A 72,089-nucleotide genomic window follows, 5' to 3' on the forward strand; every position below is an offset into this window, starting at 1 on the left:
CACTCTGCGCCTCGCACTCTGCGCCTCGCACTCTGCGCCTCGCACTCTGCGCCTCGCACTCTGCGCCTCGCACTCTGCGCCTCGCACTCTGCGCCTCGCACTCTGCGCCTCGCACTCTGCGCCTCGCACTCTGCGCCTCGCACTCTGCGCCTCGCACTCTGCGCCTCGCACTCTGCGCCTCGCACTCTGCGCCTCGCACTCTGCGCCTCGCACTCTGCGCCTCGCACTCTGCGCCTCGCACTCTGCGCCTCGCACTCTGCGCCTCGCACTCTGCGCCTCGCACTCTGCGCCTCGCACTCTGCGCCTCGCACTCTGCGCCTCGCACTCTGCGCCTCGCACTCTGCGCCTCGCACTCTGCGCCTCGCACTCTGCGCCTCGCACTCTGCGCCTCGCACTCTGCGCCTCGCACTCTGCGCCTCGCACTCTGCGCCTCGCACTCTGCGCCTCGCACTCTGCGCCTCGCACTCTGCGCCTCGCACTCTGCGCCTCGCACTCTGCGCCTCGCACTCTGCGCCTCGCACTCTGCGCCTCGCACTCTGCGCCTCGCACTCTGCGCCTCGCACTCTGCGCCTCGCACTCTGCGCCTCGCACTCTGCGCCTCGCACTCTGCGCCTCGCACTCTGCGCCTCGCACTCTGCGCCTCGCACTCTGCGCCTCGCACTCTGCGCCTCGCACTCTGCGCCTCGCACTCTGCGCCTCGCACTCTGCGCCTCGCACTCTGCGCCTCGCACTCTGCGCCTCGCACTCTGCGCCTCGCACTCTGCGCCTCGCACTCTGCGCCTCGCACTCTGCGCCTCGCACTCTGCGCCTCGCACTCTGCGCCTCGCACTCTGCGCCTCGCACTCTGCGCCTCGCACTCTGCGCCTCGCACTCTGCGCCTCGCACTCTGCGCCTCGCACTCTGCGCCTCGCACTCTGCGCCTCGCACTCTGCGCCTCGCACTCTGCGCCTCGCACTCTGCGCCTCGCACTCTGCGCCTCGCACTCTGCGCCTCGCACTCTGCGCCTCGCACTCTGCGCCTCGCACTCTGCGCCTCGCACTCTGCGCCTCGCACTCTGCGCCTCGCACTCTGCGCCTCGCACTCTGCGCCTCGCACTCTGCGCCTCGCACTCTGCGCCTCGCACTCTGCGCCTCGCACTCTGCGCCTCGCACTCTGCGCCTCGCACTCTGCGCCTCGCACTCTGCGCCTCGCACTCTGCGCCTCGCACTCTGCGCCTCGCACTCTGCGCCTCGCACTCTGCGCCTCGCACTCTGCGCCTCGCACTCTGCGCCTCGCACTCTGCGCCTCGCACTCTGCGCCTCGCACTCTGCGCCTCGCACTCTGCGCCTCGCACTCTGCGCCTCGCACTCTGCGCCTCGCACTCTGCGCCTCGCACTCTGCGCCTCGCACTCTGCGCCTCGCACTCTGCGCCTCGCACTCTGCGCCTCGCACTCTGCGCCTCGCACTCTGCGCCTCGCACTCTGCGCCTCGCACTCTGCGCCTCGCACTCTGCGCCTCGCACTCTGCGCCTCGCACTCTGCGCCTCGCACTCTGCGCCTCGCACTCTGCGCCTCGCACTCTGCGCCTCGCACTCTGCGCCTCGCACTCTGCGCCTCGCACTCTGCGCCTCGCACTCTGCGCCTCGCACTCTGCGCCTCGCACTCTGCGCCTCGCACTCTGCGCCTCGCACTCTGCGCCTCGCACTCTGCGCCTCGCACTCTGCGCCTCGCACTCTGCGCCTCGCACTCTGCGCCTCGCACTCTGCGCCTCGCACTCTGCGCCTCGCACTCTGCGCCTCGCACTCTGCGCCTCGCACTCTGCGCCTCGCACTCTGCGCCTCGCACTCTGCGCCTCGCACTCTGCGCCTCGCACTCTGCGCCTCGCACTCTGCGCCTCGCACTCTGCGCCTCGCACTCTGCGCCTCGCACTCTGCGCCTCGCACTCTGCGCCTCGCACTCTGCGCCTCGCACTCTGCGCCTCGCACTCTGCGCCTCGCACTCTGCGCCTCGCACTCTGCGCCTCGCACTCTGCGCCTCGCACTCTGCGCCTCGCACTCTGCGCCTCGCACTCTGCGCCTCGCACTCTGCGCCTCGCACTCTGCGCCTCGCACTCTGCGCCTCGCACTCTGCGCCTCGCACTCTGCGCCTCGCACTCTGCGCCTCGCACTCTGCGCCTCGCACTCTGCGCCTCGCACTCTGCGCCTCGCACTCTGCGCCTCGCACTCTGCGCCTCGCACTCTGCGCCTCGCACTCTGCGCCTCGCACTCTGCGCCTCGCACTCTGCGCCTCGCACTCTGCGCCTCGCACTCTGCGCCTCGCACTCTGCGCCTCGCACTCTGCGCCTCGCACTCTGCGCCTCGCACTCTGCGCCTCGCACTCTGCGCCTCGCACTCTGCGCCTCGCACTCTGCGCCTCGCACTCTGCGCCTCGCACTCTGCGCCTCGCACTCTGCGCCTCGCACTCTGCGCCTCGCACTCTGCGCCTCGCACTCTGCGCCTCGCACTCTGCGCCTCGCACTCTGCGCCTCGCACTCTGCGCCTCGCACTCTGCGCCTCGCACTCTGCGCCTCGCACTCTGCGCCTCGCACTCTGCGCCTCGCACTCTGCGCCTCGCACTCTGCGCCTCGCACTCTGCGCCTCGCACTCTGCGCCTCGCACTCTGCGCCTCGCACTCTGCGCCTCGCACTCTGCGCCTCGCACTCTGCGCCTCGCACTCTGCGCCTCGCACTCTGCGCCTCGCACTCTGCGCCTCGCACTCTGCGCCTCGCACTCTGCGCCTCGCACTCTGCGCCTCGCACTCTGCGCCTCGCACTCTGCGCCTCGCACTCTGCGCCTCGCACTCTGCGCCTCGCACTCTGCGCCTCGCACTCTGCGCCTCGCACTCTGCGCCTCGCACTCTGCGCCTCGCACTCTGCGCCTCGCACTCTGCGCCTCGCACTCTGCGCCTCGCACTCTGCGCCTCGCACTCTGCGCCTCGCACTCTGCGCCTCGCACTCTGCGCCTCGCACTCTGCGCCTCGCACTCTGCGCCTCGCACTCTGCGCCTCGCACTCTGCGCCTCGCACTCTGCGCCTCGCACTCTGCGCCTCGCACTCTGCGCCTCGCACTCTGCGCCTCGCACTCTGCGCCTCGCACTCTGCGCCTCGCACTCTGCGCCTCGCACTCTGCGCCTCGCACTCTGCGCCTCGCACTCTGCGCCTCGCACTCTGCGCCTCGCACTCTGCGCCTCGCACTCTGCGCCTCGCACTCTGCGCCTCGCACTCTGCGCCTCGCACTCTGCGCCTCGCACTCTGCGCCTCGCACTCTGCGCCTCGCACTCTGCGCCTCGCACTCTGCGCCTCGCACTCTGCGCCTCGCACTCTGCGCCTCGCACTCTGCGCCTCGCACTCTGCGCCTCGCACTCTGCGCCTCGCACTCTGCGCCTCGCACTCTGCGCCTCGCACTCTGCGCCTCGCACTCTGCGCCTCGCACTCTGCGCCTCGCACTCTGCGCCTCGCACTCTGCGCCTCGCACTCTGCGCCTCGCACTCTGCGCCTCGCACTCTGCGCCTCGCACTCTGCGCCTCGCACTCTGCGCCTCGCACTCTGCGCCTCGCACTCTGCGCCTCGCACTCTGCGCCTCGCACTCTGCGCCTCGCACTCTGCGCCTCGCACTCTGCGCCTCGCACTCTGCGCCTCGCACTCTGCGCCTCGCACTCTGCGCCTCGCACTCTGCGCCTCGCACTCTGCGCCTCGCACTCTGCGCCTCGCACTCTGCGCCTCGCACTCTGCGCCTCGCACTCTGCGCCTCGCACTCTGCGCCTCGCACTCTGCGCCTCGCACTCTGCGCCTCGCACTCTGCGCCTCGCACTCTGCGCCTCGCACTCTGCGCCTCGCACTCTGCGCCTCGCACTCTGCGCCTCGCACTCTGCGCCTCGCACTCTGCGCCTCGCACTCTGCGCCTCGCACTCTGCGCCTCGCACTCTGCGCCTCGCACTCTGCGCCTCGCACTCTGCGCCTCGCACTCTGCGCCTCGCACTCTGCGCCTCGCACTCTGCGCCTCGCACTCTGCGCCTCGCACTCTGCGCCTCGCACTCTGCGCCTCGCACTCTGCGCCTCGCACTCTGCGCCTCGCACTCTGCGCCTCGCACTCTGCGCCTCGCACTCTGCGCCTCGCACTCTGCGCCTCGCACTCTGCGCCTCGCACTCTGCGCCTCGCACTCTGCGCCTCGCACTCTGCGCCTCGCACTCTGCGCCTCGCACTCTGCGCCTCGCACTCTGCGCCTCGCACTCTGCGCCTCGCACTCTGCGCCTCGCACTCTGCGCCTCGCACTCTGCGCCTCGCACTCTGCGCCTCGCACTCTGCGCCTCGCACTCTGCGCCTCGCACTCTGCGCCTCGCACTCTGCGCCTCGCACTCTGCGCCTCGCACTCTGCGCCTCGCACTCTGCGCCTCGCACTCTGCGCCTCGCACTCTGCGCCTCGCACTCTGCGCCTCGCACTCTGCGCCTCGCACTCTGCGCCTCGCACTCTGCGCCTCGCACTCTGCGCCTCGCACTCTGCGCCTCGCACTCTGCGCCTCGCACTCTGCGCCTCGCACTCTGCGCCTCGCACTCTGCGCCTCGCACTCTGCGCCTCGCACTCTGCGCCTCGCACTCTGCGCCTCGCACTCTGCGCCTCGCACTCTGCGCCTCGCACTCTGCGCCTCGCACTCTGCGCCTCGCACTCTGCGCCTCGCACTCTGCGCCTCGCACTCTGCGCCTCGCACTCTGCGCCTCGCACTCTGCGCCTCGCACTCTGCGCCTCGCACTCTGCGCCTCGCACTCTGCGCCTCGCACTCTGCGCCTCGCACTCTGCGCCTCGCACTCTGCGCCTCGCACTCTGCGCCTCGCACTCTGCGCCTCGCACTCTGCGCCTCGCACTCTGCGCCTCGCACTCTGCGCCTCGCACTCTGCGCCTCGCACTCTGCGCCTCGCACTCTGCGCCTCGCACTCTGCGCCTCGCACTCTGCGCCTCGCACTCTGCGCCTCGCACTCTGCGCCTCGCACTCTGCGCCTCGCACTCTGCGCCTCGCACTCTGCGCCTCGCACTCTGCGCCTCGCACTCTGCGCCTCGCACTCTGCGCCTCGCACTCTGCGCCTCGCACTCTGCGCCTCGCACTCTGCGCCTCGCACTCTGCGCCTCGCACTCTGCGCCTCGCACTCTGCGCCTCGCACTCTGCGCCTCGCACTCTGCGCCTCGCACTCTGCGCCTCGCACTCTGCGCCTCGCACTCTGCGCCTCGCACTCTGCGCCTCGCACTCTGCGCCTCGCACTCTGCGCCTCGCACTCTGCGCCTCGCACTCTGCGCCTCGCACTCTGCGCCTCGCACTCTGCGCCTCGCACTCTGCGCCTCGCACTCTGCGCCTCGCACTCTGCGCCTCGCACTCTGCGCCTCGCACTCTGCGCCTCGCACTCTGCGCCTCGCACTCTGCGCCTCGCACTCTGCGCCTCGCACTCTGCGCCTCGCACTCTGCGCCTCGCACTCTGCGCCTCGCACTCTGCGCCTCGCACTCTGCGCCTCGCACTCTGCGCCTCGCACTCTGCGCCTCGCACTCTGCGCCTCGCACTCTGCGCCTCGCACTCTGCGCCTCGCACTCTGCGCCTCGCACTCTGCGCCTCGCACTCTGCGCCTCGCACTCTGCGCCTCGCACTCTGCGCCTCGCACTCTGCGCCTCGCACTCTGCGCCTCGCACTCTGCGCCTCGCACTCTGCGCCTCGCACTCTGCGCCTCGCACTCTGCGCCTCGCACTCTGCGCCTCGCACTCTGCGCCTCGCACTCTGCGCCTCGCACTCTGCGCCTCGCACTCTGCGCCTCGCACTCTGCGCCTCGCACTCTGCGCCTCGCACTCTGCGCCTCGCACTCTGCGCCTCGCACTCTGCGCCTCGCACTCTGCGCCTCGCACTCTGCGCCTCGCACTCTGCGCCTCGCACTCTGCGCTCGCACTCTGCGCCTCGCACTCTGCGCCTCGCACTCTGCGCCTCGCACTCTGCGCCTCGCACTCTGCGCCTCGCACTCTGCGCCTCGCACTCTGCGCCTCGCACTCTGCGCCTCGCACTCTGCGCCTCGCACTCTGCGCCTCGCACTCTGCGCCTCGCACTCTGCGCCTCGCACTCTGCGCCTCGCACTCTGCGCCTCGCACTCTGCGCCTCGCACTCTGCGCCTCGCACTCTGCGCCTCGCACTCTGCGCCTCGCACTCTGCGCCTCGCACTCTGCGCCTCGCACTCTGCGCCTCGCACTCTGCGCCTCGCACTCTGCGCCTCGCACTCTGCGCCTCGCACTCTGCGCCTCGCACTCTGCGCCTCGCACTCTGCGCCTCGCACTCTGCGCCTCGCACTCTGCGCCTCGCACTCTGCGCCTCGCACTCTGCGCCTCGCACTCTGCGCCTCGCACTCTGCGCCTCGCACTCTGCGCCTCGCACTCTGCGCCTCGCACTCTGCGCCTCGCACTCTGCGCCTCGCACTCTGCGCCTCGCACTCTGCGCCTCGCACTCTGCGCCTCGCACTCTGCGCCTCGCACTCTGCGCCTCGCACTCTGCGCCTCGCACTCTGCGCCTCGCACTCTGCGCCTCGCACTCTGCGCCTCGCACTCTGCGCCTCGCACTCTGCGCCTCGCACTCTGCGCCTCGCACTCTGCGCCTCGCACTCTGCGCCTCGCACTCTGCGCCTCGCACTCTGCGCCTCGCACTCTGCGCCTCGCACTCTGCGCCTCGCACTCTGCGCCTCGCACTCTGCGCCTCGCACTCTGCGCCTCGCACTCTGCGCCTCGCACTCTGCGCCTCGCACTCTGCGCCTCGCACTCTGCGCCTCGCACTCTGCGCCTCGCACTCTGCGCCTCGCACTCTGCGCCTCGCACTCTGCGCCTCGCACTCTGCGCCTCGCACTCTGCGCCTCGCACTCTGCGCCTCGCACTCTGCGCCTCGCACTCTGCGCCTCGCACTCTGCGCCTCGCACTCTGCGCCTCGCACTCTGCGCCTCGCACTCTGCGCCTCGCACTCTGCGCCTCGCACTCTGCGCCTCGCACTCTGCGCCTCGCACTCTGCGCCTCGCACTCTGCGCCTCGCACTCTGCGCCTCGCACTCTGCGCCTCGCACTCTGCGCCTCGCACTCTGCGCCTCGCACTCTGCGCCTCGCACTCTGCGCCTCGCACTCTGCGCCTCGCACTCTGCGCCTCGCACTCTGCGCCTCGCACTCTGCGCCTCGCACTCTGCGCCTCGCACTCTGCGCCTCGCACTCTGCGCCTCGCACTCTGCGCCTCGCACTCTGCGCCTCGCACTCTGCGCCTCGCACTCTGCGCCTCGCACTCTGCGCCTCGCACTCTGCGCCTCGCACTCTGCGCCTCGCACTCTGCGCCTCGCACTCTGCGCCTCGCACTCTGCGCCTCGCACTCTGCGCCTCGCACTCTGCGCCTCGCACTCTGCGCCTCGCACTCTGCGCCTCGCACTCTGCGCCTCGCACTCTGCGCCTCGCACTCTGCGCCTCGCACTCTGCGCCTCGCACTCTGCGCCTCGCACTCTGCGCCTCGCACTCTGCGCCTCGCACTCTGCGCCTCGCACTCTGCGCCTCGCACTCTGCGCCTCGCACTCTGCGCCTCGCACTCTGCGCCTCGCACTCTGCGCCTCGCACTCTGCGCCTCGCACTCTGCGCCTCGCACTCTGCGCCTCGCACTCTGCGCCTCGCACTCTGCGCCTCGCACTCTGCGCCTCGCACTCTGCGCCTCGCACTCTGCGCCTCGCACTCTGCGCCTCGCACTCTGCGCCTCGCACTCTGCGCCTCGCACTCTGCGCCTCGCACTCTGCGCCTCGCACTCTGCGCCTCGCACTCTGCGCCTCGCACTCTGCGCCTCGCACTCTGCGCCTCGCACTCTGCGCCTCGCACTCTGCGCCTCGCACTCTGCGCCTCGCACTCTGCGCCTCGCACTCTGCGCCTCGCACTCTGCGCCTCGCACTCTGCGCCTCGCACTCTGCGCCTCGCACTCTGCGCCTCGCACTCTGCGCCTCGCACTCTGCGCCTCGCACTCTGCGCCTCGCACTCTGCGCCTCGCACTCTGCGCCTCGCACTCTGCGCCTCGCACTCTGCGCCTCGCACTCTGCGCCTCGCACTCTGCGCCTCGCACTCTGCGCCTCGCACTCTGCGCCTCGCACTCTGCGCCTCGCACTCTGCGCCTCGCACTCTGCGCCTCGCACTCTGCGCCTCGCACTCTGCGCCTCGCACTCTGCGCCTCGCACTCTGCGCCTCGCACTCTGCGCCTCGCACTCTGCGCCTCGCACTCTGCGCCTCGCACTCTGCGCCTCGCACTCTGCGCCTCGCACTCTGCGCCTCGCACTCTGCGCCTCGCACTCTGCGCCTCGCACTCTGCGCCTCGCACTCTGCGCCTCGCACTCTGCGCCTCGCACTCTGCGCCTCGCACTCTGCGCCTCGCACTCTGCGCCTCGCACTCTGCGCCTCGCACTCTGCGCCTCGCACTCTGCGCCTCGCACTCTGCGCCTCGCACTCTGCGCCTCGCACTCTGCGCCTCGCACTCTGCGCCTCGCACTCTGCGCCTCGCACTCTGCGCCTCGCACTCTGCGCCTCGCACTCTGCGCCTCGCACTCTGCGCCTCGCACTCTGCGCCTCGCACTCTGCGCCTCGCACTCTGCGCCTCGCACTCTGCGCCTCGCACTCTGCGCCTCGCACTCTGCGCCTCGCACTCTGCGCCTCGCACTCTGCGCCTCGCACTCTGCGCCTCGCACTCTGCGCCTCGCACTCTGCGCCTCGCACTCTGCGCCTCGCACTCTGCGCCTCGCACTCTGCGCCTCGCACTCTGCGCCTCGCACTCTGCGCCTCGCACTCTGCGCCTCGCACTCTGCGCCTCGCACTCTGCGCCTCGCACTCTGCGCCTCGCACTCTGCGCCTCGCACTCTGCGCCTCGCACTCTGCGCCTCGCACTCTGCGCCTCGCACTCTGCGCCTCGCACTCTGCGCCTCGCACTCTGCGCCTCGCACTCTGCGCCTCGCACTCTGCGCCTCGCACTCTGCGCCTCGCACTCTGCGCCTCGCACTCTGCGCCTCGCACTCTGCGCCTCGCACTCTGCGCCTCGCACTCTGCGCCTCGCACTCTGCGCCTCGCACTCTGCGCCTCGCACTCTGCGCCTCGCACTCTGCGCCTCGCACTCTGCGCCTCGCACTCTGCGCCTCGCACTCTGCGCCTCGCACTCTGCGCCTCGCACTCTGCGCCTCGCACTCTGCGCCTCGCACTCTGCGCCTCGCACTCTGCGCCTCGCACTCTGCGCCTCGCACTCTGCGCCTCGCACTCTGCGCCTCGCACTCTGCGCCTCGCACTCTGCGCCTCGCACTCTGCGCCTCGCACTCTGCGCCTCGCACTCTGCGCCTCGCACTCTGCGCCTCGCACTCTGCGCCTCGCACTCTGCGCCTCGCACTCTGCGCCTCGCACTCTGCGCCTCGCACTCTGCGCCTCGCACTCTGCGCCTCGCACTCTGCGCCTCGCACTCTGCGCCTCGCACTCTGCGCCTCGCACTCTGCGCCTCGCACTCTGCGCCTCGCACTCTGCGCCTCGCACTCTGCGCCTCGCACTCTGCGCCTCGCACTCTGCGCCTCGCACTCTGCGCCTCGCACTCTGCGCCTCGCACTCTGCGCCTCGCACTCTGCGCCTCGCACTCTGCGCCTCGCACTCTGCGCCTCGCACTCTGCGCCTCGCACTCTGCGCCTCGCACTCTGCGCCTCGCACTCTGCGCCTCGCACTCTGCGCCTCGCACTCTGCGCCTCGCACTCTGCGCCTCGCACTCTGCGCCTCGCACTCTGCGCCTCGCACTCTGCGCCTCGCACTCTGCGCCTCGCACTCTGCGCCTCGCACTCTGCGCCTCGCACTCTGCGCCTCGCACTCTGCGCCTCGCACTCTGCGCCTCGCACTCTGCGCCTCGCACTCTGCGCCTCGCACTCTGCGCCTCGCACTCTGCGCCTCGCACTCTGCGCCTCGCACTCTGCGCCTCGCACTCTGCGCCTCGCACTCTGCGCCTCGCACTCTGCGCCTCGCACTCTGCGCCTCGCACTCTGCGCCTCGCACTCTGCGCCTCGCACTCTGCGCCTCGCACTCTGCGCCTCGCACTCTGCGCCTCGCACTCTGCGCCTCGCACTCTGCGCCTCGCACTCTGCGCCTCGCACTCTGCGCCTCGCACTCTGCGCCTCGCACTCTGCGCCTCGCACTCTGCGCCTCGCACTCTGCGCCTCGCACTCTGCGCCTCGCACTCTGCGCCTCGCACTCTGCGCCTCGCACTCTGCGCCTCGCACTCTGCGCCTCGCACTCTGCGCCTCGCACTCTGCGCCTCGCACTCTGCGCCTCGCACTCTGCGCCTCGCACTCTGCGCCTCGCACTCTGCGCCTCGCACTCTGCGCCTCGCACTCTGCGCCTCGCACTCTGCGCCTCGCACTCTGCGCCTCGCACTCTGCGCCTCGCACTCTGCGCCTCGCACTCTGCGCCTCGCACTCTGCGCCTCGCACTCTGCGCCTCGCACTCTGCGCCTCGCACTCTGCGCCTCGCACTCTGCGCCTCGCACTCTGCGCCTCGCACTCTGCGCCTCGCACTCTGCGCCTCGCACTCTGCGCCTCGCACTCTGCGCCTCGCACTCTGCGCCTCGCACTCTGCGCCTCGCACTCTGCGCCTCGCACTCTGCGCCTCGCACTCTGCGCCTCGCACTCTGCGCCTCGCACTCTGCGCCTCGCACTCTGCGCCTCGCACTCTGCGCCTCGCACTCTGCGCCTCGCACTCTGCGCCTCGCACTCTGCGCCTCGCACTCTGCGCCTCGCACTCTGCGCCTCGCACTCTGCGCCTCGCACTCTGCGCCTCGCACTCTGCGCCTCGCACTCTGCGCCTCGCACTCTGCGCCTCGCACTCTGCGCCTCGCACTCTGCGCCTCGCACTCTGCGCCTCGCACTCTGCGCCTCGCACTCTGCGCCTCGCACTCTGCGCCTCGCACTCTGCGCCTCGCACTCTGCGCCTCGCACTCTGCGCCTCGCACTCTGCGCCTCGCACTCTGCGCCTCGCACTCTGCGCCTCGCACTCTGCGCCTCGCACTCTGCGCCTCGCACTCTGCGCCTCGCACTCTGCGCCTCGCACTCTGCGCCTCGCACTCTGCGCCTCGCACTCTGCGCCTCGCACTCTGCGCCTCGCACTCTGCGCCTCGCACTCTGCGCCTCGCACTCTGCGCCTCGCACTCTGCGCCTCGCACTCTGCGCCTCGCACTCTGCGCCTCGCACTCTGCGCCTCGCACTCTGCGCCTCGCACTCTGCGCCTCGCACTCTGCGCCTCGCACTCTGCGCCTCGCACTCTGCGCCTCGCACTCTGCGCCTCGCACTCTGCGCCTCGCACTCTGCGCCTCGCACTCTGCGCCTCGCACTCTGCGCCTCGCACTCTGCGCCTCGCACTCTGCGCCTCGCACTCTGCGCCTCGCACTCTGCGCCTCGCACTCTGCGCCTCGCACTCTGCGCCTCGCACTCTGCGCCTCGCACTCTGCGCCTCGCACTCTGCGCCTCGCACTCTGCGCCTCGCACTCTGCGCCTCGCACTCTGCGCCTCGCACTCTGCGCCTCGCACTCTGCGCCTCGCACTCTGCGCCTCGCACTCTGCGCCTCGCACTCTGCGCCTCGCACTCTGCGCCTCGCACTCTGCGCCTCGCACTCTGCGCCTCGCACTCTGCGCCTCGCACTCTGCGCCTCGCACTCTGCGCCTCGCACTCTGCGCCTCGCACTCTGCGCCTCGCACTCTGCGCCTCGCACTCTGCGCCTCGCACTCTGCGCCTCGCACTCTGCGCCTCGCACTCTGCGCCTCGCACTCTGCGCCTCGCACTCTGCGCCTCGCACTCTGCGCCTCGCACTCTGCGCCTCGCACTCTGCGCCTCGCACTCTGCGCCTCGCACTCTGCGCCTCGCACTCTGCGCCTCGCACTCTGCGCCTCGCACTCTGCGCCCTCGCACTCTGCGCCTCGCACTCTGCGCCTCGCACTCTGCGCCTCGCACTCTGCGCCTCGCACTCTGCGCCTCGCACTCTGCGCCTCGCACTCTGCGCCTCGCACTCTGCGCCTCGCACTCTGCGCCTCGCACTCTGCGCCTCGCACTCTGCGCCTCGCAGTCAAAGGACTCTTACCTGTGATAGCTGAGACTCGGGTTCATAGAGCTTGGGACGAAGTGCAATTCTCTTTAAGGTGCTGGACCTGTTCAGGAAGCAGTCCCCAGCTGAGACCCAGGCCTGAAGGGAAGATGACAGACTTTCCTCATGCTGCTTTTGGCCTGCATCTTGTGAAAACAGTGTTTCTTTTATGAACAACAGCACATTCTCACGATTTCCACTTAGTCAAAGTAGCAATCTTTCCACCAGTATCCATCCCAACCTCTTTCTACTTACCACAAGGCCAAATCTGCATTCACATTAAGGCACCTTGTTCACACAGCCCGTTTGTCAATCTTCCAAATACTTAAGAACCTTCTTCAACGTCAGGCTGACCTGTGTGCACTTGGGCTTGTGAGGCCTTTTTTTTGTTTGTTTTTTTTTCTTCCAGTGCTTGGAAGGGAGCTTAGAATCCACCTAAGTAATTTCACAGAAAACAGACAAGGTGAAGGAAGTACTCAAACTCCTCAGCAGTAACAACCACAGAACCCAGGAACACTTACCTGCTGTCTCCTGAACTCCAGTCACTTCCAAAGTGCTTCGCAGTGAAAGAGTGCCACCAGGGTTTTTCTGAAGAAGGCACCACCAACGTAACTAGCTCATAGAGTCTCTAAAACTATTTCACAGAGAGGGCAGAAAACATGAAGGAAAAGCAGCCTAGTAGGGAACACGGAGACCAATTCACCACGAGAGAAAAACACCCTAGGCTACCCAAGCCTCAGTCTCCCCTGGGGAGGCAATTCCCCCCACAAGTCCTCAGGCTTCCTATATAGCAAAGGTCAAATGACCCACACCTGGCAGGTTTCACTTAACAAGGGTGGAGCCAAGAGACCTTGTGGAATAAGCTCGTCTACCTGGCTTCAAAGTTTTAAGGTCTATTGCTCCTTATTGCTAGTAGAAATAACCTGACAAGGGGCTTAGTGGTTACAGCTGACCTAATGAATTAACTACAAAAGGTGCACAAGGGTCATATTTCTGTTAGTCATTCTGTGAGCAAAATTAGTACAGAGCCTGTTAAAAAAAATCAATACAAATAAATAAAAGAAATGAATAAAAAAGAAAATGACCTTAAAGGCAAACTTGCCATCGTAGATTTTCATCTGTCTAGTCATGACAGATAAAGAATTTAGCAATCAGAATTCCTTTTCTTGATATTAATGTTATTTACATTTTCTTCTCTGAGATCCCTTCTTTATGCAGGACTTTTCTAAATCTAGCCCCGTGACCTCTGACTACACTATTTCTAGAATCATAGAATATCCTGAGCTGGAAGGGACCCATAAGGATCATCACGTCCAACTCCTGGCACCGCACAGGTCTACCCAAAAGTTTAGACCACGTGACTAAGTGCACGGTCCAATTGCTTCTTAAATTCAGACAGGCTTGGTGCAGTGACTAGTTCCCTGGGGAGCCTGTTCCGGTGTGCGACCACCCTCCTCTCGGTGAAGAACCTCTTGCTGACGTCCAGCCTAAACCTTCCCTGCCTCAGCTTAACACCGTTCCCGTGGGTCCTATCACTGGTGATTACGGAGAATAGGTCAGCACCTGCCTCTGCACTCCCCCACGCGAGGAAGCTGTATGCTGCAATGAGGTCCCCCCTCAGCCTCCCCTTCCCCAGGCTGAAGAGGCCCAGTGACCTCAGCCGCTCCTCATCCGGCTTCCCCTCTAGGCCCTTCACCATCTTCGTCGCCCTCCTCTCGACACTCTCCAGCAGTTTAATGTCCTTCTTGTACTGTGCTGCCCAGAACTTCATGCAGTACTCGAAGTGAGGCCGCACCAGCGCAGAGTAGAGCGGGACAATCACTTCCCTCGATCGACCAGCAATGCCGTGCTTGATGCACCCCAGGATATGGTTGGCCCCCCTGGCTGCCAGGGCACACTGCTGGCTCATGTTCAACTTGCTGTCAACCACCGCCCCCGGATCCCTCTCTGCGGGGCTGCTCTCCAGCTTCTCGTCACCCAGTCGGTACGAATAGCCAGGGTTGCCCTGTCCCAGGTGCAGGACCCGGCACTTGCTCTTGTTAATCTTCATGCGGTTGGTGATCACCCAGCTCTCGAATCTGCCCGGATCTCTCTGCAAGGCCTTTCCACCCTCATCTGAGTCTACAACTCCTCCAAGTTTGGTGCCATCAGCAAATTTGCTCAAAACACCTTCTAGTCCTACATCTAATATTGAGGGAAAGGCTGTGGATGTGGTCTACCTTGACTTCAGCAAGGCTTTTGACACCGTTTCCCACAGCATTCTCCTCAAGAAACTGGCTGCTCTTGGCTTGGACTGGCACATGCTTTGTTGGGTTAAAAACTGGCTGGATAGCCAGGCCCAAAGAGTCGTGGTAAACGGAGTCAAATCCAGCTGGAGGCCGATCACTAGTGGTGTTCCCCAGGGCTTGGTGCTGGGGCTGGTCCTCTTTAATACCTTTATCGATGATCTGGATGAGGGCATTGAGTGCATCCTCAGTAAGTTTGCAGATGACACCAAGTTAGGTGTGTGTGTCGATCTGCTCGAGGGTAGGACGGCTCTGCAGGAGGATCTGGATAGGCTGGACCAATGGGCTGAGGTCAACTGCATGAAGTTCAACAAGGCCAAGTGCCGGGTCCTGCACCTGGGGCGCAATAACCCCAAGCAGAGCTACAGACTGAGAGAGGAATGGTTGGAAAGCTGCCAGGTGGAAAAGGACCTGGGAGTGATGGTGGATAGTCGGCTGAATATGAGCCAGCAGTGTGCTCAGGTGGCCAAGAAGGCCAACAGCATCCTGGCTTGTATAAGAAGCAGTGTGGCCAGCAGGGCTAGGGAGGTGATCGTCCCCCTGTACTCGGCTCTGGTGAGGCCGCACCTCGAGTACTGTGTTCAGTTTTGGGCCCCTCGCTACAAGAAGGACATCGAGGTGCTTGAGTGAGTCCAGAGAAGGGCAATGAAGCTGGTGAGGGGTCTGGAGAACAAGTCCTACGAGGAGCGGCCGAGGGAGCTGGGCTTGTTCAGCCTGGAAAAGAGAAGGCTCAGGGGCAACCTTATCGCTCTCTACAGGTACCTTAAAGGAGGCTGTGGCGAGGTGGGGGTTGGTCTATTTTTCCACGTGCCAGGTGACAGGATGAGGAGAAATGGCCTAAAGTTGTGCCAGGGGAGGTTTAGGTTGGATAATATGAAGAACTTCTTTACTGAAAGGGTTGTTAGGCATTGGAATGGGCTGCCCAGGGAAGTGGTGGAGTCACCATCCCTGGAGGTCTTTAAAAGACGTTTAGATGTAGAGCTTAGGGATATGGTTTAGTGGGGACTGTTAGTGTTAGGCCAGAGGTTGGACTCGGTGATCTTGGAGGTCTCTTCCAACCTAGATAATTCTGTGTTTCTGTTGCAGTCTCCCAGCTCAGAGACAACCACCTATTAGTCTGGCGCAACGGATTTGTGTGTTCCTTGCACTAGCTGTTCCTTCACCTCCTCTTCACGTACAAGGACACGCGTCTCTTTCACGCTCCTTCAGGAGTAAACAAGCCAGGAGAGATTTAAGCCTCTTTCTCCAGGTCAGTAAGATCCCTGCCTTTGGTTTCATTGAGAATTCAGGCCCTAACAACTCAAGTATCTTCTGGACGGTGTTTCTTCTGGGTAGGATAATTTCATTTCCCTTTTGAAGACTTACAGAGATGTAGTAACAAAAGCAAAAGCAGAAAACGGTACCTGAGGCACAGGCTACTTTTCAGCCTGCAGCAGACTATAGGTATGATATCAAAGGATGATATCATACCTATATCATACATCTTGTTATCATATCAGGAAACGTAGAATACTGCCTGTTGCTTCTCAGGTTTTAAGTTTTCCCTTAAAAGGTGTGTGCAAAGGTGTAATCAGCTGTTTGAGTACAATTCTCACGTGTACATGAACATTTTCCTCTCCCCTTCCCAACTTGGAATGCAACAGTTTTCATCATACTGTTATAAATTCTGAGTCAACTCAGTTTTATGAGATTTATTTATGGGGTTAATAAAAGGCAAGTAAAGAGCGCTGGGTGCGCGGGGGGGTCTGGGCTCCTCCAACACGCACACACGTTACATCAGGCGGCAGCTTTTTCTGCTCCTAGGCTAATACATGTGCATTACTACTTCTGGAAAAGGCAGGGTTATTATAATTAGTTCCCGGACTCCAAACCCTCCCACTGGCGCATGCGTATCAGTCCCCAGTGGTCCCTCTGGGGGTCTCTCGTGCTGAAGGCTCATAGTCTTCCTCCCAGGCTTTGTCCTTGTCCCCAAAATCAGGACTGGGCAAGTAGGGTGCAAGTGTGTTGGGGAGCAAGCTCTCTGGCTGGTTACCAGGGCTTTAAACTAGGTTTGATGGGGGAAGGGAAAGGAGCTAAAGGTGACAGAGAAGGGCTGGGGGAAGTCCTCACTGCTGTTATGAATGGCTCAGTCTTCAAAATAGGACTATAATCAAAGTTCACAATTTATTAAAGGAATAGAGGTAAGCAAACAGCGCTGGGTGCGCCAGGAGACTCTGCTCCACCCAGACGCACACCAGTTACATCAAGCAGCTGATTATTATGCTCCTAGGCTAATACATATTCATTACTGCTTCTAAAACAACCAGGGTTATTATAATTAGTTTCTGGAATCCAAACCCTCCTACTGGAGCTTGCGTATCAGTCCCCAGTGGTCCCTCTGGGGGGGTCTCTCGTGCTGAAGGCTCATAGTCTTCCTCCCTCTTGTCCTTCTCTTTTGTCCAACTTGGCTGTATGTCAGAGACTCGTGCAGCGCCCCCTGCAAGCTTTGTCTTTTAGTCGTTCTTCAGCTTCCCCCGTCTCCTTAGTCTCCTGGCCAGGTACCAGAGACTTGCGTAGTGTCCCATGCAATAGTCATAATAGTTAGCAGCTATTCTGACCCCCCCCCAGATATCAGAGACTTCAAGGAAAAGCCTACAAACTACATTTCCCTTCAAGCTCTCTATTGACAGGAATTGCTAAAACATTCCTTCGCAAGGTACAAGAACTATATACATAAACCACTCTGTTTTTCTTAGACACATGGTTATACAAGGGTCTGTAGGACAGAAGGCCACATTCATCATACCTTGCGGCCCTAGCATTGTTCCATATTGACGTGAATCAGATGAACGCATTTCACAACCCCCCATCTCCTTTTTCATGGCATTGATTCGTGTTTTCCTTTCCAATCAAGTCAATGCTTGCCCAATTGATACCAATTTTGGATCTTTGTTTTTATTATCATCAGGCAATGGGTTTTCTCTTTCCCTGGTTCTGGGTCAACAGGTACCACAAATGTTTGCATTCTTTTTATAACCGAGTGCATTAGTCTGGTAATACAAGGTGTTAAACATGGAATTATTAACAATCCTCCACATATCCCCAGTACAACCATCCTTATTTTAGCAAGCCAATCACCACCCATAAAGCCCCCTCCCATCATCCTCTTAGATCAATTCCATTCCAAATTTGAGCTGGGACATGCAATTTTCTTCATTTCTTTTACAAGTTTATTTACAACTTTTCTTTCTGTTGTGGTTTAACCCAGCGGGCAGCTAATCAACACACGCCTGTTCGCTCACCTCCCCCCCTCCTTCTCTGGGATGGGAGAGAGAAACGGGAAAGTGAAGCCTGTGAGTTGAGATAAAGACAAGAAAATAATAATAATGACAATAATGAAGATAATAGTACTACTAGTAATAACGTGTACGAAACAAGTGATGCACAGTGCAATTGCTCACCACCCGCTGTCCGATGCCCAGCCTAACCCCGAGCAGTCCAGCCCTCCTCCCAGTTCTTGCATCCCCAGCTTGCCTGCTGGCAGGAGAGAGTGAGAAGCTGAAACGTCCTTGGCTTGGTGTAAGCACTGCTCTGCAACAATTAAAACATCAGCATATTATTAGCACTCTTCTCATCCTAAGCCAGAACATAGCATTCTACCAGCTACTAGGAAGAAGCACCCTCACCAGCAATCTCTAAACAGCAATTACTAAAGTTAAGTTTTCCACAGACTTCTCCTTCTTGTGCTAGCAAATAATCCAAAGCTACGCTATTTTGATACAAAGCAGTTCTCATCTTAGTATTTTGCTTTGCAATTAATCCAAGTGCATCTCCGGTTTTATTTACAACTATTTCTATTACAGCTTGTAACCTAATTATTCTATTAAGTATATATATTGGGGTCCTATAGCCCCAGCATCCATCTTCTGCCCACATAGCTGGATCATGATAAGCAAACATCTTCAATCAAGGGGTTGGGCCCATTTTCAGGGTCGATTTGGGCTTGTGTTCCTGTTCAGCCTGTCAGGGTGATCCAGCTCCTGGAAAACGAATCACAATTTTATATGCTTTTTTTTTTAAAAAACAAACAAACAAACAAAAAAAAAACAAAAAAAAAGTTCTTATGTTATTTTCTTGGGACAACACGACCTTAGTGTGGGAGAAATCTGGTCGAGGCCCTCTCACTCAGCAGTCAATACCCATAGGGGTTGCCTCCCTCGGTAGACCATACACACCACAGTGGAGGGTCCTGCCCCGGTCTTGCCTTCTCCCTTTTCTCCCCTTACGCTTGTGCCCTTTATTTGGCATCCTTAATTCATGCAGAGCCTCATTGCCAGAATATTAGTTCTTCTGTAGCTTGAGTTTCAGTGCCCCAGGAGCGGACACAACCCTCCAAGTTTCAGTAGTTACTGGTCCTTTTATTCTGGATGCGTGGGTCCAACCCCTTTCTGCTGTGAGGTAGTAAGGAAAACAAGGTACGATCCCTCCCGTCGGGGGTTCAGTGATTCTTCCCTCCAGGTGTTTATTAAGACCTTGTCTCCTGGTTGTATTTTACAAACGGCAAATCCTCAAGGTGGTGTTTGAGCCATCATTCCAATTTCTCTTAGCTCTTGTAGTCTCCTTCCAATAGTAATTATACATTTCTGGATGCTACGATCCTCAACTACATTGTTCCCTAGAGTCATCCCTTGAGAATAAGGCATACCATATAACATTTCATATGGTGATAATTCAGCCTCACTGTGTGGTTTAGTTCTTATGTTTAAAAGTGCCAATGGTAAGCATCTCATCCAGGGCATTTGTGTCTCGATGGTTAATTTAGCCAATTGTTGTTTTATTGTTTGATTCAGTCTTTCTACTTTCCCTGAACTTTGTGGGTGCTACAGAGTACAGTATTCCCACTGAATACCTAATGATTGACATAATAGTTTTATTATTGTAGAAGTAAGGTGTGTGCCCTGATCAGAATCAATGTACTGGATTATCCCATATCTAGGTATCAGGTGTTCTAATAGAATTTTTACCACCATTTGTGCTGTAGCTCGTGCTACGGGATAAGCTTCTACCCATTGTGTTAAATGATCTACTATTACCAATAGATCTTTTATCCTCCCTACCTTAGGCAGTTCAGTTAAATCAACTTGTACTCTCTCAAAAGGCCTATAAGCTGTTTTTTCTCCCTCCCGTGGCTGCTTGTCAAAACACTTTCTTATTTATCTTCTGACAAGTTAAGCAACTTTGTACAATTTACTTTGCTATTTCAAAATCCCAATGCAACCAAATTGTTTAAGTAAATGATCACTTAACGCCTTTGTACCCCAATGTGTTTGTGCATGTAAACGTCCCAATATTTGCTTCGCATAAGCTTTTGGCAATATCTCTTGCCTGTCTGGCAGTGTCCATTTTCCCTGTTCTAACTTAGCCCCTACTTTTCTCCAGTTTTGTTTGCTTTGTTTTGTTTTCCATTGCATTTCAGAGTCGGTCCAAAAATTCCACAGGGGTTTCTTTTGGATCTTGTTGGAACAGATTCTCAATTCCCAATTTAACCAGATTTTGGTACTTACCGTTCGTTATTTCCAGGGTGACTATAGTCTCTTCAGGAAACTGTTCAGAAAACAGCTGTTTTACTTAAGTCCAACTTGGCTGTATGTCAGAGACTTGTGCAGCGTCCCCTGCAAGCTTTGTCTTTTAGTCGTTCTTCAGCTTCCCCCGTCTCCTTAGTCTCCTGACCAGATAATATGCATGTCCCATGCAATAGTCATAATAAATAGTCATAATAGTTAGCAGCTATTCTGAACCTCCCCCCCCCCCCCCCCCCCCCCCCCCCCCCCAGGTATCAGAGACTTCAAGGAAAAGCCTACACACTACATTTCCCTTCAAGCTCTCTATTGACACGAATTGCTAAAACATCCCTTTGCAAGGTACAAGAACTCTATACATTAACCACTCTGTTTTTCTTAGACTTGTGGTTATACAAGGGTCTGTAGGACAGAAGGTCACATTCATTATACCATGTGGCCTTAGCATTGTTCCATATTGACACGAATCAGATGAACACGTTTCACACTACTGCCACTGTTGAAGACAGGGAAAAACTTCTGAGCTCTTCCATAGGATTGTCTGAGCGCTCCTCAGAGAAGGTAGCGTTCCCAATCCCCTGTCCAGTATCTTCTTCTTGCATCCCCCCGGGGTAACTGTACCTGCTACTTCCCTAAAGTGGCTGTACACCAGTGCACCGAGCATGGGAAATAAACAGTTAAGACCTTATTTAATACAACTCATGAACCGACAGAGGGAGCTCCGAGCAAAAGGTTTGGTAGCACAACGCCCTCCGTTAGGCATAGCAATTCATAAGATACAATCTGGGGACAAGGTTCTAATTAAGATTTGGAAAGAGACTTCTTTAACACCACGATGGGAAGGTCCCTGTGTTGTTTTGCTTACCACAGAAACAGCTATTCGAACTGCGGAGAAAGGATGGACGCATGCCAGCCGCGTGGAAGGACCGATCCATGAAGAAAAGTGGGAAGCAGCCCCGGGTTCTGATGACTTGAAGCTGACACTGAAATGGACTCAATAAGTATTGTGTATTATCTGTGTATCATGGGAGGGGAGAAAGCCCTGTTTAATCAAAAGCAGGTGCAGACAATTTAACAGCCATCTAGCAAATTCCCCTGAAGAACACTCCTGCTGCCGAGAAGAATTCATACCTTGTAGCTCGTTGCAACTGAACTGACAAGCGCGGCAGAGAAGTGAAACAGTGAGGAACTGAGTGAGGCTGAACAAGGTCCATTAAAACACCCCGGGAAAAATGGGCTTCGACCACCTCCTACGATAAATAAGAGTCAATATCATAATTCTGGTGAGTTATGGATCTGCGCATCCACACCAGCCCTTTAAGTGGAGCTTAATCCAGTGGGAGGCCCAGACCATCATGCAACAAATAACCACAGCAGGTGCTCCTAGTTTCCACGCCCCATTATGCACTCTGACACAGACGATGCTGTGCCAGAACCACTTGGGATTCTATTTTTGCCCTGCTTCCAAACCAGGATGGGGATATTGCAACTATCCCAACTCCTATTATTGTGCTTATTGGGGCTGTGAAACAATTGCTTTGGATTGGAGCCTGGGAGCTGGGAAAGACCGGTTCATAACAGTAGGATATGGACCACACATCTGCAAACATTTCGGCAGTAATGGACATAGCATGCAGCTCGGATTCAGGCGTAGTCCAGGATATTCTGGGAATTGTAGCTTTTTGTATATGAACATAACAAACCCATATGATTCTGGCTGGGTTCTGGGAAAAACATGAGGTGTAAGACATTATGAAGATGGAACTGATAGAGGAGGACTAATATCAATAAAAAAGGAGGATGCTGATAAACCCCAGGTAGTGGGGCCAAACAAGGTGTTGTCACAGAATGATCAGAAGACCCAGCCCACAAAGAATACAAAAGCGCCAACGCTCAAAAACAAGGTGTTTTCAGAGAATGATCAGAAAATCCAGCCCACAAAGAATATAATAGCGTCAACTCACAATAGTTCTGCAGGCTCAGAGAGAGCTGATAGGACAGAAACAGATACCATACTTGAGAACAATATATGGGGGGTCATGGTGAAAGAAGTCTTCAAGCTCCCCAACCCAAATCAAATTTTTAACCCTGAAGCACTTACCTGCCAGCTTCTGAATTTGACTCACTGACGAACAACTTCACAGGGAAGTAACACCACCTGGGTTTTCCTGTTCTGAGTAGTCACCGCCGATGTTACTAGCTCATAGATTCTCCAAAACTATTTCTCAGAGATGCTAGAAAACACGAAGAAAAAGCAGTCTGTTTTGGAACACTGAGTCCATTTCACCAGGACAGTAGAAAAGCACCCTAAGTAACCTGAGCCTCAAACTCCTCTGGAGTGGCAATTCTTCCCATAACTCCTCATGCTTCCTATATAGCAAAGGTCAAATGATCCCCACTTGGCAGATTTCACTTCACATGTGTGGAGTCATGAGACCTTGTGGAATAGGCTCATCAACCTCGTTTCAATGTTTAAGGTTCAATTGCTCCTTATTGCTAACAGAAATAACCTGATAAGGGGCTTAGTGGTTAGAGTTGACCTAATGAATTAAATACAGAAAGCATGTAAGGGTCATATTTCTGCTAGTCATTCTGTGAGGAAAATGAGTACAGAGCCTGTTAAAATAAGATAAATCAACATAAAGAGAAGAAATAAATAAAAGAAAAGAAAATGACTTAAAAGGCAAAATTGCTGTGAGGAATGTTTTAACTACTCATGAAGTGTCAATAAGAGAGCTATTTGTGTTTGTATGTTCTTTCTTTGAAGTCTCTGATGTCTGGGGGTTTCAGAACAACTGCTAACAACTAGTGACTGTTATGGCTTCTGAATGGGACACAATGCAAGCCCCTGATATCTGGCCAGGTTGCCAGGAGATTAAGGAGAAGAAAGAAAGAAGCTGAAGGACGGCTAGGAGACAAAACTTGCAGGGGACGCTGTGTAAGCTTTTGACATGCTACCAAGGATTACAAAGGGGAAGGACAAGAAAAAAACATGAGAGGAAGACTATGAGCCTTCAGCATGAAAGACCCCCAGAGACCCCCAGGGGGACCACTGGAGACTGATGTGCATGCTCCAGTAGGAGGGATTGGATCCCAGAAGCTAATTATAATAACCTGTTTTGTTTTGTTTTAGGAGTAGTAATGAATATGTATTAGCCTAGGAGCATAAAAATCAGCTACTTGATGTAACTGGTGTGCATCTGGGTAGAGCGGAGACTCCCGATGCACCCAGCGTTGTTTGCTTACTTCTATTCTTTTAATAAATTATAACCTTTGATTATAATCCTGTTTTGGGACTGAGCAATTTGGGGGCTCATCCGGGATGGTTTTTGGTTCCTGGATTTTAATCTAGGAGAGGCACCCCACCGTATGGTGGCTCCTGTCTGGAACCAATACCATCTTGAACCTGAATAAAGGTAAGCAAAGAATTTGATTTTTTTTTTTTTTGAGCTCCCTTTCTGGGTGCAGCATTGTTGTTTTTTTGCCCGTAATTCTGCACATGAAGATCCGGACAAAGACGACGGAGTTGTAAGTGTTTAAGGCATATACCGTTCGGTTGGGTGGGGTTTGGTTGCCTGTGTGTGTGTGTGAGAGTGTAACTGAGACTTCCAAAGTCAGTGTGGAGGTCTTCTCGTTTTCTCACCGGGGTTCCAATCTCCTGTGGGGGACTTGGCCAGTGAAGGGAGTGATTCCTATAGGGTTCGTGGGTGGGTGATAGGTCCTAAACCCCCTGCAAGACACTCTAAGGTAACCAAGGGCTGTGGGAATTGCCATAAGTAAAATTCCTAGATGGGTCAGACAGAATTGAAGACCAAGGACCAGAAGGAAGGGAGCGAAATACCAGACATACCACCAGAAAGTCCATTAGGAATAAAGATTGGAAATTGGAACAATAGGGGCCCCAGAAAAGGAAAAAGTAAATTAAAAATGGTTCAGTATCGTATGATAGAATGGCCAAAGAAGCCTTTAAGACCACATGTTTTCTGGCCTGCTTTTGGATCTTTTGAAGACTGGATTTGCCAGGCTTTAAATATATATGTTAATTCAAAAAAAACCTTTTTGCCAGGAAGAAAGTGATTATGCAGAATTATGGATTAGGACTTCACGTCCAGCCTCAATATTTACACTAAAAACAAATGAGAATTCTGGAGAAGAGGAAAAACAGGAGAAAGAAAAAATGATGAATAGGAGCTATTGGATAATTTACCACCTCCATGTCCTAATAATACACGCCCGGCAGCTCCCTTTCCAGTAATATCTCCAGCAGTGCCACCATTGTCCCTGCCTCCACCACTAACAGCACCGGAATTAGATTTGCCTCCAGTTGCATGTACAAGAAGTAGGACTGCCATATCCGAAGAAGCTTCTCTATATCCATTAAGAGAAGTACCCCTCAGAGGCAATCAGGGAGGCATTGAGTTCATGGCAGTCCCCTAAAATACCACAGATGTAAGGAATTTTAGGAAAGAAATGGGAATCCTATTAAATGACCCTCCTCGGAGTAGCTGAAAAATGGGACCAATTCCTAGGTCCTAATACTTACACCTGGGAAGAAATACAGTCCATTTTAAGAATCTTATTTACTGCTGAGGAAAGGGGAATGATCAGGCAAGCTGGAATGAGAATTTGGGAAAGACAAAAATCAAGCAGGACCACCAGGAGACCAAAAATGACCAAATGTGGATCCCCAACAACCCCAGGGAAGACAAAACATGAGAGATTTGAGAAAAATGATCATACAAGGAATAAGAGAAGTGGTTCCACGAGGACAAAACATTAATAAAGCATTTAATGAACAACAAGGAAAAGATGAATCTCCAACAGAATGGTTGGAGAGATTAAAGAAAAGCCTTCAAATGTATTCAGGAATTGATCCAAATACAGCAATTGGAACTGCACTCCTTAGAGCACAATTCGTAGCTAAATCCTGGGGGGACATAAGAATGAAGTTAGAAAAGCTAGAAAATTGGCAAGAGAGAGAATTAGAAGAATTACTTAGAGAAGCACAGAAAGTATATGTTAGAAGAGATGAGGAAAAACAAAAAGCAAAAGCCAAGATCTTTGTAGCAGCAGTAAGAGAAAGTCAGAAAAAGACCTTGTCCGTGGAGAGGAGAAAAAATACAGAAGAAACCCCTAGGGGTCAGCCTTGTCAAGGGAATTCAACGATTCCCGTCTGTTACTATTGCAACAGGAAGGGACATGTTCAGAGGAACTGTCGTAAGCGGGAACGAGATGAGAAAATGTTCAAAGAAGAATAGGGGTGTCAGGGGCTATATCTTCTGGGGACTTCAACATCAACAGAGCCCTTGATAAAATTATTAATTGGTCCCCATAAAGAGGAAGTTCTATTTTTAGTAGACACGGGAGCTGAAAAATCCACTATTCAAAAGTCTCCCAAAAGGAATAGAAGAAGGGAAGAGTTACACGTCTGTAATAGGGACAAAAGGAGAGCCCTTTAAGGTTCCTGTTTTGAAAAATGTAGAAATGGAAACAGATAAAAAAAAATCTGTCTTAATGATTTACTTTTGCTCCCTGAAGCAGAGTACAATTTACTAGGAAGGGATTTGATTTTAAAATTAAACTTAAGCAAAGTCAAGGGGACAAACTGCAGATTAAATTATACACTTTAACACAAAAAGATGAAGAAATCATTAACCCTTCAGTGTGATATAAGGAAGGGGAAATTGGAAAAATGAAAATGGACCCCATAAATGTTCAAATAATGGATCCACATCATCCAATTAGAGTTAAACAATACCCTATACCAATGGAGGGTCGAAGGGGATTAAAACCCATAGTTGATAGACTTCTGGAAAAAGGAACTCTAGAACCATGTATGTCACCTCATAATACACCCATCCTCCCTGTAAAGAAATCGGATGGGTCATACAGAATGGTACAGGATCTGAGAGCTGTAAATCAGCAAACAATCACTAAATTCTCTGTGGTAGCAAATCCTTACACTTTGCTAAGTCATGTCTCTCCCAAATATACTTGGTATAGCGTAATAGATCTGAAAGATGCCTTTTGAGCCTGTCCTTTGGATGAAAAATCCAGAGATTATTTTGCTTTCGAGTGGGAGGACCCAGAAACGGGACAAAAATAACAATTAAGGTGAACTGTGCTACTACAAGGGTTTACAGAGTCACCAAATCTATTTGGACAAACTTTGGAAAAAGTTTTACAAGATTTTAAATTACCCGGGGAGGTAAAATTATTGCAATATATGGATGATCTATTAATAGCAGGAGAGACTGAAGAGGGAACCTGAGAAGCTACTATTAATTTGTTAAATTTCCTGGGAGAAAAGGGATTAAAGGTGTCTTGATCAAAATTACAATTTGTGGAACAGGAAGTAAAATACTTAGGACATTGGTTAAGTAGGGGAAAAAAAGAAGCTAGATCCTGACAGGGTATCTGGGATCCTATCCTTAAGACCCCCACAAACTAAAAAGGAAATCCAGCAAATATTGGGATTATTAGGATATTGTAGACCATGGCTTGAAAGCTACAGTGAAAAAGTTAAATTCTTATATGAGAAATTAATTAATAATCAACTTAAGTAGTCTATAGAAAATGATCAAAAATTTGAAGAAATAGAAAAAGCATTAATACAAGCACTTGTATTGAGCCTTCCAGATCTGGAAAAACCTTTTTATCTCTTTGTGGACACATCAAACCAGACAGCATATGGAGTTCTTACTCAGGACTGGGCAGGAATTAAGAAACCCGTGGGGTATTGTTCTAAATTACTTGATCCAGTAAGTAGAGGGTGGCCTGCTTGTCTCCAAGCTTTGGTTGCTACAGCATTGTTAATAGAAGAAGTTAGAAAGATTACTTTTAATGCTCCCTTAAAAGTGTATACTCCACACAATGTCAGAAGTGTCTTACAACAGAAAGCGGAAAAATGGTTAACAGACAGCCGGATCCTAAAGTATGAAGCTATACTAATTGACTCCCCTGACTTAGAACTAAGGGTAACTTCTGCTCAGAGCCCAGCACAATTTTTGTTCAGAAAACCATCAGAGGAATTACAACATAACTGTTTAGAGGTAATTGAGACCCAGACTAAAGTAAGACCCGATTTAAGAGATGCTGAATTAGAGAAGGGAGAAGCACTATTCATAGATGGCTCCTCCTGAATAGTAGAGGGAAAAAGAAAATCAGGATATGCCATAATTAATAAACACCTGGAACCTGTGGAATCAGGACCCTTGAGTCCATCATGGTCAGCTCAGGCTTGTGAGCTGTATGCCCTATACAGGGCTCTGGAACTATTAAAGGGGAAAGTGGAACTATATATACAGATTCTAAATATGCATATGGGGTGGTTCATACCTTTGGGAAAATTTGGGAGGAAAGAGGTTTAATACTCAAGGGAGGAATCTTATACATCAAGAATTAATAAATAATAAAAACTTTTAAGGCATTAAGAGAACCAAAAGAAATAGCAGTGGTATATGTAAAAGGACACCAAAAAGGATTAGAATACCACACTAGGGGAAATAATCTAGCAGATAAAGAAGCTCAGGAAGCAGCCTTAAGAATTCAGGCTGCTAAAATTAGCATAGTACAGGAGGAAGAAAGATGAGAAGAAGAAAAGAAGTTTACTCCTGAAGAACAAACAAAACTGGAGAAAATAGGTGCTAAATTAGAACAAGGAAAATGGACATTGCCAGATGGGTGAGAGATATTACCAAAGGCTTATGCAAGACAAATATTGGAATGTTTGCATACACAAACACACTGGGGTACAAAAGCATTAAGTAATCACTTACTTAATTTGGTTGCATAGGGGTTTCTGAAATAGCAAAGTAAATCACACAAGGTTGTTTAACTTGTCAGAAAATAAATAAGAAAATGTTTCGACAAGCAGCCATAGGAGGGAGAAAAACAGCTTATAGACCTTTCGAGAGAGTACAAGTTGATTTCACTGAACTGCCTAAGGTAGGGAGGATAAAAGATCTATTGGTAATAGTAGATCATTTAACACAATGGGTAGAAGCTTATCCCGTAGCACGAGCTACAGCACAAATGGTGGTAAAAATTCTATTAGAACACCTGATACCTAGATATGGGATAATCCAGTACATTGATTCTGATCAGGGCACACACCTTACTTCTACAATAATAAAACTATTATGTCAATCATTAGGTATTCAGTGGGAATACTGTACTCTGTAGCACCCACAAAGTTCAGGGAAAGTAGAAAGACTGAATCAAACAATAAAACAACAATTGGCTAAATTAACCATCGAGACACAAATGCCCTGGATGAGATGCTTACCATTGGCACTTTTAAACATAAGAACTAAACCACACAGTGAGGCTGAATTATCACCATATGAAATGTTATATGGTATGCCTTATTCTCAAGGGATGACTCTAGGGAACAATGTAGTTGAGGATCGTAGCATCCAGAAATGTATAATTACTATTGGAAGGAGACTACAAGAGCTAAGAGAAATTGGAATGATGGCTCAAACACCACCTTGAGGATTTGCCGTTTGTAAAATACAACCAGGAGACAAGGTCTTAATAAACACCTGGAGGGAAGAATCACTGAACCCCCGACGGGAGGGATCGTACCTTGTTTTCCTTACTACCTCACAGCAGAAAGGGGTTGGACCCACGCATCCAGAATAAAAGGACCAGTAACTACTGAAACTTGGAGGGTTGAGTCTGCTCCTGGGGCACTGAAACTCAAGCTACAGAAGAACTAATATTCTGGCAATGAGGCTCTGCATAAATTAAGAATGGCAGAAGAAGGGGACAAGCCTGCAGAGAAGAAAGGGAGAAGGCAAGACCGGGGCAGGACTCTCCACTGGTGTGTGTATAGTGTGTATAGTCTACCGAGAGAGGCAACCCCTATGGGTATTGACTGCTGAGTGAGAGGGCCTCGACTGGACTTCTCCCTCACTGAAGCCAGGTTGTCACAGAAAGAGAAACAAACAAGCAAATGAAGATATATGTATATAGTAAGAGTTTTTAACCTATTGTAATTAGTTTTCCAGGAGCTGAATCACCCTCAAAGGCTGAACAGTAACAAAAGTAACCCAAGCTCAAATAGATCCTGGAAGTGGGCCCAACCCCTTGATTGAAGACATTTCTCACACCCCCACAATACCCTCTGGATGGCGCAGAAGGATGTTATATTTCCTGGTACTATTTTTACAAGGGCAATTAAGCCATGGGAATAACTTTTTCATTCTGGGGGAGGAAGTGGCCAAGGCTTTTGACCTTGGCAATTGCTGGGTTTGTGGGGGACCAGGGGGAGCTGAAAGTTGGCCCTGGGTAGCTGGCCCACTTCAACCTAAGTGGTGGGTTAGTAATTTGAGTGAAGTTCATAATGATACACAATTCTGGGAAGAGGAAGAAGGCCCGTGGCAATTGCACTCATCAGAGAAAGGTATATACTGTTTAAACAGAACAGGAACAGTAAAGGTGGGAGAAAGCATTTGTAAATGGACTCTGTCTCCTGGATATGAATGTACTAATCCTGAATGTGGACCTATAAACTGTGCAGCAAATAAAGGAAAATGGAAAGCTACACATGTCCAGCTAAAAAACGGGACTTGGCTAAAATGCTCATATAAGAAATTTTTTGGACCTGGATGTGAAGCCATGGCAAGAGCACAATCAAAAGGACAATTCGATATTCAAATCCTGAGTTGTCAGCGTGATAACACCACTAGGGAGCAGCATGTGGTAAGAGTCTACCGCTGGAGGTGGCAAAATGAGAACGGGACACAAGTGTTCTTTAAACATTTCTGGTCAGCTCGTAATATGACAAGTTGTGAAGGAGAACTCAGTTGTAATTGTGAGTGGGAATCTAGTGTGGGAGCTTGGAAGTGTATATATATGAGTATTAATGGAGCAAACATTGTAACAGGACCACTTGGTAATGAGAACACCTTGTATTTTCATGCCCCAAGGAATAAAAGGGAATGGGACAGTCCTTTTCCAAATGGGACGTGGGCTCTAAAGGGACATTATTGGGTATGTGGCAAACAGGCTTATAAAAGGCTACCAAAGGACTGGTCAGGAATATGCTACATGGGGTACATAAGACCCTTGTTCTTTTTATTGTCACAAATACAAGGGAATAACTTAGGAATAAAATTATATGATGATCTTAATAGGGAAAAACGATATATTGATGCTTCTTTAGCTGGAGGTAGTGCTCCAAAAAAGGAGAGAAAATGAATGGCCTCCTGAAAGAATCATACAGTATTATGGACCAGCTACCTGGAACCCAAATGAAGTAATATCTGGAGCCCGAGAACCTATTTATAATTTGAATTGAATAATTAGGTTGCAAGCTGTCCTCGAAATAATAACTAATCAAACAGTGACAGCTTTGGATCTCTTAGCTGACCAGTCCACCCAGATGAGGAATGCTATTTTCTACATAGAATGGTTTTAGACTACTTACTAGCAGAAGAGGGGGCTGTGTGTGGTAAACTAAGTGATTCTAATTGTTGCTTACAAATTGACGATAATGGAAAAGTGGTTAAAAAGATAACAAAGGAAATTAGAAAATTGGCCCACGTCCCAGCACAAACTTGGAAGGATATGGATTGGGATTTATTTTCATGGCTGCCTGGTAGATCATGGGTTAAAAGAATGTTATTTTTATTTTTATGTGGTGTAATGATGTTATTGTTCATACCTTGTATGATACCTTGTCTCACATTATTGATACACCGGGTGATAAATAGTACATTTGTAATAACTTCATTGAAAAAAGAAGGGGACCAGGACTGGGCACCAGACAAGGTGAAAGAAGTCCTCCAGCTCCCCAACCCAAATCAAATTTTTAACCCTGAAGCACTTACCTGCCAGCTTCTGAATTTGACTCACTGACGAACAACTTCACAGGGAAGTAACACCACCTGGGTTTTCCTGTTCTGAGTAGTCACCGCCGATGTTACTAGCTCATAGATTCTCCAAAACTATTTCTCAGAGATGCTAGAAAACACGAAGAAAAAGCAGTCTGTTTTGGAACACTGAGTCCATTTCACCAGGACAGTAGAAAAGCACCCTAAGTAACCTGAGCCTCAAACTCCTCTGGAGTGGCAATTCTTCCCATAACTCCTCATGCTTCCTATATAGCAAAGGTCAAATGATCCCCACTTGGCAGATTTCACTTCACATGTGTGGAGTCATGAGACCTTGTGGAATAGGCTCATCAACCTCGTTTCAATGTTTAAGGTTCAATTGCTCCTTATTGCTAACAGAAATAACCTGATAAGGGGCTTAGTGGTTAGAGTTGACCTAATGAATTAAATACAGAAGGCATGTAAGGGTCATATTTCTGCTAGTCATTCTGTGAGGAAAATGAGTACAGAGCCTGTTAAAATAAGATAAATCAACATAAAGAGAAGAAATAAATAAAAGAAGAAAATGACCTAAAAGGCAAAATTGCCGTCATAGATTTTCATCTGTCTAGTCACGACAGATAAGGAATATAGCAATCAGAAAGACTTTACTTGACATTAATGTTGCTTAAATTTGCTTTTCTGAGATCTCTTCTTTATGCCGGACTTTTCAAAATGTAGCACCATGACCTCCGACTGCAGTATTTACTTTGGCTGCATATAAACTGTCACGTATAAATGCCAGGATCTGGATCCTCACTCCCTATTCAGGTCAAGGACCGGGCTGAAAGTTTTGGCTTTAATTTGGTTACATGACTACATGCTGTTATCGTGGTTTCCCCCAGCCAGCAGCTAAGCACCACACAGCCGTTCGCACAGCCGTTCATTCGCTTAGGGCTTGTTGGAGCTGTGCCAGGGGGAACAATGGCAAGGCCGGGGGATAAGGCAATGGCCCAGCTGAAGTGCATCTACAGCAATGCACGCAGCATGGGTAACAGGAGGAGCTGGAAGCCATCGTGCAGCAGGCAGGCTACGACTTGGTTGCCATCACGGAGACGTGGTGGTAAGACCACTCTCATGACTGGAGTGCTGCAATGCCTGGCTATAAGCTCTTCAGAAGGGACAGGCAGCACAGAAGGGGTGGTTTTGATGTTGTGGAACTCGAGGCTGGGAATGACAAGGTTGAGTCCCTTTGGGTTAGGATCGGTGGGAAGGCCAACAAGGCTAGCGTCCTGGCCGGGGTCTGTTATAGACCACTGAACCAGGATGAGGAGATGGATGAGGAGTTCTACAGGCAGCTGACAGAAGTTGCGAAATTGTCGGTGCTTGTTCTCGTGGGGGACTTCAACTTCCCTGACGTATCCTGGAAGCACAACACAGCCCAGAGAAAGCAGTCTAGGAGGTTTCTGGAGAGCGTGGAAGATAGCTTCCTGACGCAGCCGGTTAGTGAGCCTACAAGGGGTGCCCAAAGCCGAGCCGGCGTGGAAGAAGACCGGCCTGGCTCAACAGAGAGTTGCAGCTTGAGCTTAGGAGAAAAAAGGGGGTTTATAATCTTTGGAAAAAAAGGGCGGGCCACTGAGGAGGACTATAAGGATGTTACGAGGCTGTGCGGGGACAATATTAGAAAGGCCAAAGCTCATCTGGAGCTCAATCTAGCTACTGCCATTAAAGACAACAAAAAATCTTTTTATAAATACATCAGCGCAAAACGGAGGACTAAGGAGAATCTCCATCCTTTACTGGATGCGGGGGGAAACCTTGTTACAAAAGATGAGGAAAAGGCAGAGGTGCTTAATGCCTTCTTTGCCTCAGTCTTTAGCAGCAATACCGGTTGTTCTCTGGATACCCAGTACCCTGAGCTGGCAGAAGGGGATGGGGAGCAGAATGTGGCCCTCACTATCCACAAAGAAATGGTTGGCGACCTGCTACGGCACTTGGCAAGTCAATGGGGCCAGATGGGATTCACCCGAGGGTACTGAGAGAACTGGCAGAGGAGCTGGCCAAGCCACTATCCATCATTTATTAGCAGGTCTGGCTATCAGGGGAGATCCCAGTTGACTGGCGGCTAGCAAACATGAAGCCCATCTACAAGAAGGGCCGGAGGGCAGACCCGGGGAACTATAGGCCTGTCAGTTCGACCTCCGTGCCAGGGAAGCTCATGGAGCAGATTATCTTGAGAGTCATCACACAGCACTTGCAGGGCAAGCAGACGATCAGGCCCAGTCAGCATGGGTTTATGAAAGGCAGGTCCTGCTTGACAAACCTGATCTCCTTCTATGACAAAGTGACGCGCTTGGTGGATGAGGGAAAGGCTGTGGATGTGGTCTACCTTGACTTCAGCAAGGCTTTTGACACTGTTTCCCACAGCATTTTCCTCAAGAAACTTGCTGCTCTTGGCTTGGACTGGCACATGCTTCGTTGGGTTAGAAACTGGCTGGATAGCCGGGCCCAAAGAGTCGTGGTGAATGGAGTCAAATCCAGTTGGAGGCCAGTCACTAGTGGCGTTCCCCAGGGCTCGGTGCTGGGGCTGGTCCTCTTTAATATCTTCATCAATGATCTGGATGAGGACATTGAGTGCACCCTCAGTAAGTTCGCAAATGACACCAAGTTAGGTGTGTGTGTCGATCTGCTCGAGGGTAGGAAAGCTCTGCAGGAGGATCTGGATAGACTGCACCGATGGGCTGAGGTCAACTGCATGAAGTTCAACAAGGCCAAGTGCCGGGTCCTGCACCTGGGGCGCAATAACCCCAAGCAGAGCTACAGGCTGGGAGGGGAATGGTTGGAAAGCTGCCTGGTGGAGAAGGACCTGGGAGTGATGGTGGATAGTCGGCTGAATATGAGCCAGCAGTGTGCTCAGGTGGCCAAGAAGGCCAACGGCATCCTGGCTTGTATAAGAAGCAGTGGGGCCAGCAGGGCTAGGGAAGTGATTGTCCCCCTGTACTCTTCTCTGGTGAGGCCGCACCTCGAGTACTGTGTTCAGTTTTGGGCCCCTCGGTACAAGAAGGACATGGAGGCGCTCGAGCGAGTTCAGAGAAGGGCAAAGAAGCTGGTGGGGGGTCTGGAGAACAAGTCCTACGAGGAGCGGCTGAGGGAGCTGGGCTTGTTCAGCCTGGAGAAGAGGAGGCTCAGGGGCGACCTTATTGCTCTCTACAGGTACCTTAAAGGAGGCTGTAGCAAGGTGGGGGTTGGTCTGTTCTCCCATGTGCCTGGTGACAGGGGAGGGGAAATGGCCTAAAGTTGCACCAGGGGACTTTTAGGTTGGATGTTAGGAAGAACTTCTTTACCGAAAGGGTTGTTAGACATTGGAACAGGCTGCCAAGGAAGTGGTTGAGCCACCATCCCTGGAGATCTTTAACAGACGTTTAGATGTAGAGCTTAGGGATATGGTTTAGTGGAGGACTGTTAGTGTTAGGTCAGAGGTTGGACTCGATGATCTTGAGGTCTCTTCCAACCTAGAAATTCTGTGATTCTGTGAAATGGTTCATCTTTAGCCCAATACTACTGCATTACCCTTCCTATGGCCTGAGTGTATATTCACTTGTGTAAGAAATTCAGTGAGACTTATCTCAAAGAGCTGAGCTTTAGTGCACAGAAGAGGAGATGTTTCATGCAGAGTTGCTCAAAGCAGCCTGTGAGTGTGTAGCTAAACAGTTGGATCATGGCAGGGCAGGAGGGGTGGGCGCAGAGCTTGTGCTCACCCATGTTGTGGTGGTGGGCACTAATTGGGAAACCTGCAGCTCTTTAGCTCTATTAAATTTGTACCCAAACACAAATCTGCCTGCACAGTGGGGCACTGAGAGTCATCAGATGGGCATGGGCTGCTGGGATCTGCCCTGGGGGGCTCTGCTGGGAGCTTCCATTGTCCCACTTTCGTCTCATCCCCAGCAGAGGCAGCACACAGGCAGATTTCAGGGCAGAAGACCAGGTTTTGAGTGTGTTTTGCACCTGGCTCTCAGATTTGCAGCCCTGTTCCTGCTTGTCACTTCGGCTCAATTATTTTTATGTATTACTGCTCCTGATGAGGTTTCCCTGCTCGTATAAAAGAGATTGTTTCACATACTTTCTTAAAATAACTGCAGCTGAAGGTTTTAACAGGCCTTGCAGGCATCAAGAGGGGACAGATGGCTGTCAGTACACGCGAGCAGAACCTGTTTCCTTTGAAACCCAGTCTGCTAAAACAAAGATTGCCGACTACTTTCCTATCTCACAGTTCAGGCAGAAGGTTGGAATCTGAGAAAAGTAATATAAGTGAGGTTAAAGGAAAACTTCCCCAAATCAGATTTTCAGCTGTCTTTGGCTATATCTGTTTAGTGGGTATAATGCAGGAAGGTAGGTTAAAAGGAGGAGGTCTTTGATAAGAAACAGTGTATTAGTGGTTAGAAAATTGAGCTCAGGAGAAATTTTTAAAAATGCCATGCAGAGTAATGCGAGTACATTACAGCAATTTCAGGTGCTGTGAAACAGCACAGCTTTGCTCCAGTGTTTCTACTTCTCTGTTGCAATCTCAGCAGCCAGTTGAGCTGTTGGCTCTGTCCTTCCTTGCAGCTTGCTCTCAGTAACTGCACTGTACTGGGTCTGGGCTCTCAGTGTGCTCAGTGGGCTGCGTTGCCCTGGCCTGTGATAAGCAGGAGGTGTTATCTCTTACCTCTGTGCCCTAAAGCCCTGGTGGCATGCTATTGAGCAGCAGAGAAGATGGTAATTCTGTGGTTTAGAAATGCTATCATCTCCTCTACAAATACTGTTAGGATCCTCTGTGAATAGAGGGAGATGCACAGAAATGGTAGATGTTGGGGAAATGGGGACGAATAGCAGCATATTCTTTCCTTTTATTTGCAATCAAAAGGAAAAAAAAAAAAAAAAAAGTGGAGAGTTTCTGATAAGAATTCAGTGCTGGGGTGAGATAACTAGCTGCAGCAAAGTTCATGGCTTGATGGAGCACTTGCTGGGGAGTTGCAGAGTTGTCTGTCTCCGTCCCTGATAAGAGAGAGAAAAAATACGTGGGGGGGGGGGGGGGGGGGGGGAGGAAATCCAGACAGAACGCTTCTCAAGAATAGACTAAAAGAAAGCACTATTATTGGAAAATACAGAATTACATAGTTACCAGAGAGCAGCAGGACAGGCAAAATGATTGCTAAAAGGGAGATTACTCTGCTTGCCCTGGCATTACTTGTAGACCACTGTGTTTAAAAACACCTATGGCCAGACTTGTGTCCTCCAGAAACTTGCCAGTCTCTTGTCTGAGCCTAGCTGTGCTTTTGGTCTTCAAAATGCCCTGGGACAGAGAACTTTAATCATAATTTATATGAACATATATCCCCTTCCATTCATTTTCAACCTAAAGTCTGGTAACATCATTTTTTTCTTATTTTTTGTGTTGTGATTATAGCAAAGCAGTCTTTCCTTCTTCCCTTTCCATCACTGTTAAAGAAGTTGAGGCAGCTCCATAGCCCACCTCCACCTCTCATTTTCCAAAATGAAGTGCTTTATACAAGCCAAAACAACGCTGCAGAGGCTAGAATATACAGTGTGTATAAAAACAAAAACACACCTCTTTCTGGTTTTTGCCAAGCTACGTGGCTGTGGAGACAGCAGCTGAAAGGTGAAAGAGCCTCCTCCTGCTGCCAGTGCTGGGCTGGATGGTGGGGCCGCTCTGTGGCAGGAGACGGGGAGGGGCTGGCCATGCTGCACAGGGCTGTCCTGTCCCCTCTGGTGTTTGATGCAGAGGAACAGGGACCTGGAGAGATGCAGACTGGAAGCATACCAGGAGCAAGCTGCCCTGGGCTACGATGTGCCCTCAGTGGGAACCTTGGGAGTGGGGAGTGCTGCTGGCAGCCAGTATGAGAAGATATGGAAGGATCGGCTGTCTCTGCAGATATGACTCACAAAAAAAATATATGAAGGAGGAATAGGCATTACCCAAAGACCAACTGAAGTGCTGAAATCTGAGAAATGCTGCTAGCTTGTCAGATAATCGAAAGCAAAGCTGGGGTGCTTTTTATTAAGTTTGTTTATAACAAGAACCTTTGTTCAGATGAAATTAGTACTCCTACTTGCTGCCTTGTGTTAGTATTTATGGCCACTTTGAAAGCATATATTTTCTGTCAGATGCATGCAATCTAAATAGTGGCAGAACATTTTCACAACAGAGAATCATTAGATCTTAATGGAATTAATTTGTTTAAGGACCACGAGGGCTGGCAACTGTCGTTGCGATTGACAGCTGATTGTCATCTCTTTAGGAAAAATGCAGTTTACTCATCTTGGAGGAAGGGAGAAAATTACAGAATTGGATTTTCTTTGAGGGTAAATAAATAAAAAGCTCAACTGAAACTCTATGGCTGGCAGGAACATCAGAGGGGCCTGTCACGCCTTGGGTCACCTCTCCCCATCTCTGTGGCTCTTGGCGTTACAGAAAGCATCTCACTGAATTGATCATGAAGTTTGGACTAGTTACTGTGACTCAGGCCAGCCAGCTGGAACACGTGTTATGTTTAATGTATTGATGGGTTTATTTTTGTTAAAATAGTGAGTTGCAGTTGTAACATACCTTCTGCCACCCAAAGCTGATCAAAATGAGGTCAGAAGGCAAAAATATTCTTCCCTGCTGTAAGGAGATCAAGAAGCACCAAAAATGTCACTGTCTTTCATGGCACATAACTGAGGCCTACATAAGAAGCACCTGTAGGTGTTTTCTTCATCCAAGAAAGCAAATACAAGCCATTTCATATTATGTCAATGTGATGAAGTAGAAGAGCACTAAAGGACACCCCTTTATTTTCAGGAAGGTGATTTTAAGAGGCTCAACAAGGCAGAGGTGAGGGCTCTTACCAGAAGTACCTCAGTCAGGTGAGAGGAGGCGGGACAAGGTCCTTCCCTCTGCTCAGCCCCCAGACACAGCAGTCAGCTGGGCTCACAGGCTTATACCATATCACACCACATCTGCAGGAGCCTGGCATTTTGCAGAGAAGGAAAATGCAGTCTGGGTGTCACCCACCTTGTGCTAAAGAAAGCACACAGCTTTCAAAACTGCTGCTGTGTGGCTTGCCCAGGCTGATAAAGGTGAGCTCTCAAGTGCCCGGGCTTTATCACCAGCTGAAGCTTATTGAATGCAGCGGTAATTACCAAATACAAGTATTAGCTGTGGGTTAAGTTTGAGGTCCCTGAAAGGGGCTCATGCTCTTCTCCTGGGCTTCCCACTGAGAGCACCCCAATGTCATGCTGCCCAGCTGCTGCTTCAGCTGCTGTAAAAGTAATTATTTGTTGTTGTTGTTTTACTGTTACTCAATATAAATATGAATGCTTTGAAGCAGATTGTTGATTATCTTTGGGGGCACAGTTTTTCTTTCTCATCAGTGTGAAATAATCTAGCAATGGCAGGGTCCAGCTGAGGGGAAGGTGCTGCAAAGTAGTAATTAATTAGCCTAATTGAAACAAGCTTTGGCTTAATGGCCCATAGCTCTGGTGGTGGTGGGTAGGGTTGCCACAGCTGATGGTAACTTGCTCAGCAGGCTCAGGGTATGTTGTGGTACGTTGCATTTGACTTGAGAGCTAAGGTGTGTCTGCCAGGTTTGCGGTGATTGTGTCAAACAGCCTGCTAGTCCTTAGGTCCCTGGATATTTGGAGTCTCTCGGTTTTCTGTGCTTTGCTGAAGCCAGTGGGATTTCCTGAGCCATGGGAGTTTGTCTCCTGTTTATCTCAGTGGAAGGTATGGGGGCAGCTGGATAACTCCTCCACTGCTCTCCTGATGAGTTTTTTTGTGGCTTCTTTTCTGCATCTTTTTTTTAAGGCACTCAAAGCTCAAATTCTGTCCTCTGGGTACAAAAACCCATAGGGGCATGTTTATGTTTGTGTATACACACAAGCATGTATTTAACGTATAAGTGCACCTGAAGCTATGTGTTCATATGTGTAAACACACCACATCCACAGCCTTTGTAATCACTCAAAGTTCTGAAAGGTTTACTGCCACAGCAATGCAATGAATGTAAAATATGGTATTTGCCTGTGAAGCATCAAACAACAGCCTGTTTTTCTGAGCTGGACATCTCATCAAATGATAAGGTAAATTACTTTTCCCTTTTTCTAAGAGTAAACTATTTCCTATGATAGAAAAAATTACTACTTACTGGTTTGGTGTTTTGTCTGTTTAGAAATGCTACAAACTCAAATATTAAGATGATGAATTTCCTAGAGAGAGAAGGGCAGGATGGGATGGAGGAAAAAAAGTGAAAGAAGCACTAGAAGTTGTTGGCTCTCTTATGAGCAGAGGTAGATAGTGTGCTTTAGCCAAAATGATAGGGCTTGGATCTCAGTGGGCTTTGGGCTGGTGCCTTGATCTGCACATGTTCCATGCTGAACCACTCTGGTGGTTCAGCTGGTTGCTGCAGGCACATAATTGTGGAGTCTGTGCATGAACACAATAGAAGAATACATGTTAAAGCTCATGTTTCTGTTCACTTTTCCTAGTTCAGGTCTTCATGCAGGTGACAGACATACGAGTCTTGACAAAAATGTTGTAGACAGCCTTTAAATCATATGTGCTTTCTGCAAGGTGGGACTGGCAGTTACTCAGCCCTTTTTGGGTCATGTCAATGTGTTTGTACACTGCACAGCAGAACGAATCTCAGCCTGATTGCTTAGGTGTTATTGCAGTGCAAATATTGAATTATAATTACACTAACAAGCATAAAAATGCAGTAGATGCTCTTTCACTGGAAATTGGAGCTCAACAGAGCCTCAGCATGCACATCACGCAACTGCAATAGCAGCACCAATCTTCCTGCAGAGAGAGGAGGGAAAATGAATATTCAAAAATTGTTTTAGTTAAGCTGGTGCTGCTGTAGACTGTTCTTTATCTTTAGTTTCTTCTTTGAAGTGTAAATTTAAAAAAAAAAAAAAAAAAAAAGCAAAGAAATAGAGAGATGGCAATCAATGTGTTTCTCCAGGGCAGGAGGAGCTTTATTTATTTATTTACTCATCTGTGTTCTCTTTAAGGATTTTTTTGTGGGAAGATTAGTATTCTTTTGGGGGGAAGGGTGTACAGAAATGTGCGTGTATCTGGAAGCATTGGAACTAAGATCAGAGTAAGGCTTGCTAACTATCAGGAAACATCTGGTCCTTCTTCTATCACCTCAGTGACTATTCAAAGTTATTTTTCATCTGAGAAATGCCAGCCAGATGCCCAAACACTTCACCTTGTTGAGAGCCTTATTAAGTGTACTTACAGTCTTGAGTTTAGCCCTTCCACTACACTATTTTCTTCTCCCATGTAGCTGACCCAAGCCAGGGGACAAACCTCTAATAAAAATGGTGGTTTCTTCTCAAAGCCGTCATTCCCCCTTGAGGCTCACCAGCAGCAGAGGGGAAGCCCAAAGCTGGGTTGGGAAGCACAATGCTGGGCTCACTGTGAGCAGCAGCACATCAGAAATACATATTTCACTCATTTTGAACAAGATTCAGGCATTCCTTCTCTTCTGTTTCTGGCTGTGCTGTGTTTGTGTGATTCACCTGTCCTGCCACTTTGTTATGCAAAGATGAATAACCTCGCTCAGGCAGAGATACTTGGCTATAAGCAGCCTCTCTCAGCTTGTGGGTTTCAAAATGACTTGTGGTCACTTCTAGGAAGACATTTAAGAAAAAAAATCTTGTATGGTGGTTTTTGCTTCTTTCAAAAACAAATAGGAATGCAAATGTTTGTTGTACTTAACATGGGAAGTGATTGATGTCTGAAATGCAAAGTGATGTTTGCTGAACTCTTTTACTTGTCTTTCATAATCCTGGGGTGCTTAACTAAGAAGAAATTCATTAGAAAATGTGTTCCTTTCTCTCTTCCTGTCTGATTAGTTTACCCTTATCAGTGAATGCTGTTTAAAACAGCATGACATCTGTTCTTACCTATAACCTTGTAGTAAAGAGGGTGAAGTCTATTCTGTCGTGATCCCAGAGATGCCAGGAGACATTCATGATGTTATATAAAATATAACAGTTGTATTTATTTGTACTGAGCTAATCAATGTTAGAACTAATCCATCAACTTTCAGTAATGTATTAACCAAAGAGGCCCTGGTTTGTCGCAGTCTGTCTATTTCCTCTTTTCAAAAGACAGAAAATGTCAATTTTCTTCTACAATACAAAGAAAATAAGGTTAAAATAGTGGTTAAAAAGCTCTGCTTTCTCATCATCTGGGCTATTATGGCTTGGAGTATTGAGATAGACCATAAAGATTCATTAATCACTAATTATCTCTTGAGACTCTCTGTCTTGGAAAGAGATTATCTGTTTATAGGGGAAAATGGCCATTCTGAATGGGGCGGTGGGCTAGGGGTGGTGTTTATAAGAGTTGCAATTGGTTCTAAGCATTAAGAAAAAAGCTACCTTCCTATCTAAGGTCTACCTGCTGTGAAATGCCTTAAAAACAATTATTTCAGAGTAGTTTCTAATCATGATAACATTGTTAATGGAAGACAAATACATAGGCTGTTGTGTGGTTCTCTGTAGAGGGGAGAGATGTGCAGCTTCAGGTGCTGTGGCCAGCACTACAGTGGTGGTCTTCAAAGTGCTGCAGATTTGAGGGAATATAATGAACTGTCTTAGCAACTCAGAGAAAAGGCTTCTTCAGATGAGACAGCCAAACATTATGGCAGGAGAATACAAACCCTACTGGGTTTAAATCTTTTCCCCAGATGTGAGTTTTTCAGGGAGAAGAAAGATGGGGAAATAGCTATTTTCTGGTGTGCATATAGATCATGAGTCTTGTTTGTCTAATGTGAACTTAACCATATTGAGTTGCTAGAAGAGTCTTAAAGAGTCTTAAAACTAGGGCTTTGTGACCTTGGCCAGGTTATGTGCTTCTGTTTCTCTAAAGCGTAGCTCTGTCAAAAGGAGAGGATTAGGAAAGGCAAATAGACATTCTGATCACTATTTCCAAATGTCCCTTTCTTACAGCATCCTGAAGAAACAAAGCGATAGCTGGAGTATTCATCTATCCACTGAGCATGCAGATGCAGCGAGCAGGGGCAAGGTGCTGAGGTGACTTGGCTTGGTTCTGCTGGCCTTGGCCGCAGTCATCCATCTGCTCAGCCACCAGGAGGCTTTGCCCCTGGCTATTCTGTGGTTTCCATCCTGCCACTCCTACCAGAGTTTTCTGAAACACAACAAAAGCATTGCTGAGTTTCTTCCTACTCCCATTCCGATTTCACTTCTTCACCTTTTCTCCCCAGATGACAAGGCCCATTTAGACATGACCATGCCCTGTGCGTTGCAGATCAGAAATCAAAGAAAGAGCTATCCCCAATGGTTGTGGGCAAAAGCTAACACAGAGCAACTGATAAAATCAGAATTCTTGTTCCCTCATTAAAACTGTAATTAAGGATTTCAGTCCAAATCTCTTTGGGCAATTACACAGAAATTTGCTTCATTCAGCCTATTGCCCAGGACCTCCAGGCACATACCAGCAGCCAATTTGTAGTCTGTGCCAATTAGCACGTTGAAGTTTATCCCGTTAGAGATGCAGCCTGCCACCAAAGGAACACAATGCCTCTCCAACTCTATTTAACGGTGATACAAGAGGAACCCAGGGTAATGGTTGCCTGCCTCAGTGCTCATCTGCCATCCAAAACTTGTCTTAAACTCATTTGAGGGATTGCTGTACCTTTTATCACTCACACTCTGACACCAACAGTGATCTAAGCTTCTTAAATGTACTTTTTAGAAACAGGGCAGATAGCAGGAAATATTATTGGGAAATGTGTGCGAAGACAATTACCTGCATCAAAGCAAAGAGGTGCAGGACTGAAATTTAAGCTAGGAGTGTGGGGGTTTGGTCATTTTTCTGTGGGTTACAGATCTCACAGCCACTGTTTTCCTGCTCTCCTGCCTGTGGCTGCAAGGCTGCATGTGTTACACCTGGGGTTAAATCTGGGAGCAGTAGGGAGTATACTCATCTCGGCTACTGATAATTTGAGATCGCGTCTTATTTTGCTGCTCTGGGAAACTTGGTGCCTTTGTGCTACTGACGGTATCTTTCTGTTAGTGTTCGGTGTTCTGGGGCTCCCTGGCATAAGAAGGGATTGTTCTCCATGTGTAACAACCTAGAAGAAAAGAGCTGTAAATGCTCTTGTAGCACTGCAGAGTGCACTGACTATACCAAAGTAGCTGGTAAAAAGCTGAGCTTAATGCCCAGTTATGGAAGGTATAACTGAGTGTTTCAAGCTATTATAAAGTTCCTGAAGGACTTCTAAACTCTCCAAAATATACAACTGTATTTAAAAACTTAACTAATATTCTGGAATTTGTGGCTTTTTTGTTCGTTTTAAACCAGCTATAGAGTGGCTGCAGCTACTTTAGCAGGAGTTAGTCTCCTGTGAATTTCTACTGTCAGAAAAGAAAAGGAACCCCAAGTTTCTTGCCAGGACTTCACAATGCTTTTAGATTCACTTTCAGACTTCAAGAGCTATTTAAAAGCCTATAGGTTTTCTAGCAGCAGTTGCACAATGATGATAAACGAAGGTTCTTGTGACTTTAAGCTTTCTGTGAGCAATGACGAGAAGGGTATAATTGTACCTGGGTTGGTAAGCCTGCAATCCTGTCCCAAAGTGACTTTCTTGGTACTTACCCGTCTGCCTAGCCTAAGACAGAAGACAGAGGAGCTTCTCCAAGTCTGTGCCAGCTCAGCTGTGCGGAGAGTGATGACTTGCTGGGGGTTGAATCCTACTTCAGCCCAGTGCTGGCCCATACTTGCAAGGTCTGTCTGGTGATTTAGCCACAAAACCAGGACTCAAGAAAAAACTCCATGAAGAAGTTTGTAATGTAAACTTGTTGAATGTCCCTAGATTTTTGGAGTATGTTGTGATTTGTAAAATTCCATACCAAAAAAATAAATTGCTAAAGGAGTCTTTTCAATAACATTGGAGAAAGTGTAACCTGTTTTTGTGAAAGTTTCCAAGATATTTCATTTTCCAGTCTGTCTGTGGAATGAAACCAGACTTTGAAGTCCCAGGCTTTCCTCAGGGAAAAGGAAGCTAATTTTTCAGTCAGCTCAATGGAATATGATCCTCTCGGTGCCTTGGAACCAACACCCACTTGTCACAGATGCAGGCGTAAAAGCAGAACTGGGAGAGAGAAATTCATTGTTTCATGGTCCTTTAATTCTTAAAGGAAATCTTTCCCCTCCAGCCACTTTCCAAAACTTACTAAAATTAAAGCTCTTTGTAAGTAGATCCTTAGATATTCAGTCTTCAGTCTGCTGATGTTTTCTCTCCATGCCCTGGCTGAAGCATAGGGCAGGAGGAGGTGACAGAGTGCAATGTACCGAACCAATTTTGGGTGCAGCTCTGGAGTCTGCTACTGTTTTGCTTGCTGGAAAGTTCTCACAAATTTGTAAATGACAGGTTATGAGCCAACAGCACAAACCTATTTGACCAATGTGCAAAGGGTCTTGAAAGCAGTGCTCTTAAAAATATATATATTTTTTTTTTTTAAAAAAAAGATTCATTGTACTTCTAGTACCTATTGTATCAAGTAGTGTGCCATCATGACTTTCCTTTCTTAGCTTCATTAAAGAGAATCATCTGGCTAATACGTCAGCAATAATGAGCAGAATGATGGTAGCCATAGAAACTGCTGCTTAAATATCTGTTTTGCACAAACTTCAGGGTATGGCTAATTAGACAAGTGATGGAAATCTGTTTCAGCCCTATAAAAAAAAAAAAAAGACCCATACAGTTGAACCACTACCATTTTCTTAGCTGTGAGCAAGTTTTCTTTTCAAAAGTGGTGTAACTACATCTGCTGTTCAGATGGGCCTGTGGTACTGAAATTAGGAACTCTTATGGACACTGCTTGTCCTTGTTGGTAGAAGTCCTCTTGAACAAATCTGATTTGAGGAGAAGAAAGAAATTGAGGTGACCATAGGAATAGTTGCCTAGCACACATAGCCCTTGTATCATAGATAGGCTCTGTTAAGCAGGTCCTGAATTCAATGCATCATGTTCAAGACTGCCTTTTCCAGCGAGGGTTCAGAGCTGTTGCTCTGCCAGCCATAGGGTTGCTGGGTTTATATGTAAGCATTATAGCTTTAAGGCTTGGAGAACTGGCTGATCCTCACTGTACCCATAAGTATGTGAGCGTTAGAAGCTGTTGCTTGGGGCGGATGGACGCAGTGACTGGCACATTTTGAGTACTTTGCCTACAAGGTCTCTGGAATTTTGGGGCTCTTGCAAAGTTTGCCTAGTTGAAATTCTCTTGCATAGCACAGTACAGCTGGCAGGCTAACTACAAAGCAGTTTAAATCCAATTTCTCTATTCCAGCAAAAGGGAGAGATCAACAAACTGGAAAGAGCCCAGCAGAGGGTGGCTGAAGTGGCCAGGGGCCGCAGCATGTACAGTATCGGGAGATGCTGAGAGAAAGGGATGAGTTCAATCTGGAGAAGAGAATTAAAAGAAATGGGCTAATTGCCACCTTCCATTGCACAAAGAGGAGATGCAGCAAGGCTTTTCTTGAGGGTGCAGAGAAAAAGGACAAAAAGCAGTTGTCACAGGCTGTGATAGGGAGAATGTTGTTTGGCCATATAACAGAGTTTAAAGGAGTGGTGTATTTAAGGCCTGTCTTTCCACATGGCCTTTGTTATGGAGCTGTGAATGTGTTGAATAGAAATAAGTATTATTCAAATGACAATATTTTCTGGCTTGATCTGTACACTAGTTACCTCTAACGATGCCACAGAAGTTCTACTAGCAGATAAGAAAACTTTTTTTTTCCTGTGTTTCATGAGGTGGCTGGTGTTATCCCAACTGTTGTTGCTGAATTTAAGTCTGAGAGAGATCTACCTCTCAGTGTAAATTGTACTAAAGTATTGGGTGTGTTGTGGTCTTTTTTCTTTTTTCCTGTATGAAAGTATTTCATGAAATACAGCCCCATGAATCTGGGCTAGTAATTCTGGTTATTTCTTAAATTTATGAAGACATCTGGTAATAAAGCTGCATCATCTCTATCTCCTACCTGCATTGTCTTATTAATAGTTTCTATTATCAGGTTCTTGCAGATGTTTTCTCATAAACTGATTTGTTGAATTCCCACTTCACCTATAATACAAAAAGTGTGTGTTTGCCACATTTCTGGCTGGCATAATAATTCTTAACCAACCATGTGTGCTCTGCTGATCAGCCTCGGGAAATATGAGTTGTTTGCTTTCTCCGCCTTGGCAGAGGATTTGTACCATAAAAATAAGAAGTTCTAAAAATTCAACTAAAAAGAAATAGAGGTAATTTGCTTATTGGCTGCAGTTGTGTGATCAGACCACAGTCCTTGCAGCATTTGCTTGGTTTTAGTGAAGGTCCCAGTCCTGGAAACAGAGCACAAGGGAGTGATGGCTTGCACAGCTGTGAACATCTCAGCAAAGGAAGTGGTGGCAAGTCTGGCTCTCAGCTCTTCTTCACGCCCTGGGACTGGGCAGAGCTCCACAGCTCTCAGCCTTCCTGCACCCCTCCAGCTCTAGAGATGACACCTCAGGTCAGAAAGCTTGCTTTGCTACAGCATTTTGAGCTTCCCACAGTATTTAGGGATGTGAGCCTACTTGTTTTTTAATGACTTTGTTTAGGCTCTCTGAAGGGATCTGTTGGATATTGTGCCCCATCCTTCTGCAAGCACTTTCGCACTTGCTTATTTCTCTAGTTGAGTGTTTCATTTCTTTGAAGGTCTTTGAACGATTCCTGCTTGTAAGAATGCTAGATTCCTCCCAAGGGCCACCATCCCAGCAGCTGGAAGGCACTCTGAAATGCCTTCTTGCATTTTACCCTGAAAGGTGCCCTTTACCCTTATGTTCTGTACAGAGCATAAGCTTCGGGGCTGAGGCGTTGGGTATCGAGCTTGGATAACATCACCAAGTACTGCAGGCTTAAGTTATTAAAGATCACTTTTTTCATTATTTTGCCTTGTCTGAATCTGTTTAGGATAAAGTCTTTCCTTCTATAGATATGAACACTACAAAGTGACCTTGAGATTACTGACCTCACGGCTGTACTGTTGGGTAAATACTAGAAAAATGGAAAGCATAACCTATGAACTTCAAAAAGCTAAAAATGGCTTTGTGGTGTCTTAAACTAAACTTTCCCTTGGAGTCAAGATGGAGGATGAGATTTGTGTATAATTGGTTTTATTTAAGGTTGATTTTTTTTAAATCCCCCACAGGTGATTTTGGAAAAAATCATTTTCATTTTTTATTTCAAATTTTTCCATATTTTCTTGAAGTGAGTGTGTTCTCAGTTATCCTGGTTTACTGGGAAGGGCTGAAATGTAGCTATGGCATCTATAAAATCTTAATATTGAATGGTTTTAATGACATGCATAATTACTTTGACACTTAGACAATTCTGAATTGGGAGGAATAGATTTAAGCCTCCTCTTTCATGGGGAATAAGCACTCGTTACAGAGCAAACTCCTTCAGGATCAACTCAGTCAAACCTAGACATGTTACGTGGGGACAGCTGTACTAAGAAATAACTTGGTCATTGATCCTGTCAGCTGCTGAGCAGTTCTGTGTAGCTATAGAGAAGGCAGGGACCAAGAGGGGAAGCCTTGGTCCGCCTTCTCTGCTGCAGGTGCAGGGTCTTGCAGCTTGGTATGGACACTACCTCTTCTGCAGGGCTGTGGATTGAAAAGAGCTGATACAACTTAGCCTGGAGATGTCTGCAAAATGAAAGTGTTTGCTTTGTTGGGGAGAGTACTTCACAGTCCATCTCTGCTGGTGAAAATGCTCAGGTGATCCCTCTCTCATCACATCAGTCTGAGGTAGCTAGCAGGCCTGAGCTGAGCCTGTGGAGAGGAGTCCTTCTCCTGAGCCCCCCACAGCCAAGCCTTGCTCCAAACACTGCCCACTGTGCACGTCTCAGGGTTACCATCCTCTTTGATCACTTGGGATGGCTGATAATGTGGACTTCCAGCTGGCAAAATCAGCTGGGTTACACTAAACTTAGGCTGAGATGCTTAATTGCCTCGGATGTTCCACTGCTTCATTAGGCATCTGATATCCATCACACAGCCACCCAGCTGCCACCTTCTTCTGCTGGGCACTGACAAAGCCACCTACCCTGTGGTTATTGGCAGGTTTAGCACAAGCACAGTCTCCGAAATTCTCAGCTGGGGTTTTAAAATCATTTCCCCCAATTATCTTGTGATCACACTAGTGTTCTTGGAGGATGTGAAAACTGAAGATGCAAAAGATGATCAGCCTCTCTAGAGAGGCTTAGAGGAAGGCTTATTTCCAAACTTCCATGTGCAAGCAGCCACCCCACCTGGACATGCAATTTGAGACCCATATCCACTGAGAGCCAAAACTTAGTAGTGGTCTAGCTCTGTTGATGATGGACAAGAGAGAAATTCAGGTACCAAGCTTAAGTCCTTGAATCCTCATCCTTTCTTGTTTAAATCTGTTGAAAACAATGATATGGATGTTTAAAGGAACATAACACAAATTTCTTGAGGTCTTAATATTCTGGTAACTTGTCTATTAGTTGATGCACAACTAACCAGAAAGGTAGCTTTTGAACTGCATTTCATCAGTCATACTGTTTAAAAAAAAAAAAAAAAAAAAAAAAAAAAAAAAAAAAAAAAAAAAAAAACAACCAAAAAAACCTACCTATAGTTACTGTCATTCTTGAAAAATCAAAAAGGAAAAAAAAAAGTTATTTATATTCCTTTTCTAACAGCTCAGAAGTGAGGACAGACTTTTGCAGCAAGGAATCAGAAGTGCACATAGTTTGAGGGGGTTTGAAGATCTTAGTATTCCCTTTGCAGCTTGGCATGATTGCAAGATTTACACAGGACTGTAGGTCTTTGCTATACTTAATGAGTTTTGGAAAAGCAGACTGTAAGAACAGCTTGGAAAGGTTAGGTAGCTGACATTTTGGGAGGCAGCAAATAACACAAGTTGATAATGTCAAGGAGCTGGCACAAACAGTCTTTTGAGGGATACAGGTGGGTCCCAGACAAATGCTGCAGTAACTGGGAACTTCCATTTGAAAAATATGTTGTGGGTAGAAGTTTTATTTCCTGTTTGCCTGTAAAACTCTCCAGAAACATCAGACAGGAATGGTGATATCTTACATATGATGTTTTTCTCTTAGCCCTTCTCAGAGCTTGCAAAGCTCTTCCTTGAGGACAGCCTGTATTCCCTTCTTCCCTTTCCTACTTCATTCTGCAGTTGTACCGTAGGATTCTGTGTCAGTATATAAATTTGGTCTGAAAAGGGATAGCTGAGAACTTGCATCTTTTGATGCAACTAAACATAAATATTTGGGGATAATTGTCAGTAAATAGCGAATTCCTGTCTGCCCACTCGTTGCATCTAAATGTATTTCCTAGAAGCTGCTGAGGCAAGGAGCAGGGCAGAGACTTAGTCAAACAAAATAAGCAGTGGGTGGATGGAAGGTGCGCATTTGTAAAAAGTGATCTTACCACACTGGCTCAGTTATGTCCCTTCAGAAACAGGTATGAATGCTTTCTGAATGCCTACGGCAAGGTTGTGGCTGCACCTTCATGGAGCTGTAGGGACATTTGGACCTGCTGAGGGATGCCTTTGGTTACAGAGCTCCAAAAATCTGCAGCTGCTGGCTTATGATGGCAAATGTCCTGTGAGTTTCCATTGAAAAAGACCCCCCCCTTATTTTCAGATGCAAGCAGTGATGATTTTCTCAGAGCTGCAACTTTCCTAGCCTTTCTGACTAACACTCTTCTTTTGTCCTATGGTAGAATTTTTCCATCAAGTTTGAAAGCTGTGACTCAGTAATTGGAGCTGCCACTTTTGTAATTGACTTCCAGTGCAGCAGAGAATAAAGAGCTTGTTTTTTATGACACATATCTGTAGTTGTAATTGCAGAACTTAAATGGCTACCGTATTCAAATCAGTACTGCCAAATACACCTCTATGCCAAAGACAACTTCCTGTGCTTGCACTTGTAAAATACTTTGTCAGTTAAGCTCAGTGTCTCACATGGATTGTGTGTATGTGAATGTTAGAAATGTGGGCATGGCTCCTTTTTTTATTAAAAACATCTATGTATGAATTTATTTTTACTGTGCTTATAAGCACCATTCTTTCTGATAGGCACATACCTATGTAACTAGCACATAAATACCATTGTGTTGCTGTGATGTCAAAAGAATTAAGGAATTGCACCATTTCCTGGCCCTCTGTGAGGCACCATTCTGGATCTGCAGGAAGGAAAAAAAAAAGTATCCTTTTTTTGGTATGAGTTTCTAAAAAGCAGATGTAAATTTCTGCTGGTGACACTGCATTGCCCGAAGGTTAGTGTTGATATGATTGCTGCAATTATTTTGTTTGTCAGGCATTACAGACAAATGTGACCTTTTAAATATCAATTAAAAATGCAATAGGAAAACATAAAGCTCTCTAAGCCCTGTTTTAACCAGGCTTTATTACTTACTTACCTTCTGAAGAGACTCTCATAAAGAACAGAAATCACTTGTATCTCATTTGGCTCCCATGGTGTGGCTCTACCTGGGGCAGGGGAAGAAAAATGAGCAGCAGAGCCCCAGAGGTACAGGACCAGGCATCAGGTAGGATTCTGCAGCATCTGGTGATCAGACAATTGCACATCACAAGAAGCAAGGAAAGATGCAAGTTATGTCCCTGACACTTACAGATCTGTGTATTTGTGTAGGATATTTGTGTTCCACAAACATTTGTGAGTTCCATTGGGAAGCACTGCCAGATTCTTGGTGAAGTGATGTGTGAAACCCTAGCAAGATAACCTCTGCATCAAGAAGGCGTAGACTAAGCAGGAAGATTCCAGATCTGAAGGAGTTTTTTGGCTTGTGCTAATGGACCTGTAAGTCATTAAAGAACATGCTGAAAGGGCCCTTTTCCATCCTCAGGTTTTGCCCTTTCTTGGTATTTCATCAGTTCATTCCCTCTAGGCATAAACTCACACCTTCAGTCAGTGCTTCATGTAAAGCCTTACAGCACCGACTCTGTTAATGTACCTGTGGCACAAATCAGCCACAGCTAAACCGATATTGGTCTGTTAACACACTTGTTGGGCTAAATCCTTGTTTCAACCAGTGTGTGTGAGTGTCTGTATGGGAGTATGTGAAATAAAACAGCCAAAGGACATGTGAAGTGGCTTTTTGGTAGGTGGTGTGTGTTGCACAGGCTGTGCTCCAAGCCCTGCTGGCTCCCATTGATGGCTGTTCTGTGATTTACCGTGTGTTCTGGGAGATGTCCTCACCCCAGATACTCTGCCCTGAGTTCAGCAACTGAGGAACTGAGTTTTCTGGAGTGTCCTCTGGTTCTGTGGCCTTGACTTTGTTGAGGGACTAGGTTATGGGGTTTTTAATTGCAGAGGAGCTTTGTTAGATGATTTTAATCACAGGTGCTGGTCTAATTTAGACTTACTGGTGACCTGCAAAACTCCTTTTGTACTGGTATTGTGAACTTTTAGGTATATAGTCAAAGTAAACCAAGGTATGTAGTTTAGGTGTGTATCAGTTAGTTCTCATTTGTTGCAGTTCAAGCACGTTTTCCCCAGAGTGCAAAGAGTCTGCCAATGAATTGCTACTGCTTTTGGAGGGGAGGAAAGAAAAAACATCTTTCTCCTGCACATACAGCTAGATACTTTGCTGCTCTTGAAAACAATCTTTTTTTAATTTCCTAATTACAGGCACTGATAGCAAGCCATGGTGCTGAATCAGCTAGTACATAAATTGAAACGTGGAACAGTAATAAGTAAACAGATCGTCAAACAAAATGATCTAATTTGTGTGACAGGGCAGAGTGTTTTTTATTGTTGTTTGCTTGTTTGTTTTTGCTCTTCTGAGTGCCTGGGATATTCAGAAAGCATGTCTGCATCATCTTTATCTGCTCTGGGGTTTAAGACTGGTTGTTGTCTAGGCATGATGCTCTGCAATTTGTCAAAGCCCACTGCAGTAGCTTCTTTTAAAGGCCAGCTTGCTTGTGCAGTCTTTGTGTATCCAACTTCCCTCTATCTTTGTGCTGTGTCACTTTTTGCAGATTTACATGCTCTGATAGCTGAGTTGAGCAGCAGCTTGTTACAGAAGTTTTCTCCAGAGAGGTGGTGAGCAGGGTGGTAGCAACATACAGTCTGGATGTCTGTGTGTCTATTATGGACTGATATGGTTAGAGCTGTTCAGTTTGTCATTACTGAACAGTTCTGAACCAGTGTGGAGAAACTGCTACTGTTACTCTTGATATCTGGATCTTATCAAGTGGTTACTGGAGTCTGTGGCATCCTGGCACAATCTTTAACTCTCCTGGAAGCACAGGGCTGTGCTGGGGAAGACAGATGTGGCTGCGCCTTCAAGGTCCTTAACATGCCCCTTTTCAAGGAGAACTGCTGTGTGGTGGTAGATTTGTGCTGGAAAACCACGGTGTTTATTGCAGATGTTTCTGAAACAATGCTGAGATCCCCTGTGGCCTGGGACCTGTCAGCTGCACAAAGGACATCAGTGGTGTGGGAGCTGACTGCCCTGGGACACAGTGGGGCAGGGATGCAGAGCTGACTGGGCTGCCCTGCTTGGCATGGGGAAGGTTTGGCAGGATGAACACAAGGGTCAGAGACCACTTTGGTTCCACAGGATCAGCAGTTCACAGAAGAAAACTAGTTCTTTCTAGTCAGCTTCAGCAAATACTACTTCTGCTCTATCAAGTAATGTTTTGAATCAGGACGAGGGAATGCTAGATGTGCTTGAGCACTTCTTTGTACTTGCTATTTGATGGTAGAATATCTTTTTTAATATGGGGAAATGAACTAATAGCTATTTCTTTCAGTTTCCATTTATATGATCATGATTTTTTTTCCATATGTGACTTTTGGAGTGCCCTATGACAAAATTTTTGCAAGATATTTGCAAATTTAATACTTGCAAATAAAACGATCTCAAGTAAACAAGGAATCAAAATTTTAAAAGGTCCATTGATGGATTCAGCATGTGGAACTTGGGACACTTGGTATCCATCTTCTCAGAGCAGCTCCTGCTAGTTTCCCTTGGAGGTGACCAACAACTCCAATCTACCCTTGCTTGCCTTGCAGAAGAGGCATATAACGCAAATGTGAAACGAAATGTTTTGGTTCAATTAATTGCTTTGTCTATTTCAGCATCAAGCTGAAAAAAACAACCTATTAATTCCACAGTCCTGGGATTTGGTAGCCTGCCAAACCCACACAATGCAATTTAAGGCGCCTCTCTGCATTTTAATCACTGAGGAGAGTCCTGAGAGGAGACGTAACCTCAGCTGAGAAGTGACACTGCACTTTTTCATGCTCAGAGAAGTCACATCAGCCTCCAGAGTCAAGAGCAGTGCTGAAATGCTCCCGGCAGTGGCTCAGTGTCAGCAGCTGATGCAGGGCTGTATCAGGAGCTCCTTAGAGAACAGTGTCACAAGATGCTTGTTAAGCAGTGATTTCTGGCCGCTGACAGATGCCTCTGAATTCTGACCTTCAGCTCACAAATATCTGTCTCTCTTGGCTTAAATCGTTTGTGTCTTTTAAAGTATTGTGTCTACTGCCTTGGGATGGCAGTAGAATGGGACGAAAGGTCAGCGTTCATCTCTCTGTAGCATGGTTGATTGCAGCACAAAATTGGGTTCTCTGTCGATGTGGCTTCACAGGCAGAGTAAATAATGGTGGGTTTACTAATGCAAGGTGCTTGGAGAGGTCAGTGAGGGGCACAGCCACCTCTCTTACCCTCCACTGATTGTACATTGAGAAAAATAGTATGCTTGTAGGGGGATGGACTGAGAGAGTCTGCTCTCTGCTTGTAATGCCCTCACTGTATGGATCCAGTATATGCAGAGGGGGTTGTTCCGTCCTGCTGACCTACCTTGTTCTTATTTAGTTCAGTAGCTCCTTCCTTCCCATTCAGCTTTGTCTCTTTCAGAAACCCCTCTTAACTGGATCCTTTCAGAACCTTCTCCAGGTCACTTTGGAGAATGTTGGATGTGAGGTAGAACGTACACAGAAGAGAAAGGGCTGGCACATGCCTATTGTGACTTTTCCTAACCTTGGGAAGAGGTTTCTCTCTGGGAATATGCAGACTTGTCCAGCTCTGTCTTTGAGCAAGAGCAGAACAGTGCCTGAGATGCCCCTTCAAGGGTAAGAAGCCAAGATAGCAGGGACTGATTTATCCTTTATTCATTCCTGAAGCTCAGCAATTACTGGTTCTGTGGCCTTTGAGAAATATGTGGCACCCCCATTGAATAAATAGCTGGGATTTAACTATCCAATGACTTTGTAACTTGTTCATCAGGTTAAATAATTTTGAATATTTTAACATAGGTCTATAAATATCACAATTAATAGAGGAATTAGAATGTGAAGAAGCTAAAATAATTAACCATTAAGCCTGGATAGTGTGTTGTGGATTTCAGTGAACAGCGACATTCTTCCTGGTGACTTGCAGTATGTCTCTGTAGTGGTGGTCACTCCAGGTTGCTAAGGAACTTGGGTTGTCTACAATTCTGCCCTTAACATGTGCTTTTATCCTCGCACTTCACACGGAGCGTTTTCCTTCTGTATTGATGCTGACCTTTTTCTTCCCCCTCATTAGCAGAGGCAACAACTGTGCCGCGTTTAGCTGTCATAAGTCTGATGCTTCAATGCTTGGAAAGTAAAATATAGCAAACCTTTAGCACTGCTGACACTTCATAATGTGGTCATTATGTGCTGTAATACAATGGAGGAAAGCTGTTTCAAAGGGAAGGGTGTTCTGCTTTTGTTATTAGCTGTTGCATGCTCTTAAAAGAAATAACATTCCGAGAACAGATAAAATGAGGTAATCAAAATGACTGAAATCACAGAAATCAGTGTCCAAGAGGTCTGTCAAAGGTCTGCTGCCCTGCTTTGAGATGCCATTAGTTTTACCTGCATCATCCCTGAAAGATGTCTGTTAAATTTACAGCAACAGTGATTTTTAAAAAAAAAAATAAATTACACTAAATGCCTTCCTTTCCATGGTGAACTTGGAGTATAATTTATTGATTGCTGTCTCTTGAAAAAATTCCTTTTTATGTTTGGAGACTCTTGTTCTGTTCCCCTCTTGCTTTTCCTCTGTGCATTAAACAAATCCAGCTTTCATCCTGTCCTTGCAAATCATATTTCTAAACCTTTGATCATTTCTGTTGCTCCACTCCGAACTCTTCAGTTTCTCCCCACATTTCACCAAATGTGCTTTCCCCAGGACTGCTCTGTGAGCCCATCCAGTGCTGAATAGAGGGATACTCAGTTCCCTTATCTTATGATTATTTTTTTTTTGACTCGTGTACTTAAAATGAATCTGCCTTTTTCTTCTAACAACATGGATTTTGTTGATTCCTTCTCAGTTTGATCTGATATATTCCCCCATACCCATTCCCGCTATTATCGCAGCCTGGAGGAGCCCTCCATTTATGCACCATTCAACAGCTTTCCTTCCCTCTCTGGTGTGGTATTCTGCACTCTTTGAAATCTGCTCCGGTTTTTGACTTGAGATTGAGCTTGATACATAGAAGCACTCTGAATTTCAATCCTGCCCTTAAGTAGGATCAAGCTTTGGGCTGCACTCTTCAGAAACGTATTTGCTAGTCCATCACTCAAGTCAGTAGCACACAGTCATTTTAATAGATCTGCTCTTGGCCTTTTTCACGTTAGTGACAAATGCAAAATTTTACAGCACCTTTTTGTGCATTTATTTTCTGTGACTTGATGGGAAGAGCAAGCACCATAACCATTGCCATGGGACCTTTCCTGTCCTCCAGAGTTGTTCAAACCTGTTCACAGAGCGTGTTAGCTGCCTTCAGAGTAACTCCTGGGTGAATGCCATCCAGCATCTCGGATAAACAGAGGAGGGAACAAACACTAGCTGGAGAAAGGAGATACCAAACAGTGTGTAGGCATATGGGTGTATGATGCTATTTTGCTTTCCTCTGAAGACTGAAGCAACGAGGGTATCAAATAACTCATCCTTTTCTGCACGTAATTCCTCCCTTTCTCAGTCTTGAAATGTTCTCAATTTTCTTGCAACTATCTTTTGCTCTCTAATAGTGTCAGCTCCTGTTGTCATTTATTCTTAGTGATTCGTTTCCATGTACCTATGTGAATATTTTACATCTGCTATTAGTTTTGTCCAATATTTTATATTTTGTTTAATTCTCCTTATTTTTTCTTTTAAAGAGTTCTTTGTGTAACCAGATGGGGCATGTGGTAAGACTTTCTTTCCTCTTTATTGGTAAAGTTGTATGCGCTTTCCTGAGGGGTCAGTAAGCAAGAGCAGAACAACTGTCCTTGCTCTATAGTTTCTGTGAAGCTTACTAGTTTGGCACTAACTTGCACTCAAGCAGCTTTTCCAGTCCAGCTCACCACAGATCTTTCCTATTAGTCACAGTCCAATCCAGCTGCCATTCAGGGAACCTGCAGGCATTCACAGCTTCTGATTTTTTGGAAAGTACTTGGCACTATCTGGACTCTCAAACAACTTTCTTTCTTTAATTCATCCTGCCACTTATTAGCCATGGCAGTAGCCCTTCACAGGAAACCACTCCATAAGAAAAGATGCCAAAATTTCTTCTTTTCACTTCAGTAAATACAGCAATATTGCACTCCCTAACTTTTCTGAGTTAGTATAAACAAAACAGACAATGATAAAAACTGGAAGAACGAGCATTTGGGACTGAAGTTGCTCAAAGAAAAGAACTTGTTCTGAGTTACCCCAAGGAAAAAACATCCATTCCTTGGACAACTGCAGCTAACTACCCTTTGGAATGTGCAGAGCAGACAGCAAAAGAAAATGCCAGGTTCTTTAAGAAGTAAGGTATATTCCTTCTCCCTCAGCCATCATACAGGGATACTTCAAAGCCTTCAGAAACATACATGGGATCAAGGACTTCAGACCTTCCAAGCTTCCCAAGGTAGAGCCGGCCATAGGGCATACAGAGGTCCTGCAGCACAGCTGAGAGCTGAATCTGCTGCTGCTCTTTAACTTTTTTGTTCTCAATTCTAGAAGCCTAGAAGCTTTGGCAGAGATTTTGTTCTGAATTGTTCCTGAATCTAATGTTTCCATGCCAGGACCTGGACACCTTAAATGCTTGCTGGCAAGGCTGTCCCAGCTCTGAAGCACTGGATCCTACAGGATCCATAGCCTTTGAGGAGTATTGGCACACCAGCTGCATGAGCAGAGGTCAGAGACACTTTTTTAAGCTTTTGCTTTGCCATGAAAAATAGATTAAGCCACTTGAGCTGTCAAAATATATTTTGGAAATGTGTTATCAGTGCTAATCCACCTCCTCCTGGAATCAGTTCCTTTACTCGCTGTAGAGCAGTTTGAGAAAACATGCTCCTAAGGTTTGCAGTGTTTGATACTGCTTAAAAGGCTCATGGGAAACCTCTTTCCTCACACACAGTGAGGGAAACCTGAACGAATATATCAAAGTAGGACAGTAACATCTATTTCAAGGAATGTGGCTGGAACAGAGCTCAAATGTATAGCATCATAATCCTTTTAAATTTCTATGTGTTTCTTGCTCAGCAGAAATCCTGACACATTGTGTGTCTTCAAGCTCAAGCCATGCTTTCTAAATTGTATGGGCAAGAGAGGGATTTACAAATTGAAATCCAAATCATGTTGAAGTCTGGTAATTTTCTTTAACTTTAAAAAGGGTTAGGATCTGTTATGCTGCTGACACTAGAGGTTCTCCTGAACATCAGCGGGTGCTGTGCTCTGAACGTGCCTGTGTCCACCTGAGACGTACAGCACCAGTGAGACACCCACTGAGAATTTCTGGAGCAGAAGGCAACCTCTGAGGTTGGAGGGGGGGCTCTTTTTCTCTATGAGAGCAGAGGGGAAGAGCTGTGGTTCTGCTGGGTGCTCAGTCTACTCCTGGGCATGGCATGGGTCCTTCTGTAGCACTGGGCTTCAGGGAGAGAAAGAGCCTGTCTGATCACAGAATCACAGAATTTCTAGGTTGGAAGAGACCTCAAGATCCTTGAGTCCAACCTCTGACCTAACGCTATCAGCCATGGGATGGCCTTTATTTATTTATTTATATATATATATATATATATATATATATATATATTTTGAAGATATCTTTCAAGTTGTAATCATGGTAGGTTATAGCATTAAACTTACAGTCCTTCAGTGACTTAGGAACTTTTTTTCCTGAACAATGCATGTAGTTCTTATGGATTTTAACTCTACAGAGTGCTTTTCTTTGTCTCCTTGTACTTTAAGCTGGCTTTTCGAAATGTCTTTGCAGCTTTCTCCAAATGTACCTACAATAAATAAATAAGCATCCAGTCTTGCTTTCTTGCCTCAGAAAGTAAAAGTTTGGATAAACCAATGAGAAACTGAAATCACAGCAGGATGGAAACTCAGATTTATCTGATGGAAGCTGAATGCTAAGTGAATCATCGTGACTCAGTAAATAGGATAATAGTCTCCCCCTCTGGGATTTCTGTTCCTGCCAGAGCAAATAGAAGCCCTACTAAGCCACAGTGAAGTGAAACCCAGCCTGCTCTTGCTGTGCAGCAGGGCTGCACCTGCACCTTTACACCTGCTGCAGGTAAAATACCATACAAGTTTGTTCTGGAGGGGTTAAACATATACTGTACATCCACCCCATGTGTAGAATTCATTCTGTTGTGTAGGGAAGGAGTCTGAAGTCCCTGCTCCCATAGCATCAGGAACATTGCATTTTATCTGTGTGTTGATCAGGATTCTACATTCTTCTTGCACAAACAAGTTTTAGTTAATCCTAGTGAAAGCTGCAGCCTGTTTTGTTACCACTTTTAGGTGTATTAAAGCATGTAGAATCACAGACTCAGAAGAGAGGTGACAGAGGAGTTGGTGAGATGCAGTTAACAGTTTAAGAGACGTGGAGAGGCAGTGAGCCCTCGTGCAATGGGGAGAAACCAAAAAGCTATTTCAGATAGCCAGAACTTCAGAAAGTTCATAACACTCACCACTACAGGGAAAAGAGCAGGACGTTGTTCCCTAGGAGCAGAGGTGACAAGTCTGCGCGGTCTGATAGTACTGCTAGAGCTCCCTTCATTTGCCTCAGCAGGACAAGGCTACTACAGAAGCAGTCTGTTTTGTTTTGTGTTGTGCCAAGCACTCTCTTGCTCTGTTTGTTGTAGGAAGATGCATCTCCTATGCATCTTCCTGGAAAAGGAGAGCTATGGCAGTCCTTATGTCTGACAAGTGTCCCTGGGGAGTTAAATACATTGGATAAAGCTCCACTTGTCAGGGACTAACAAGAGAAGCCTACCATCAAGTATACTCGAAACCCACCCCGTTTGTTTTTCTGATGGCTGTTTGGCAAAGCCCTGCTTGCTGGTCTCTGCCCTCTGGATGTCACTGTTGTGCTCATTTAGATTGCTCTTCTCAGGCCTGCTCTTCTGGCCCTACATATGCTCGTACAAAAGCTCACAAGAAGTTAGTTTCCCTTCTTCATTAGCCTCGTGGGCCCTCTTGGCTGGAAAATGGGAGAAAGTTTCTGTACAGACCATATTGTGCAAGATATTTTAAAGGGCAATTGCCCTCTGAGGATCTTCTAAAACATACCAAAGCCAAGCACAGAACCATCTGCTTGAGTCAGAGCATCCTTGGGTTGTCAGAGCAAGTGAATGCTGCCCCAAGGCTTCCTGCTCCGGGTCTTCGCTGTGCAGCTCCTCCCAGCAAAGAGGTGATACAGTGAGAGCGATGGTTATGATGTCTCTGAGTGCTTTTAATACTTTTTTCTTCCTTTTATGGAAGTGTGTAAGTTGCACAGGGGTAGGATTGTGTTTTCAGCACTGCATCTGTGTGTAGGATAAATCCCACCTTGGTGTAAGTCTCTAAAGACTGAGTAGGGAAAGACACCACAATCTTGCTCCTTAGAGAGTTAAGCTCACCGCAGCAGAGCCCTTCATGTTTTGCTTTCATGCTAAAGAAACCAGGCCTAAATGACAGGTATGACAGAGCAGATGGGGAGCCCAATTAAAGATCAGACAAAGTAGAAGAGGGTGCTGGTTGACACTTGTACTGGGGCAGTGGTGAAAAAACACGGGGAGATTTGGTGTCTAGGAAACTGAGCAGTAGGGGAGCATAAGATACATTTCAAATATGTGATTCAAAGGCAAGGTCTGTCAGGGAAGGTAACTAATTTCATTCCTTTTGTCTTTCTCTCTTCACAATACACTTAAACAAGAGAAGAACTTTCCTTGACCACATTTTCTGCACTGAAGGAGGCGGCTGTATTTGGTTTATTTTTTTTTTCTACTTTAGATTTTCTATTTTATACACACTTTCTTTTTTAATGGATCTGAGTTAGAAGACTCCTCTTTTATGCCCCTTCCTGAATGTTATGGGGCTTGTGCTCACAGCAAGAGGCATCCTGCCCTGTGTGTGGCCTTTGAATGTACAAAGGGGCCAGCCATTTTGTGGTGGGGCAGGAAAGCAGGATAGTGAAAAGTCTGGGGAAAGTAGAAAGTTATCCCAGGACATGTATTATTCACCACTTCTTTTCTGCTGTTACTTTCAAGCATATGGAGTACCATAATGCAAAAGAAACCGAGGAGCAGGTGCCCTAAAGTTCATTTTATAGGAAAGGTGGCTCTTCTGGGCAGCTGCTCTGGGTAGCAGCCTACAGGAGACATCATCCTGCATCTTACAACTGAGAGGAGAGATGTAGAAGACCTGTACTAAGCTCCTTAGGCTCCTGCCAGGGCAGACGTGTGTGGTCTGATGGCTTCACAGGAGTTGGAAAGGGTAGTTTTCATTATGCCATCAGCAGGAGGAATCAGTAACTGTTCTGTGCAGGGCTCCATCCCCCCCCCCCCCCCACCCCCCGGCCTTGTCCTGGCAGCTCATGGCAACTGCACATGGGTTGTTTTGCAGGGGGAAGAACTGAGCAGGCTCAGCCAAGCTCAGACACACAGGTTGATCCCATAGTTGCAAAGGTTCGCTACCAGGTTGTGCGCAACATGAAGTCTTTCTTTAAAGAACTTTTGAGAACCTGGTGGAAGTACTCTGTGAAAAGTGCTTCTTAGCTGACCAGCTCAGAGCTGCTGCCTGCCCATGGGATCGGTCTCAGCAGAAGCGGTGTGGATGTAATGTTGTCTGTCTGGGGAGATTCTGCTGGTCCCTCCCAGTGTGCTCTTTCCACTTGGCTCTCAAAATACATTACTGGAATTCAAGGCACTGTATGAATATGAAAAAATATATAGTTGAGAAAATCTGACAGATAATAAACCAAGGTTACATTAGGACCATTATAATTTAGAATAGACACCTATAAATAAAGCCATTGTGTTCTTGTGTTGAACCATGTGCAGAGACGATTACCTTTGTAAACAGTCTGTGTGAGCTGTGTTTGTTCTGTACTGATTGTATAACAACCGTGATTATCTCAGAATTATGGTATTTTTCATTTTTGCATGAAGTGACTTTTCCTGTGATCTCTAGTGTTGCATGGAGATTCTTTTTGCTTCATAGGGCTTCAGGCTCATGTGTTCTTCAGAGCTCTTACCTCCAGTTTCTCCTGCTCTGCCTCATTTTTCTAAATGTATTTTAAACGTTTTCCATCTTCCTAATCTCTGCTGTTATACTCAAAGGAAGAATCAGCCAACTAGTTCTTCCCACCAGCTGATGATGCAATCAACAGATGTGTAAGAACATTTTTAAGCCATGTTTTCTCCTGCAAGGTCCTTTTACATTGGTGCCAACAGGTCGTTTTTCCAGTTGTTGTTGGCATCCTGCTGTTCCCCTGACTTTGCTCTCTCACTTGACTCAATGTCAGTGTGACACGTACTTACTCTCCCCCATTCAGGGGGATGTGCAAACAGATTATTTAAAGGCTTAAAGTAAGACAGGTGACAGTACAAGAGCGTGCTATAAAAGCATAGTTCTGGAAGGCCATGACAGAGCCTACTCACTGTTTTATGCAACTTGAACTTAATAGAAAGTAATTTTTTTTTTTAGCAGCGGGGGCACTGTTTGGGTGTTTGCAGGATCCTCAAGCCAAGTGTTACGTGGTGGACCAAGGCAGCAGAGAGGTTAGCCCTTACCCGTATGAACTTGTAGGGTCCTGTGTCGCCCCCAGGCTGGAAGTCCTTACCAGTGTGTGGGCAGAGATACAGCTAACCAAGTGAGTGTAAACCGAGGTGGGCCTGGGAGGCTTGGTGGTTGTATGGATGGGGCTGAACACCACCACAACGTAGGTGTAAACGTGAGTAGAAGCAGGGAGTGGGATCTTCCATTTCATTTGGCTGCAGCTTCACAGAGCAGTAACAGTAGATTATACACATAATGGTTCTGCAATGATTTTGCAGAATCCAAACGGGTTCTCATTAGTTTTTTTAGGCCCGGATCTTGACTTTTCTTTGTCTGGCTTCTAACATAGGTACTTTCTAAATGAATTAGAAATGCTTTAAAGGTCAAGGAAACTCTTTTTTCCAAGTGGCTAGCTGGTGTGCTGATACAACTATTAATTAAATTCTGTAATATTCTGGTCATTAGTTGCAATGATCAATGATTTCCTTAGAGACAGTTGTTGTATTAAAAATACATCAGTAATAAATGACCTTCTCTGAGAACGTACCTAGTAGCTCTGAGGAGTACCGTTTTAATAACAGATGTGGATTGTTACAGTTCAAGCTAGAATAAGGATTTTATTATCATGGAAACACCACGACTGGTGATGGGCTGCTGCTGTCTTTAAGTCAACCAGTGTTTGAGAGTGTCCCTCGAGCTCTGTGCTCTACTTGAGGACCACTGAGCAAATCCTCCCATGACAAGGACTGATTGCCATTTTCCAACCCTATTAATGCTCTGCCTGGAAGTCTGAGTGTAATCCAAGCAAGAAATGCAGATCTCAGAGTCAAGTAGCCAATGTGCAAGCTGGGTGAGTGAAACAATCTGTCCTATCCCCAGAAAGCAGTACTCCTCATTGGATGTGGTGTGATACTGGGGTTTTGACTAGCATGAAATGACACCATCTGCAGCAGCATTCAACACCTTATTTCCCTCCTCTCTGGATAGTAACTTATCCTTGAGAGACTGCCCACCAAGAAAAAAAGGGAGTTACGTAGCTTGATGATACATATGTTTTGGAAGTGTTGACAGCTTTACCCTTCATCAATTTTGCTCTGGTAGGAGACCAGCTGTGCAAAATTCTCCAAACTCTTACTAGCTGCAATGAAGGTATGTAAATTTTGTGAGTACTGTACCCTGTGTACAGTACGTGACTAGCCAACACAGTGATCTCTTTGGAAGACAGGTCAGCACCTTGTTTGTAGAGCCCTGCGGATTTTTTAACTAGAAAATTTTCCAAATATTTGGTGGTTGCTTAAAAATGCCCCAGCAGAGAGGGAAGTGAAAAAGTAGGAATAAATGAACCTCCAGTCAGTGCAGTTATTTTCAAAATAACTCTCTCTCCTAGCAGCATAGGGTTATCTTCATTATTTCACTCCTATGACTTCAAGACAATAAAACATGGACTTTCTTCAAGTATTTCCTGCATGTGAGAAATATCAAGCAAAAGATACAAATATATTGATTTTCTGGTACTTATATGGAGATGAGGACAGTGAAGAGGGTAATTGTGCTTTGAGATATGTAACGTTTTTTAAAACCCAAATTTAGCAGGAGATAAGCAGGAGATCATATTTGCTATGGTTAATCAGCTCTTGAAGCTAAAACTTAATGAAAAGCACACAGAAAGCTAGTGGTCAAGGACAGTGTTTTGGAAAGCACAGCTTCATACCTGTAGCAAAGCAGGAAGCAACACTCCACAGTTGTCCTATCACAGCTAGAAAATGGCTATGTGACAAGGTTACAGGCTTAAGAGTGCAGGGGAGGTCTTGTACATAACATACACAATATTACAATCATTACATTTCATTGGTTTCCCTGGGCACACTAAATATTTTACACCATTTCGTTCATACCTATAGGAAACGCCTTGAAACTATTTTTTTTTCCCAAGAAATCTGTAGTGAGACTGCCACATACTTCAGGATGGTGACTTTTCTAGAGTCAGAACAGGCAGAAAGATACCATCTTGAACAGTTTGTACCTTTGCCCATTCAATTCATGATCTAGTTATTTGGAAAAGTGAATCATGTTCTATAAGATTCCAATCTAATTTTCTAACTAATAGTTGATTGGTCCTAGCTGGGTGAATATGGAAAAGAAATGCAGATTTATTTATTTATTTATTTATTTATTTTGGCAGAGCACTTACCTCTGTTGCATTACAATGCCCACAAATGGTAGGAAAAGAGAATTGACCATTAAAACCCTGAGCTATCTTATTTGCTGTGAAAAAAAAAAAAAAAAAAAAAAAAGGGGGGGAAGAGTTTTAAATAAAATAAATTCAGGGAGCAAGGGACAAGAGCTCTTACATAAATGCTAGGCTATTTGTATTATCACCACTAAAATGCAATCAGTAATAAAAAGCTGAACTAAAAAGTGATCTCCAGTACAGCTGTTGCAATGTAAAATCTTGTTAATTTACCCCAACAGTTATCGGAGGAGCAATTGGTTGGTTAAACCTGAATAAAACAAATCTTCACAGATGAGAGTTTGTTTATTTATTGCCAACTCATTCATAATTAATGGAGTTTCATTTATTTGGGCCAGTGACTCAGCCACCCAGGAGAGTGAGAGCTGTCATTCCTGCTGTGTTCTCTGTCTCTGGAAAGCACAAAGTGGAAAGGAGACAACTCACGCTGGCTAATGCTGAGGCTGGTCCAGCTCTGCAGATGTGAAGATTAAGCTGAATATCTGTGAGCAGAGAAGCCTCTGTGAGGAGGGAAGAAAATCTATTTAAAAGCTGAAATGGAAAAACCCAGCAGCAATCAATCAGAATAGGTAAGCAGAAACAGACTTTTTGACTGGGTCTAAATGAGGAAAAAGGAGGGGTACTTCCCTTACCCAATTAAACCTCAGGACATACTTGTTCAGAAAATAAGCACCGTTGCACGGGGCTTTGTAAAGTCACACCTTCTCTCATAATGAGATAATGATTCATCTGTCACGGGGAGAGGAGAAGGATGTTACATGAAATCCATTGCCTGGCAATTAATGCGAAACAGCTGATACTTTTGTAAAGGCTAATCTGGACATTCATTCTAAATGTTCCAAGCTACACATATTAATCACGGAATAATTTAGGCTGAAAGGGACATCTGGAGGTCATCTGGTCCAACTGGCTGCTCAAAGTAGGGCTTTGCCATGAGAGCAAGTTGCTCAGGGTTTTGTCCAGTCCAATTCTGATGATCTATGAGAATGGAGATTCCCACCACCCTTAAAATAATGCATCTTAGTGAAGGCAAGGCTCAGGAAAAACAAACAACAGGGAAAAGAGAAATTCATGTGCTAAGATAAGGTCAGGACCAACTTATGATTGATGTGCTAAAGAGCAAGAGGGGATGGAAAGCTCTTTCTCCATCCCAAAGCAGCGTGGTAGTCTTGGACCAGTAGAAGGTACATGACATGCATAGAAATAGTTGTCAGGCACACATAGAAGATAGCTAGCAAGAAAAGAGGAACATTCTTTTCTGTGGGTTCGCTCTGGATGTAACAGATGAGCATGGGAGGAGCACGTTGAACATCAGGGAGAAGTTTTCTAATGGTACAGATAGTGAAACTGGAGTTCTGCCTCAGAGTGGGCTCTCCATCACTGGAAACTTCAAGTAAAATGCCAATCTGGCAGGAACGTCTTATGCACGGGTAATCCGACTGTGCATTAAGGTGATCATCAAAGTGATTTCCCCTTTCAACTCCATTTTCCCTGGTTCTGTGATGGAAGAACAAGAACATTGATTCTCTTATGGTTTGCTTGAGAGCCATGACTACAGGATTAGGGGAGACCTGACCAAGCAGCAAGCTTTTCCAGCACTGTAGTTTTGAATGAATAAACTGAGGACCTGTAAAGCAAGTCCTATAGGCTTCATCTCCATGTCAATTTGGCTATTTCAAGAGTGGAAAAAGCTCCATTTATATATTTAGCAATGGTTGACATACCAAAAAAAAAGTATGTTTTGAAATGAATTTCCCAAGAAGGAAGATCTAATCAATAATAAAACATAATTTTGGAGGGATAGAAATTTCTGACCATTACCACAGCCTTGCTTTGAAGACCCTTCTGTCTTTCGTTTTATTTACAGGACTAATATTCTTTGGTGAACAATGAAAAATCCTGGTTCTGCGTAGTAATGACTGAGCAAAAGGACTGAGTAAAAGAACAGGTAAAGCAACATGGATTCATTTTTTATTCATTATTATTTAATGTTTGTTTCTTTTTATTTTAATCCTGCCTTTCCTGGCTAGTTGTAGTCTTTTTTTTTTTTTTTTTTTTTGTCTCTGTGAATATAAGCAATGATGCTATCTGCAGTTGTAGTGAGCAAGCACCCACATCTCAAAATAACCCTGGCAGTAATTACTGCCTTTGGTAGTCTCAAGAGAGAGTCCAAGGACTGAATGGGCACGTAGATTGAATTACCTGCTGCAGTTTCCATACGGATGCATCTGATGAAGCCGCAGTGTCTTGTTACCAGAGGATCGCCCATATAGAATTCAGCAGATACAGGATTAAGAGAGCTCAGAACTGTGCACTGGGTTCATTTGAGATCTACCATGTGCTCATGTACTTAGCAATTCTTTTTTTTAAACTTACATTGCAAATAAAACAAACCTACCGCAGTTGTAGTGTTACGGAAGTGTCAGCAATGACTCCAGAGAAAAGAAATGCACATTGTAGTCCAAAGTCTTAATCCTGTAATTAAATCCTGTAATTAATGAAGCAGGTTCTTGAAAACTGTGACATTCACCACAGGTACAAAAGCTCATGTGAGTATATTTATTGGCTGAATCAGGATTAAAGAGCACTTTGATAAATGTGAAAGTGAGTATGTATGAAAAGCAAATTTGTACCCTGTGCTCAAGAAAAAGATGGCATATTTAGTAGAGATAAATCTATACCAACACTTGCATATTGTTCAGCAATTTTCTGTCCTACATCCTCATTTATAAACAAAATGACAAACACAGGTCAGAGAATTCACATAACATCAGAGCTCAGGCTTTTATAAATTACTGTGTTTCTAGGAAATAATAAGTGACTTTAGGAGAGCACTATTTTGAGCTGAAGTTGCAAGAAAAATGAACAATAAACCAAGCATTTACTTTGTAATTAGAAAGCAATGTAAGTTGTGTGTTCTGTTTCACTGGAGTTCAAATGTGTTTCAGTGATATTTGTAAGGATTAGAGGGGTTTAATGTGTACATCAAGGAATGAAAATATTAATCTTGAAGTAAAAATTATGTCGCTAGAGGCAGGGTTGTCTTCATGATTTTTTATATTGGATGGATTTGCACTAAAATTCAATGTAGTGATGTACATAACAGGAAGAAGGTACAGCGAGGGTGTGTCGGAACTGCACAAACTGCTTGCTGCAGAGTTGTGGGTTGGTTTTTTTATTTGTTCAGTTTTGTGTGTGTTTTGTTGTTGTTGTTTGGTTGGTTTTGATTGATGTGCTTACAATGACAAGGTACCGGAGTATACCAGACTGGACTCTGCAGGATAATGCTTCTGTCTCTGCCATACCTTTCATCCAGGAACATCATCTGTGGGAAGTGTTATAAAGATACAGTACACGCTGTATTTCTTGTGTTTGAAAAATAAGAGGCGGGGAATAGCTAGCTGTAAGAACATTTATTATATTTACAACTAGTGACAAGAGAGGGTGTTTTATTATGGAAGTGGAATGTACAGTGGTGAGAAAGAACACATCAAATGTGTTTTGTTTATTTTTCTCATCTTTACCATTTCTCTTTGCCACTCAAGTTACAAACTTTCTCAGGATTAGAGGGCTTCTTGTTTTGTTAGGTTTGACAAATCTCACTCATTTGTGGAATGAGGATATTTTATTGGGAAAGTTGAGTAGATGTGTTTCTTTGGGGAGAAATCTTGAATAAAGCCATTCTTTATAATGAAATGCACATTCAAACCAAAATCCTAGGCTCATGTTGTTGCCCCAGCAGCAAATAAGCACAAAGGGGTTTTGTGCTCCAGTTACAGTCCTACTGAGTCTCCGATCTTAAATACAAAGGATAGCTGGAACAAAATTTTTGTGCCCTTCTCTTTCTGCCTGATTTTGGCTCCTAGAAATGCTTTACTGTTGTGCTGGGGCATGGTGGCAGCTCAGTCTATTTGTACTCCATCCATAAGCAGAAAGACAGAAAAGGTGACTCCTTCCCAAAGAGCAGAAACATAAATACAGAGAAAAAGTAGCAAGTGGATGCAGTCAGATGGGAGGCTACAGAAAGACAATATTGGCTACAGTGACTGTCAACAATTCCCAGTAGACCTGCATCTTAATTGCTGTTAAATTTCTTAATTGTTGCAGCTAAACTAGAATGATAGCAAAGGAAGGATGTTAAGGTGACAATCAATTGGCTTTGCCTATGTTTTGAATTTGTTCCCTTCAAGTGTGTGGGGGCGCACAAGGAGCTGTAGAATGTTTCAAGGGGGTGAAGATCACAGAATCACAGAATCACAGAATTTCTAGGTTGGAAGAGACCTCAAGGTCATCGAGTCCAACCTCCAACCTAACGCTAACAGCCCTCCACTAAACCATATCCCTAAGCTCTACATCTAAACGTCTTTTGAAGACTTCCAGGGATGGTGACTCCACCACTTCCCTGGGCAGCCTGTTCCAGTGCCTCACAACCCTTTCAGTGAAGAAGTTCTTCCTAACATCTAGCCTAAAACTCCCCTGGCTCAACTTAAACCCATTCCCCCTCGTCCTGTCACCAGGCACGTGGGAGAACAGGCCAACCCCCACCTCGCTACAGCGATGTTATGGGTTGACTTCCAGTGGAAATCAGTATTTTTATCGCTGCTTATCAACAAGTCTATATGTAACTGGGATAGAAATGGTGTTACCTCGTACCTTCTTCTTGCAGTCTCCTGGCTCCTTCCTTCCAGTACCTCTGCTCCTGTGCCTGGGAATAATTTTGGATCCAACTGTAGCATACTTCATCAGTTTTGAGCATCCTGTTAGTCTGCATTGTTCTACCAAGTAAATCATAGTGCTAGATATGGTTGGAGATTACTACAGTTTTATTCTGAGAGTTAAATAAACTTGTTTTAAGCAACTAACCTCAAAGTCTTTCTTTGTAAATTCACGTGGATCTGCAAATTCTTTTCCATTGGCATTTCTAGAAAAGGTGGAAGGTTTCTACCACAAGTCAACAAAGAGTTTTTTCAACCATTTCAGCAACTTTATTGCTAACTTTACTGCTAAGTTTCCTAAGGGGATTTGACTGGTTTATTTATTTTGAATGAGTCCTATTTTTCTAGCATCCCTCATACCTCCAGCAACCTTCAGAATTTCTTATCTACCTTTGCAGTTTCCTCTCTGCTGGTGACAGTAATCTTATTATAATCTATTCCGGCCTGGAGAGAATTCTAATGAAATCACTTCAACGTGGCTCAGCACTCTTGTTAGAAAGGCAGGGTGACTCACTTGCTGAAGATTTTAAGCAGTGTTTGAAGAAGGAGAGAACTGGATAATGCGGAGAATTGTCAAGGTTATTGTGACAACTACAATGACTTTGAATCTGTGGAGAATGAGTCAAAGTGCTGTGGGCTGCTGACTATTTTGCTGGGCAATGTGAGATAGGATCCCTGCCTTTGCTGAATACCTTTCATCCAAGAATTTCAAAATGTTCCATGGGTATTCAGCCACAGGGAACAGAAGGAAATGCACAGAACTAAGAGGAAAGCTTTCAGAGAAGACTTCCATAATCAGCTGAAATCAAGGACCATGATACAGTAGCGTTGAAAACTAATGTGTCATGTCTGCAGCAAATTTGTTTGCATTTCTTGACCTTACACTGCTGACTAATTTGGCCTAATGTGTTAAATGCACTCTGAATGAGGTACTAAATGCACTGAAGAATATGTTTTAGCACTTAAAAGGAATGGAAAAAATCCTGTTAAGGTGATTTGGACTAAGTCCCAGAGTGACATGCATAATGCTGGCAGAAAGTCCACTATGCTGAATTATGTTTCCTGCATACACAGGCATGCTGATATTTTTTTGTAAACCTAGTGTGTAACCAAATCAGCAAGACATTACCTAGAGAAAGATCCTACTTGCTTGTTTCACAGTATTACTATATTTTCATAATTGAAATCCCATCTACTAAACTATATTAATAAATTGAATCATGCTTAGCAGGATTCCTAAGGGGGGAAACATTTAGATAATATTCACCAGACACTTATTTATTTAGCTAAGTGGCTCCATTTTATTGGCTTATATCCATGTGTCTTCTAATGTTCAGAGTATTAGTAATTTCTTTTGCTTTTAAAATTTGATTAGCTTATACCATTTAAAATTTCTATAATCAAATAAAATACCTGTAGTTCAAAACTCTGAGGCTACAAAAATGCTTATTACTTTCACAAGGTTCTTTGATGCTGAGTGAGAAGCATTTCTCCTAACCAATTAAGAAACTCAATCTCCTCTTATTTAACATAAATCTCTATTTACATATCCATAGAGACCTTCTACAGAGAAAGTCCTTTAAGCAGAGGAAACCACACTCCTCCCTCCCTCCCTGACCCAGCAAGGACAGTGCAGTACACAAAGAAAAAAGAAGATCTTCAACAGACATACCACCAAGCAGATTCCTACTAAGCTAATGAAAATTGATCATGAAATGCTGGAGAAAAATAAGCCTATTTATCTTCAGTAACACACCTAGCTTAACCTTCTTTTCTCATTTCCTGGTCACATTACTGCTTTGAAGGTGTTGATTTCATCCCAATACCTTTCTGGTCTTATCCTTATACTCTCAATCACAATCCTTGTACTGTCATTTGGGTAACTTTAAAATCACCGATGTGATTGTACTCCCAAATCATTCAGTGACGTTGGATTATCATCACGCTCCAAGTCATTTTACATGATTGCAGAAATAACAAGATTTCATAAATAAAGGTGTGGATACTGAAAGATAATTTTGGTTGCCACGCTACTGTAAATGAGAGGCAAACCTTCATTTGTTCTAAAGGGGAAAATCAACTTGGATGGCCGTGAAAACAGGCACAACCTTGGGGTTTCAGGATGCTTGTGATAGCTAATCCATACTCTGAGAACTTTTCAAATTATGAATAATAAAATGTAGGCATTTTTTTCCTCCAGTACTCTTTTTCCTCTGCTTAATTCTGTGTGGCATAAGCTTTATGTTTAAAAAAGCCTCTTAATCCTATTGCCTAGTGGGAATCTGCTGATAACTTCAGGAGTGACTGAGACACATTTCTTGCTCCGAGTTGCCATCAAGTATTGTTAAATCAGAGAGTCCTTCAAGCCAGATCTTTTTTTCTCACTGTGTCTGCTTTCACCCTAGGGCGATCAAGTTACCTAATCCATGGAATTATTAGAGACTTCTGGCATACTTCTCATTTTCTCTTCATTTACATTTGTTTCTGTCTGCCAAGGTCATTTCTAGTTTTAGTCATTATTCATCTGCAAGAAAGTCTCACTTTTTTCCTAATGTGATTTCATACATGTGAAATGAAGACTGCATCATCACCATAAAAGAGTGGAACAGATTCAGCTGAAGATATCAGCATCAGTCTTACGGGACTGAATTCAGGCTGGCTTAGGTCTAGAACTACTGTTTATTTTAGTGCTACAAAACATTATTTTTTTTTTCCCCTAAAATAAAGCCCCTAAAAATGGGACTGCTTTTAGTATAGTTTAAGTACAGGTGATCCTACTTCAGAGCACTAGATTTCCATTTATTCCTGTTTTCCATAGTAGCGTACATACTGCTGCAGAACAGTTGGTCTTCCACTTCAGTCTTTTGCCAGTGATACGTTGACAAGAGGGAATCTGCTTCCGGATCCCATTCTTACTAGTGTCTAGACCGAATCCTGTACTCTCTGGATGTATAGTTTGAGGTCTCTGCACCAAGGATGCAGCTACCCTTAAACTACAAATTGTGTCATAGTATGGGATGGCTATTCCCAGTGTCAGAAAGTATGAAGAGCTACCTACCATTTGCAAATAATTCAGTCTAAACCAGACGTTGGCATGGAAAATATTAACAGGAAGCTAGATGATGGAACCAGGCAATCCGTCCTGATGCCTACTTGCATCTGTAGTAAATGGAAGAATATTATGGAGTTATAATATGGAGATATAATGGTAGAATCACATTTTCAGGAT

Source organism: Aythya fuligula, chromosome 3 (assembly GCF_009819795.1).
Source record: "Aythya fuligula isolate bAytFul2 chromosome 3, bAytFul2.pri, whole genome shotgun sequence".
Lineage (NCBI taxonomy): Eukaryota > Metazoa > Chordata > Aves > Anseriformes > Anatidae > Aythya > Aythya fuligula.